Genomic DNA, 70421 nt, shown 5'->3' with positions numbered 1-70421 from the left:
ACACTCATAATGTGTAAAACAGCTGCCTGGAGGTTACAAATGGGCCCAGGGACATTGCAGTCCCAGTACTGACACTGTGAGGGTGCATGTGTACCTCTTTGAATCACGTAAAGTGTTCTTTTTTTACCACTTCCATCCAGGGGGAAAACCTGGAATCTCACCCTACTTGGAGCTCCGTAGCCCTGGGTAGAAGGAGTGACTTTGCCACCTTGGAACTGAAACACTCATAATGTCGAAAACATGACTAAAACAGCTGCCTGGAGGTTTTAAATGGGCCAGGGACATTGTAGGCCCAGTTCTGACACTGTGAGGGTGCTTGTGTACCTCTTTGAATCACATAAAGTGTTCTTTTGTTCACATCCATCCAGGGGGAAAACCTGGAATCTTACCCGAATTGGAGCTCCGTAGCCCTGGGTAGAAGGAGTGACTTTGCCCCCTTGGAGCTGAAACACTCATAATGTGTAAAACAGCTTCCTGGAGGTTACAAATGGGCCAGGGACATTGTAGGCCCGTTTCTGACACTGTGAAGGTGTTTTTGAACCTCTTTGAATCACTTAAAGTGTTCTTTTTTTTCCACTTCCATCCAGGGGGGAAACCTGGAATCTTACTCTACTTGGAGCACCGTAGCCCTGGGTAGAAGGAGTGACTTTGCCCCCTTGGAGCTGAAAAACTCATAATGTGTAAAACAGCTGCCTGGAGGTTACAAATGGGCCCAGGGACATTGCAGGCCCAGTACTGACACTGTGAGGGTGCTTGTGTACCTCTTTGAATCACATAAAGTGTTCTTTTGTTCACATCCATCCAGGGGGAAAACCTGGAATCTTACCCGAATTGGAGCTCCGTAGCCCTGGGTAGAAGGAGTGACTTTGCCCCCTTGGAGCTGAAACACTCATAATGTGTAAAACAGCTGTCTGGAGGTTATAAATGGGCCAGAGACACAATAGGCCTGGTTCTGCCACTGTGAAGGTGCTTGTGTACCTTTTTGGACCACGTAAAGTGTTCTTTTGTTCACATCCATCCAGGGGGAAAACCTGGAATCTTACCCGACTTGGAGCTCCGTAGCCCTGGGTAGAAGGAGTGACTTTGCCCCCTTGGAGCTGAAACACTCATAATGTGTAAAACAGCTGCCTAAAGTTACAAATGGGCCCAGGGACATTGCAGGCCCAGTACTGACACTGTGAGGGTGCTTGTGTACCTCTTTGAATCACATAAAGTGTTCTTTTGTTCACATCCATCCAGGGGGAAAACCTGGAATCTTACCCGAATTGGAGCTCCGTAGCCCTGGGTAGAAGGAGTGACTTTGCCCCCTTGGAGCTGAAACACTCATAATGTGTAAAACAGCTGTCTGGAGGTTATAAATGGGCCAGAGACACAATAGGCCTGGTTCTGGCACTGTGAAGGTGCTTGTGTACCTTTTGGACCACGTAAAGTGTTCTTTTGTTCACATCCATCCAGGGGGAAAACCTGGAATCTTACCCGACTTGGAGCTCCGTAGCCCTGGGTAGAAGGAGTGACTTTGCCCCCTTGGAGCTGAAACACTCATAATGTGTAAAACAGCTGCCTGAAGTTACAAATGGGCCCAGGGACATTGTAGGCCCAGTACTGACACTATGAAGGTGCTTTTGTACCTTTTTGAATCACGTAAAGTGTTCTTTTGTTCACATCCTTCCAGGGGGAAAACCTGGAATCTTACACGAATTGGAGCTCCGTATCCCTGGGTAGAAGGAGTGACTTTGCCCCCTTGGAGCTGAAACACTCATAATGTGGAATACATGACTAAAACAAGTGCCTGGAGGTTATAAATGGGCCAGGGACACTGTAGGCCCGGTTCTGACACTGTGAAGGTGTTTGTGTACCTTTTTGGACCACGTAAAGTGTTCTTTTGTTCACATCCATCCAGGGGTAAAACCTGGAATCTTACCCTACTTGGAGCTCCGTAGCCCTGGGTAGAAGGAGTGACTTTGCCCCCTTGGAGCTGAAACACTCATAATGTGTAAAACAGCTGCCTGGAGGTTACAAATGGGCCCAGGGACATTGCAGGCCCAGTACTGACACTGTGAGGGTGCATGTGTACCTCCTTGAATCACGTAAAGTGTTCTTTTGTTCAAATCCATCCAGGGGGAAAACCTGGAATCTTACCCGAATTGGAGCTCCGTAGCCCTGGGTAGAAGGAGTGACTTTGCCCCCTTGGAGCTGAAACACTCATAATGTGTAAAACAGCTGCCTGGAGGATACAAATGGGCCCAGGGACATTGCAGGCCCAGTACTGACACTGTGAGGGTGCTTGTGTACCTCTTTGAATCACATAAAGTGTTCTTTTGTTCACATCCATCCAGGGGGAAAACCTGGAATCTTACCCGAATTGGAGCTCCGTATCCCTGGGTAGAAGGAGTGACTTTGCCCCCTTGGAGCTGAAACACTCATAATGTGTAAAACAGCTGCCTGGAGGTTACAAATGGGCCAGGGACACTGTAGGCCCGTTTCTGACACTGTGAAGGTGCTTTTGTACCTCTTTGAATCACTTAAAGTGTTCTTTTTTTTCCACTTCCATCCAGGGGGGAAACCTGGAATCTTACCCTACTTGGAGCACCGTAGCCCTGGGTAGAAGGAGTGACTTTGCCCCCTTGGAGCTGAAACACTCATAATGTGTAAAACAGCAGCCTGGAGGTTACAAATGGGCCCAGGGACATTGTAGGCCCAGTACTGACACTGTGAAGGTGCTTTTGTACCTTTTTGAATCACGTAAAGTGTTCTTTTGTTCACATCCATCCAGGGGGAAAACCTGGAATCTTACCCGAATTGGAGCTCCGTAGCCCTGGGTATAAGGAGTGACTTTGCCCCCTTGGAGCTGAAACACTCATAATGTGTAAAACAGCTGTCTGGAGGTTATAAATGGGCCAGAGACACCGTAGGCCTGGTTCTGGCACTGTGAATGTACTTGTGTACCTTTTTGGACCACGTAAAGTGTTCCTTTGTTCACATCCTTCCAGGGGGAAAACCTGGAATCTTACCCGAATTGGAGCTCCGTAGCCCTGGGTAGAAGGAGTGACTTTGCCCCCTTGGAGCTGAAACACTCATAATGTGTAAAACAGCTGCCTGGAGGTTACAAATGGGCCCAGGGACATTGCAGGCCCAGTACTGACACTGTGAGGGTGCTTGTGTACCTCTTTGAATCACATAAAGTGTTCTTTTGTTCACATCCATCCAGGGGGAAAACCTGGAATCTTACCCGAATTGGAGCTCCGTATCCCTGGGTAGAAGGAGTGACTTTGCCCCCTTGGAGCTGAAACACTCATAATGTGTAAAACAGCTGCCTGGAGGTTACAAATGGGCCAGGGACACTGTAGGCCTGTTTCTGACACTGTGAAGGTGCTTTTGTACCTCTTTGAATCACTTAAAGTGTTCTTTTTTTTCCACTTCCATCCAGGGGGGAAACCTGGAATCTTACCCTACTTGGAGCACCGTAGCCCTGGGTAGAAGGAGTGACTTTGCCCCCTTGGAGCTGAAAAACTCATAATGTGTAAAACAGCTGCCTGGAGGTTACAAATGGGCCCAGGGACATTGCAGGCCCAGTACTGACACTGTGAGGGTGCTTGTGTACCTCTTTGAATCACATAAAGTGTTCTTTTGTTCACATCCATCCAGGGGGAAAACCTGGAATCTTACCCGAATTGGAGCTCCGTAGCCCTGGGTAGAAGGAGTGACTTTGCCCCCTTGGAGCTGAAACACTCATAATGTGTAAAACAGCTGTCTGGAGGTTATAAATGGGCCAGAGACACCATAGGCCTGGTTCTGGCACTGTGAAGGTGCTTGTGTACCTTTTTGGACCACGTAAAGTGTTCTTTTGTTCACATCCATCCAGGGGGAAAACCTGGAATCTTACCCGACTTGGAGCTCCGTAGCCCTGGGTAGAAGGAGTGACTTTGCCCCCTTGGAGCTGAAACACTCATAATGTGTAAAACAGCTGCCTAAAGTTACAAATGGGCCCAGGGACATTGCAGGCCCAGTACTGACACTGTGAGGGTGCTTGTGTACCTCTTTGAATCACATAAAGTGTTCTTTTGTTCACATCCATCCAGGGGGAAAACCTGGAATCTTACCCGAATTGGAGCTCCGTAGCCCTGGGTAGAAGGAGTGACTTTGCCCCCTTGGAGCTGAAACACTCATAATGTGTAAAACAGCTGTCTGGAGGTTATAAATGGGCCAGAGACACCGTAGGCCTGGTTCTGGCACTGTGAAGGTACTTGTGTACCTTTTTGGACCACGTAAAGTGTTCTTTTGTTCACATCCTTCCAGGGGGAAATCCTGGAATCTTACCCGACTTGGAGCTCCGTAGGCCTGGGTAGAAGGAGTGACTTTGCCCCCTTGGAGCTGAAACACTCATAATGTGTAAAACAGCTGCCTGAAGTTACAAATGGGCCCAGGGACATTGTAGGACCAGTACTGACACTGTGAGGGTGCCTGTGTACCTCTTTGAATCACGTAAAGTGTTCTTTTGTTCACATCCATCCTGGGGGAAAACCTGGAATCTTACCCGACTTGGAGCTCCGTAGCCCTGGGTAGAAGGAGTGACTTTGCCCCCTTGGAGCTGAAACACTCATAATGTGTAAAACAGCTGTCTGGAGGTTATAAATGGGCCAGAGACACCGTAGGCCTGGTTCTGGCACTGTGAAGGTACTTGTGTACCTTTTTGGACCACGTAAAGTGTTCTTTTGTTCACATCCTTCCAGGGGGAAAACCTGGAATCTTACCCGACTTGGAGCTCCGTAGGCCTGGGTAGAAGGAGTGACTTTGCCCCCTTGGAGCTGAAACACTCATAATGTGTAAAACAGCTGCCTGAAGTTACAAATGGGCCCAGGGACATTGTAGGACCAGTACTGACACTGTGAGGGTGCCTGTGTACCTCTTTGAATCACGTAAAGTGTTCTTTTGTTCACATCCATCCAGGGGGAAAACCTGGAATCTTACCCGAATTGGAGCTCCGTAGCCCTGGGTATAAGGAGTGACTTTGCCCCCTTGGAGCTGAAACACTCATAATGTGTAAAACAGCTGTCTGGAGGTTATAAATGGGCCAGAGACACCGTAGGCCTGGTTCTGGCACTGTGAAGGTACTTGTGTACCTTTTTGGACCACGTAAAGTGTTCTTTTGTTCACATCCTTCCAGGGGGAAAACCTGGAATCTTACCCGACTTGGAGCTCCGTAGGCCTGGGTAGAAGGAGTGACTTTGCCCCCTTGGAGCTGAAACACTCATAATGTGTAAAACAGCTGCCTAAAGTTACAAATGGGCCCAGGGACATTGCAGGCCCAGTACTGACACTGTGAGGGTGCTTGTGTACCTATTTGAATCACATAAAGTGTTCTTTTGTTCACATCCATCCAGGGGGAAAACCTGGAATCTTACCCGAATTGGAGCTCCTTAGCCCTGGGTAGAAGGAGTGACTTTGCCCCCTTGGAGCTGAAACACTCATAATGTGTAAAACAGCTGTCTGGAGGTTATAAATGGGCCAGAGACACCGTAGGCCTGGTTCTGGCACTGTGAAGGTACTTGTGTACCTTTTTGGACCACGTAAAGTGTTCTTTTGTTCACATCCTTCCAGGGGGAAAACCTGGAATCTTACCCGACTTGGAGCTCCGTAGGCCTGGGTAGAAGGAGTGACTTTGCCCCCTTGGAGCTGAAACACTCATAATGTGTAAAACAGCTGTCTGAAGTTACAAATGGGCCCAGGGACATTGTAGGACCAGTACTGACACTGTGAGGGTGCCTGTGTACCTCTTTGAATCACGTAAAGTGTTCTTTTGTTCACATCCATCCAGGGGGAAAACCTGGAATCTTACCCGAATTGGAGCTCCGTAGCCCTGGGTATAAGGAGTGACTTTACCCCCTTGGAGCTGAAACACTCATAATGTGTAAAACAGCTGTCTGGAGGTTATAAATGGGCCAGAGACACTGTAGGCCTGGTTCTGGCACTGTGAAGGTACTTGTGTACCTTTTTGGACCACGTAAAGTGTTCTTTTGTTCACATCCTTCCAGGGGGAAAACCTGGAATCTTACCCGACTTGGAGCTCCGTAGGCCTGGGTAGAAGGAGTGACTTTGCCCCCTTGGAGCTGAAACACTCATAATGTGTAAAACAGCTGCCTGAAGTTACAAATGGGCCCAGGGACATTGTAGGACCAGTACTGACACTGTGAGGGTGCTTGTGTACCTCTTTGAATCACATAAAGTGTTCTTTTGTTCACATCCATCCAGGGGGAAAACCTGGAATCTTACCCGAATTGGAGCTCCGTATCCCTGGGTAGAAGGAGTGACTTTGCCCCCTTGGAGCTGAAACACTCATAATGAGTAAAACAGCTGCCTGGAGGTTACAAATGGGCCCAGGGACATTGTAGGCCCAGTACTGACACTATGAAAGTGCTTTTGTACCTTTTTGAATCACGTAAAGTGTTCTTTTGTTCACATCCTTCCAGGGGGAAAACCTGGAATCTTACCCTACTTGGAGCTCCGTAGCCCTGGGTAGAAGGAGTGACTTTGCCCCCTTGGAGCTGAAACACTCATAATGTGGAATACATGACTAAAACAAGTGCCTGGAGGTTATAAATGGGCCAGGGACACTGTAGGCCCGGTTCTGACACTGTGAAGGTGCTTGTGTACCTTTTTGGACCACGTAAAGTGTTCTTTTGTTCACATCCATCCAGGGGTAAAACCTGGAATCTTACCCTACTTGGAGCTCCGTAGCCCTGGGTAGAAGGAGTGACTTTGCCCCCTTGGAGCTGAAACACTCATAATGTGTAAAACAGCTGCCTGGAGGTTACAAATGGGCCCAGGGACATTGCAGGCCCAGTACTGACACTGTGAGGGTGCATGTGTACCTCCTTGAATCACGTAAAGTGTTCTTTTGTTCAAATCCATCCAGGGGGAAAACCTGGAATCTTACCCGAATTGGAGCTCCGTAGCCCTGGGTAGAAGGAGTGACTTTGCCCCCTTGGAGCTGAAACACTCATAATGTGTAAAACAGCTGCCTGGAGGTTACAAATGGGCCCAGGGACATTGCAGGCCCAGTACTGACACTGTGAGGGTGCTTGTGTACCTCTTTGAATCACATAAAGTGTTCTTTTGTTCACATCCATCCAGGGGGAAAACCTGGAATCTTACCCGAATTGGAGCTCCGTATCCCTGGGTAGAAGGAGTGACTTTGCCCCCGTGGAGCTGAAACACTCATAATGTGTAAAACAGCTGCCTGGAGGTTACAAATGGGCCAGGGACACTGAAGGCCCGTTTCTGACACTGTGAAGGTGCTTTTGTACCTCTTTGAATCACTTAAAGTGTTCTTTTTTTTCCACTTCCATCCAGGGGGGAAACCTGGAATCTTACCCTACTTGGAGCACCGTAGCCCTGGGTAGAAGGAGTGACTTTGCCCCCTTGGAGCTGAAACACTCATAATGTGTAAAACAGCAGCCTGGAGGTTACAAATGGGCCCAGGGACATTGTAGGCCCAGTACTGACACTGTGAAGGTGCTTTTGTACCTTTTTGAATCACGTAAAGTGTTCTTTTGTTCACATCCATCCAGGGGGAAAACCTGGAATCTTACCCGAATTGGAGCTCCGTAGCCCTGGGTATAAGGAGTGACTTTGCCCCCTTGGAGCTGAAACACTCATAATGTGTAAAACAGCTGTCTGGAGGTTATAAATGGGCCAGAGACACCGTAGGCCTGGTTCTGGCACTGTGAAGGTACTTGTGTACCTTTTTGGACCACGTAAAGTGTTCTTTTGTTCACATCCTTCCAGGGGGAAAACCTGGAATCTTACCCGACTTGGAGCTCCGTAGGCCTGGGTAGAAGGAGTGACTTTGCCCCCTTGGAGCTGAAACACTCATAATGTGTAAAACAGCTGCCTGAAGTTACAAATGGGCCCAGGGACATTGTAGGACCAGTACTGACACTGTGAGGGTGCTTGTGTACCTCTTTGAATCACATAAAGTGTTCTTTTGTTCACATCCATCCAGGGGGAAGACCTGGAATCTTACCCGAATTGGAGCTCCGTATCCCTGGGTAGAAGGAGTGACTTTGCCCCCTTGGAGCTGAAACACTCAAAATGAGTAAAACAGCTGCCTGGAGGTTACAAATGGGCCCAGGGACATTGTAGGCCCAGTACTGACACTATGAAGGTGCTTTTGTACCTTTTTGAATCACGTAAAGTGTTCTTTTGTTCACATCCTTCCAGGGGGAAAACCTGGAATCTTACCCTACTTGGAGCTCCGTAGCCCTGGGTAGAAGGAGTGACTTTGCCCCCTTGGAGCTGAAACACTCATAATGTGGAATACATGACTAAAACAAGTGCCTGGAGGTTATAAATGGGCCAGGGGCACTGTAGGCCCGGTTCTGACACTGTGAAGGTGCTTGTGTACCTTTTTGGACCACGTAAAGTGTTCTTTTGTTCACATCCATCCAGGGGTAAAACCTGGAATCTTACCCTACTTGGAGCTCCGTAGCCCTGGGTAGAAGGAGTGACTTTGCCCCCTTGGAGCTGAAACACTCATAATGTGTAAAACAGCTGCCTGGAGGTTACAAATGGGCCCAGGGACATTGCAGGCCCAGTACTGACACTGTGAGGGTGCATGTGTACCTCCTTGAATCACGTAAAGTGTTCTTTTGTTCAAATCCATCCAGGGGGAAAACCTGGAATCTTACCCGAATTGGAGCTCCGTAGCCCTGGGTAGAAGGAGTGACTTTGCCCCCTTGGAGCTGAAACACTCATAATGTGGAATACATGACTAAAACAAGTGCCTGGAGGTTATAAATGGGCCAGGGACACTGTAGGCCCGGTTCTGACACTGTGAAGGTGCTTGTGTACCTTTTTGGACCACGTAAAGTGTTCTTTTGTTCACATCCATCCAGGGGGAAAACCTGGAATCTTACCCGACTTGGAGCTCCGTAGCCCTGGGTAGAAGGAGTGACTTTGCCCCCTTGGAGCTGAAACACTCATAATGTGTAAAACAGCTGCCTAAAGTTACAAATGGGCCCAGGGACATTGCAGGCCCAGTACTGACACTGTGAGGGTGCTTGTGTACCTCTTTGAATCACATAAAGTGTTCTTTTGTTCACATCCATCCAGGGGGAAAACCTGGAATCTTACCCGAATTGGAGCTCCGTAGCCCTGGGTAGAAGGAGTGACTTTGCCCCCTTGGAGCTGAAACACTCATAATGTGTAAAACAGCTGTCTGGAGGTTATAAATGGGCCAGAGACACAATAGGCCTGGTTCTGGCACTGTGAAGGTGCTTGTGTACCTTTTTGGACCACGTAAAGTGTTCTTTTGTTCACATCCATCCAGGGGGAAAACCTGGAATCTTACCCGACTTGGAGCTCCGTAGCCCTGGGTAGAAGGAGTGACTTTGCCCCCTTGGAGCTGAAACACTCATAATGTGTAAAACAGCTGCCTGAAGTTACAAATGGGCCCAGGGACATTGTAGGCCCAGTACTGACACTATGAAGGTGCTTTTGTACCTTTTTGAATCACGTAAAGTGTTCTTTTGTTCACATCCTTCCAGGGGGAAAACCTGGAATCTTACACGAATTGGAGCTCCGTATCCCTGGGTAGAAGGAGTGACTTTGCCCCCTTGGAGCTGAAACACTCATAATGTGGAATACATGACTAAAACAAGTGCCTGGAGGTTATAAATGGGCCAGGGACACTGTAGGCCCGGTTCTGACACTGTGAAGGTGTTTGTGTACCTTTTTGGACCACGTAAAGTGTTCTTTTGTTCACATCCATCCAGGGGTAAAACCTGGAATCTTACCCTACTTGGAGCTCCGTAGCCCTGGGTAGAAGGAGTGACTTTGCCCCCTTGGAGCTGAAACACTCATAATGTGTAAAACAGCTGCCTGGAGGTTACAAATGGGCCCAGGGACATTGCAGGCCCAGTACTGACACTGTGAGGGTGCATGTGTACCTCCTTGAATCACGTAAAGTGTTCTTTTGTTCAAATCCATCCAGGGGGAAAACCTGGAATCTTACCCGAATTGGAGCTCCGTAGCCCTGGGTAGAAGGAGTGACTTTGCCCCCTTGGAGCTGAAACACTCATAATGTGTAAAACAGCTGCCTGGAGGATACAAATGGGCCCAGGGACATTGCAGGCCCAGTACTGACACTGTGAGGGTGCTTGTGTACCTCTTTGAATCACATAAAGTGTTCTTTTGTTCACATCCATCCAGGGGGAAAACCTGGAATCTTACCCGAATTGGAGCTCCGTATCCCTGGGTAGAAGGAGTGACTTTGCCCCCTTGGAGCTGAAACACTCATAATGTGTAAAACAGCTGCCTGGAGGTTACAAATGGGCCAGGGACACTGTAGGCCCGTTTCTGACACTGTGAAGGTGCTTTTGTACCTCTTTGAATCACTTAAAGTGTTCTTTTTTTTCCACTTCCATCCAGGGGGGAAACCTGGAATCTTACCCTACTTGGAGCACCGTAGCCCTGGGTAGAAGGAGTGACTTTGCCCCCTTGGAGCTGAAACACTCATAATGTGTAAAACAGCAGCCTGGAGGTTACAAATGGGCCCAGGGACATTGTAGGCCCAGTACTGACACTGTGAAGGTGCTTTTGTACCTTTTTGAATCACGTAAAGTGTTCTTTTGTTCACATCCATCCAGGGGGAAAACCTGGAATCTTACCCGAATTGGAGCTCCGTAGCCCTGGGTATAAGGAGTGACTTTGCCCCCTTGGAGCTGAAACACTCATAATGTGTAAAACAGCTGTCTGGAGGTTATAAATGGGCCAGAGACACCGTAGGCCTGGTTCTGGCACTGTGAAGGTACTTGTGTACCTTTTTGGACCACGTAAAGTGTTCCATTGTTCACATCCTTCCAGGGGGAAAACCTGGAATCTTACCCGAATTGGAGCTCCGTAGCCCTGGGAAGAAGGAGTGACTTTGCCCCCTTGGAGCTGAAACACTCATAATGTGTAAAACAGCTGCCTGGAGGTTACAAATGGGCCCAGGGACATTGCAGGCCCAGTACTGACACTGTGAGGGTGCTTGTGTACCTCTTTGAATCACATAAAGTGTTCTTTTGTTCACATCCATCCAGGGGGAAAACCTGGAATCTTACCCGAATTGGAGCTCCGTATCCCTGGGTAGAAGGAGTGACTTTGCCCCCTTGGAGCTGAAACACTCATAATGTGTAAAACAGCTGCCTGGAGGTTACAAATGGGCCAGGGACACTGTAGGCCTGTTTCTGACACTGTGAAGGTGCTTTTGTACCTCTTTGAATCACTTAAAGTGTTCTTTTTTTTCCACTTCCATCCAGGGGGGAAACCTGGAATCGTACCCTACTTGGAGCACCGTAGCCCTGGGTAGAAGGAGTGACTTTGCCCCCTTGGAGCTGAAACACTCATAATGTGTAAAACAGCAGCCTGGAGGTTACAAATGGGCCCAGGGACATTGTAGGCCCAGTACTGACACTGTGAAGGTGCTTTTGTACCTTTTTGAATCACGTAAAGTGTTCTTTTGTTCACATCCATCCAGGGGGAAAACCTGGAATCTTACCCGAATTGGAGCTCCGTAGCCCTGGGTATAAGGAGTGACTTTGCCCCCTTGGAGCTGAAACACTCATAATGTGTAAAACAGCTGTCTGGAGGTTATAAATGGGCCAGAGACACCGTAGGCCTGGTTCTGGCACTGTGAAGGTACTTGTGTACCTTTTTGGACCACGTAAAGTGTTCTTTTGTTCACATCCTTCCAGGGGGAAAACCTGGAATCTTACCCGACTTGGAGCTCCGTAGGCCTGGGTAGAAGGAGTGACTTTACCCCCTTGGAGCTGAAACACTCATAATGTGTAAAACAGCTGCCTGAATTTACAAATGGGCCCAGGGACATTGTAGGACCAGTACTGACACTGTGAGGGTGCTTGTGTACCTCTTTGAATCACATAAAGTGTTCTTTTGTTCACATCCATCCAGGGGGAAAACCTGGAATCTTACCCGAATTGGAGCTCCGTATCCCTGGGTAGAAGGAGTGACTTTGCCCCCTTGGAGCTGAAACAGTCATAATGAGTAAAACAGCTGCCTGGAGGTTACAAATGGGCCCAGGGACATTGTAGGCCCAGTACTGACACTATGAAGGTGCTTTTGTACCTTTTTGAATCACGTAAAGTGTTCTTTTGTTCACATCCTTCCAGGGGGAAAACCTGGAATCTTACCCTACTTGGAGCTCCGTAGCCCTGGGTAGAAGGAGTGACTTTGCCCCCTTGGAGCTGAAACACTCATAATGTGGAATACATGACTAAAACAAGTGCCTGGAGGTTATAAATGGGCCAGGGACACTGTAGGCCCGGTTCTGACACTGTGAAGGTGCTTGTGTACCTTTTTGGACCACGTAAAGTGTTCTTTTGTTCACATCCATCCAGGGGTAAAACCTGGAATCTTACCCTACTTGGAGCTCCGTAGCCCTGGGTAGAAGGAGTGACTTTGCCCCCTTGGAGCTGAAACACTCATAATGTGTAAAACAGCTGCCTGGAGGTTACAAATGGGCCCAGGGACATTGCAGGCCCAGTACTGACACTGTGAGGGTGCATGTGTACCTCCTTGAATCACGTAAAGTGTTCTTTTGTTCAAATCCATCCAGGGGGAAAACCTGGAATCTTACCCGAATTGGAGCTCTGTAGCCCTGGGTAGAAGGAGTGACTTTGCCCCCTTGGAGCTGAAACACTCATAATGTGGAATACATGACTAAAACAAGTGCCTGGAGGTTATAAATGGGCCTGGGACACTGTAGGCCCGGTTCTGACACTGTGAAGGTGCTTGTGTACCTTTTTGGACCACGTAAAGTGTTCTTTTGTTCACATCCATCCAGGGGTAAAACCTGGAATCTTACCCTACTTGGAGCTCCGTAGCCGTGGGTAGAAGGAGTGACTTTGCCCCCTTGGAGCTGAAACACTCATAATGTGTAAAACAGCTGCCTGGAGGTTACAAATGGGCCCAGGGACATTGCAGGCCCAGTACTGACACTGTGAGGGTGCTTGTGTACCTCCTTGAATCACGTAAAGTGTTCTTTTTTTTCCACATCCATCCAGGGGGGAAACCTGGAATCTTACCCTACTTGGAGCTCCGTAGCCCTTGGTAGAAGGAGTGACTTTGCCCCCTTGGAGCTGAAACACTCATAATGTGTAAAACAGCTGCCTGGAGGTTACAAATAGGCCCAGGGACACTGTAGGCCCGGTTCTGACACTGTGAAGGTGCTTGTGTACCTTTTTGGACCACGTAAAGTGTTCTTTTGTTCACATCCATCCAGGGGTAAAACCTGGAATCTTACCCTACTTGGAGCTCCGTAGCCGTGGGTAGAAGGAGTGACTTTGCCCCCTTGGAGCTGAAACACTCATAATGTGTAAAACAGCTGCCTGGAGGTTACAAATGGGCCCAGGGACATTGCAGGCCCAGTACTGACACTGTGAGGGTGCTTGTGTACCTCCTTGAATCACGTAAAGTGTTCATTTTTTTCCACATCCATCCAGGGGGGAAACCTGGAATCTTACCCTACTTGGAGCTCCGTAGCCCTTGGTAGAAGGAGTGACTTTGCCCCCTTGGAGCTGAAACACTCATAATGTCGAAAACATGACTAAAACAGCTGCCTGGAGGTTTTAAATGGGCCAGGGACATTGTAGGCCCAGTACTGACACTGTGAGTGTGCTTGTGTACCTCCTTGAATCACGTAAAGTGTTCTTTTTTTTCCACATCCATCCAATGGGAAAACGTAGAATCTTACCCGACTGGGAGCTCCGTAGCCCTGGGTAGAAGGAGTGACTTTGCCCCCTTGGAGCTGAAACACTCATAATGTGTAAAACAGCTCCCTGGAGGTTACAAATGGGCACAGGGACATTGCAGGCCCAGTACTGACACTGTGAGGGTGCCTGTGTACCTCTTTGAATCACATAAAGTGTTCTTTTTTTTCCACTTCCATCCAGGGGGGAAACCTGGAATCTTACTCTACTTGGAGCACCGTAGCCCTGGGTAGAAGGAGTGACTTTGCCCCCTTGGAGCTGAAAAACTCATAATGTGTAAAACAGCTGCCTGGAGGTTACAAATGGGCCCAGGGACATTGCAGGCCCAGTACTGACACTGTGAGGGTGCTTGTGTACCTCTTTGAATCACATAAAGTGTTCTTTTGTTCACATCCATCCAGGGGGAAAACCTGGAATCTTACCCGAATTGGAGCTCCGTAGCCCTGGGTAGAAGGAGTGACTTTGCCCCCTTGGAGCTGAAACACTCATAATGTGTAAAACAGCTGTCTGGAGGTTATAAATGGGCCAGAGACACCATAGGCCTGGTTCTGGCACTGTGAAGGTGCTTGTGTACCTTTTTGGACCACGTAAAGTGTTCTTTTGTTCACATCCATCCAGGGGGAAAACCTGGAATCTTACCCGACTTGGAGCTCCGTAGCCCTGGGTAGAAGGAGTGACTTTGCCCCCTTGGAGCTGAAACACTCATAATGTGTAAAACAGCTGCCTAAAGTTACAAATGGGCCCAGGGACATTGCAGGCCCAGTACTGACACTGTGAGGGTGCTTGTGTACCTCTTTGAATCACATAAAGTGTTCTTTTGTTCACATCCATCCAGGGGGAAAACCTGGAATCTTACCCGAATTGGAGCTCCGTAGCCCTGGGTAGAAGGAGTGACTTTGCCCCCTTGGAGCTGAAACACTCATAATGTGTAAAACAGCTGTCTGGAGGTTATAAATGGTCCAGAGACACCGTAGGCCTGGTTCTGGCACTGTGAAGGTACTTGTGTACCTTTTTGGACCACGTAAAGTGTTCTTTTGTTCACATCCTTCCAGGGGGAAATCCTGGAATCTTACCCGACTTGGAGCTCCGTAGGCCTGGGTAGAAGGAGTGACTTTGCCCCCTTGGAGCTGAAACACTCATAATGTGTAAAACAGCTGCCTGAAGTTACAAATGGGCCCAGGGACATTGTAGGACCAGTACTGACACTGTGAGGGTGCCTGTGTACCTCTTTGAATCACGTAAAGTGTTCTTTTGTTCACATCCATCCTGGGGGAAAACCTGGAATCTTACCCGACTTGGAGCTCCGTAGCCCTGGGTAGAAGGAGTGACTTTGCCCCCTTGGAGCTGAAACACTCATAATGTGTAAAACAGCTGTCTGGAGGTTATAAATGGGCCAGAGACACCGTAGGCCTGGTTCTGGCACTGTGAAGGTACTTGTGTACCTTTTTGGACCACGTAAAGTGTTCTTTTGTTCACATCCTTCCAGGGGGAAAACCTGGAATCTTACCCGACTTGGAGCTCCGTAGGCCTGGGTAGAAGGAGTGACTTTGCCCCCTTGGAGCTGAAACACTCATAATGTGTAAAACAGCTGCCTGAAGTTACAAATGGGCCCAGGGACATTGTAGGACCAGTACTGACACTGTGAGGGTGCCTGTGTACCTCTTTGAATCACGTAAAGTGTTCTTTTGTTCACATCCATCCAGGGGGAAAACCTGGAATCTTACCCGAATTGGAGCTCCGTAGCCCTGGGTATAAGGAGTGACTTTGCCCCCTTGGAGCTGAAACACTCATAATGTGTAAAACAGCTGTCTGGAGGTTATAAATGGGCCAGAGACACCGTAGGCCTGGTTCTGGCACTGTGAAGGTACTTGTGTACCTTTTTGGACCACGTAAAGTGTTCTTTTGTTCACATCCTTCCAGGGGGAAAACCTGGAATCTTACCCGACTTGGAGCTCCGTAGGCCTGGGTAGAAGGAGTGACTTTGCCCCCTTGGAGCTGAAACACTCATAATGTGTAAAACAGCTGCCTAAAGTTACAAATGGGCCCAGGGACATTGCAGGCCCAGTACTGACACTGTGAGGGTGCTTGTGTACCTCTTTGAATCACATAAAGTGTTCTTTTGTTCACATCCATCCAGGGGGAAAACCTGGAATCTTACCCGAATTGGAGCTCCTTAGCCCTGGGTAGAAGGAGTGACTTTGCCCACTTGGAGCTGAAACACTCATAATGTGTAAAACAGCTGTCTGGAGGTTATAAATGGGCCAGAGACACCGTAGGCCTGGTTCTGGCACTGTGAAGGTACTTGTGTACCTTTTTGGACCACGTAAAGTGTTCTTTTGTTCACATCCTTCCAGGGGGAAAACCTGGAATCTTACCCGACTTGGAGCTCCGTAGGCCTGGGTAGAAGGAGTGACTTTGCCCCCTTGGAGCTGAAACACTCATAATGTGTAAAACAGCTGTCTGAAGTTACAAATGGGCCCAGGGACATTGTAGGACCAGTACTGACACTGTGAGGGTGCCTGTGTACCTCTTTGAATCACGTAAAGTGTTCTTTTGTTCACATCCATCCAGGGGGAAAACCTGGAATCTTACCCGAATTGGAGCTCCGTAGCCCTGGGTATAAGGAGTGACTTTACCCCCTTGGAGCTGAAACACTCATAATGTGTAAAACAGCTGTCTGGAGGTTATAAATGGGCCAGAGACACTGTAGGCCTGGTTCTGGCACTGTGAAGGTACTTGTGTACCTTTTTGGACCACGTAAAGTGTTCTTTTGTTCACATCCTTCCAGGGGGAAAACCTGGAATCTTACCCGACTTGGAGCTCCGTAGGCCTGGGTAGAAGGAGTGACTTTGCCCCCTTGGAGCTGAAACACTCATAATGTGTAAAACAGCTGCCTGAAGTTACAAATGGGCCCAGGGACATTGTAGGACCAGTACTGACACTGTGAGGGTGCTTGTGTACCTCTTTGAATCACATAAAGTGTTCTTTTGTTCACATCCATCCAGGGGGAAAACCTGGAATCTTACCCGAATTGGAGCTCCGTATCCCTGGGTAGAAGGAGTGACTTTGCCCCCTTGGAGCTGAAACACTCATAATGAGTAAAACAGCTGCCTGGAGGTTACAAATGGGCCCAGGGACATTGTAGGCCCAGTACTGACACTATGAAAGTGCTTTTGTACCTTTTTGAATCACGTAAAGTGTTCTTTTGTTCACATCCTTCCAGGGGGAAAACCTGGAATCTTACCCTACTTGGAGCTCCGTAGCCCTGGGTAGAAGGAGTGACTTTGCCCCCTTGGAGCTGAAACACTCATAATGTGGAATACATGACTAAAACAAGTGCCTGGAGGTTATAAATGGGCCAGGGACACTGTAGGCCCGGTTCTGACACTGTGAAGGTGCTTGTGTACCTTTTTGGACCACGTAAAGTGTTCTTTTGTTCACATCCATCCAGGGGTAAAACCTGGAATCTTACCCTACTTGGAGCTCCGTAGCCCTGGGTAGAAGGAGTGACTTTGCCCCCTTGGAGCTGAAACACTCATAATGTGTAAAACAGCTGCCTGAAGTTACAAATGGGCCCAGGGACATTGTAGGACCAGTACTGACACTGTGAGGGTGCCTGTGTACCTCTTTGAATCACGTAAAGTGTTCTTTTGTTCACATCCATCCTGGGGGAAAACCTGGAATCTTACCCGACTTGGAGCTCCGTAGCCCTGGGTAGAAGGAGTGACTTTGCCCCCTTGGAGCTGAAACACTCATAATGTGTAAAACAGCTGTCTGGAGGTTATAAATGGGCCAGAGACACCGTAGGCCTGGTTCTGGCACTGTGAAGGTACTTGTGTACCTTTTTGGACCACGTAAAGTGTTCTTTTGTTCACATCCTTCCAGGGGGAAAACCTGGAATCTTACCCGACTTGGAGCTCCGTAGGCCTGGGTAGAAGGAGTGACTTTGCCCCCTTGGAGCTGAAACACTCATAATGTGTAAAACAGCTGCCTGAAGTTACAAATGGGCCCAGGGACATTGTAGGACCAGTACTGACACTGTGAGGGTGCCTGTGTACCTCTTTGAATCACGTAAAGTGTTCTTTTGTTCACATCCATCCAGGGGGAAAACCTGGAATCTTACCCGAATTGGAGCTCCGTAGCCCTGGGTATAAGGAGTGACTTTGCCCCCTTGGAGCTGAAACACTCATAATGTGTAAAACAGCTGTCTGGAGGTTATAAATGGGCCAGAGACACCGTAGGCCTGGTTCTGGCACTGTGAAGGTACTTGTGTACCTTTTTGGACCACGTAAAGTGTTCTTTTGTTCACATCCTTCCAGGGGGAAAACCTGGAATCTTACCCGACTTGGAGCTCCGTAGGCCTGGGTAGAAGGAGTGACTTTGCCCCCTTGGAGCTGAAACACTCATAATGTGTAAAACAGCTGCCTAAAGTTACAAATGGGCCCAGGGACATTGCAGGCCCAGTACTGACACTGTGAGGGTGCTTGTGTACCTCTTTGAATCACATAAAGTGTTCTTTTGTTCACATCCATCCAGGGGGAAAACCTGGAATCTTACCCGAATTGGAGCTCCTTAGCCCTGGGTAGAAGGAGTGACTTTGCCCACTTGGAGCTGAAACACTCATAATGTGTAAAACAGCTGTCTGGAGGTTATAAATGGGCCAGAGACACCGTAGGCCTGGTTCTGGCACTGTGAAGGTACTTGTGTACCTTTTTGGACCACGTAAAGTGTTCTTTTGTTCACATCCTTCCAGGGGGAAAACCTGGAATCTTACCCGACTTGGAGCTCCGTAGGCCTGGGTAGAAGGAGTGACTTTGCCCCCTTGGAGCTGAAACACTCATAATGTGTAAAACAGCTGTCTGAAGTTACAAATGGGCCCAGGGACATTGTAGGACCAGTACTGACACTGTGAGGGTGCCTGTGTACCTCTTTGAATCACGTAAAGTGTTCTTTTGTTCACATCCATCCAGGGGGAAAACCTGGAATCTTACCCGAATTGGAGCTCCGTAGCCCTGGGTATAAGGAGTGACTTTACCCCCTTGGAGCTGAAACACTCATAATGTGTAAAACAGCTGTCTGGAGGTTATAAATGGGCCAGAGACACTGTAGGCCTGGTTCTGGCACTGTGAAGGTACTTGTGTACCTTTTTGGACCACGTAAAGTGTTCTTTTGTTCACATCCTTCCAGGGGGAAAACCTGGAATCTTACCCGACTTGGAGCTCCGTAGGCCTGGGTAGAAGGAGTGACTTTGCCCCCTTGGAGCTGAAACACTCATAATGTGTAAAACAGCTGCCTGAAGTTACAAATGGGCCCAGGGACATTGTAGGACCAGTACTGACACTGTGAGGGTGCTTGTGTACCTCTTTGAATCACATAAAGTGTTCTTTTGTTCACATCCATCCAGGGGGAAAACCTGGAATCTTACCCGAATTGGAGCTCCGTATCCCTGGGTAGAAGGAGTGACTTTGCCCCCTTGGAGCTGAAACACTCATAATGAGTAAAACAGCTGCCTGGAGGTTACAAATGGGCCCAGGGACATTGTAGGCCCAGTACTGACACTATGAAAGTGCTTTTGTACCTTTTTGAATCACGTAAAGTGTTCTTTTGTTCACATCCTTCCAGGGGGAAAACCTGGAATCTTACCCTACTTGGAGCTCCGTAGCCCTGGGTAGAAGGAGTGACTTTGCCCCCTTGGAGCTGAAACACTCATAATGTGGAATACATGACTAAAACAAGTGCCTGGAGGTTATAAATGGGCCAGGGACACTGTAGGCCCGGTTCTGACACTGTGAAGGTGCTTGTGTACCTTTTTGGACCACGTAAAGTGTTCTTTTGTTCACATCCATCCAGGGGTAAAACCTGGAATCTTACCCTACTTGGAGCTCCGTAGCCCTGGGTAGAAGGAGTGACTTTGCCCCCTTGGAGCTGAAACACTCATAATGTGTAAAACAGCTGCCTGGAGGTTACAAATGGGCCCAGGGACATTGCAGGCCCAGTACTGACACTGTGAGGGTGCATGTGTACCTCCTTGAATCACGTAAAGTGTTCTTTTGTTCAAATCCATCCAGGGGGAAAACCTGGAATCTTACCCGAATTGGAGCTCCGTAGCCCTGGGTAGAAGGAGTGACTTTGCCCCCTTGGAGCTGAAACACTCATAATGTGTAAAACAGCTGCCTGGAGGTTACAAATGGGCCCAGGGACATTGCAGGCCCAGTACTGACACTGTGAGGGTGCTTGTGTACCTCTTTGAATCACATAAAGTGTTCTTTTGTTCACATCCATCCAGGGGGAAAACCTGGAATCTTACCCGAATTGGAGCTCCGTATCCCTGGGTAGAAGGAGTGACTTTGCCCCCTTGGAGCTGAAACACTCATAATGTGTAAAACAGCTGCCTGGAGGTTACAAATGGGCCAGGGACACTGAAGGCCCGTTTCTGACACTGTGAAGGTGCTTTTGTACCTCTTTGAATCACTTAAAGTGTTCTTTTTTTTCCACTTCCATCCAGGGGGGAAACCTGGAATCTTACCCTACTTGGAGCACCGTAGCCCTGGGTAGAAGGAGTGACTTTGCCCCCTTGGAGCTGAAACACTCATAATGTGTAAAACAGCAGCCTGGAGGTTACAAATGGGCCCAGGGACATTGTAGGCCCAGTACTGACACTGTGAAGGTGCTTTTGTACCTTTTTGAATCACGTAAAGTGTTCTTTTGTTCACATCCATCCAGGGGGAAAACCTGGAATCTTACCCGAATTGGAGCTCCGTAGCCCTGGGTATAAGGAGTGACTTTGCCCCCTTGGAGCTGAAACACTCATAATGTGTAAAACAGCTGTCTGGAGGTTATAAATGGGCCAGAGACACCGTAGGCCTGGTTCTGGCACTGTGAAGGTACTTGTGTACCTTTTTGGACCACGTAAAGTGTTCTTTTGTTCACATCCTTCCAGGGGGAAAACCTGGAATCTTACCCGACTTGGAGCTCCGTAGGCCTGGGTAGAAGGAGTGACTTTGCCCCCTTGGAGCTGAAACACTCATAATGTGTAAAACAGCTGCCTGAAGTTACAAATGGGCCCAGGGACATTGTAGGACCAGTACTGACACTGTGAGGGTGCTTGTGTACCTCTTTGAATCACATAAAGTGTTCTTTTGTTCACATCCATCCAGGGGGAAGACCTGGAATCTTACCCGAATTGGAGCTCCGTATCCCTGGGTAGAAGGAGTGACTTTGCCCCCTTGGAGCTGAAACACTCAAAATGAGTAAAACAGCTGCCTGGAGGTTACAAATGGGCCCAGGGACATTGTAGGCCCAGTACTGACACTATGAAGGTGCTTTTGTACCTTTTTGAATCACGTAAAGTGTTCTTTTGTTCACATCCTTCCAGGGGGAAAACCTGGAATCTTACCCTACTTGGAGCTCCGTAGCCCTGGGTAGAAGGAGTGACTTTGCCCCCTTGGAGCTGAAACACTCATAATGTGGAATACATGACTAAAACAAGTGCCTGGAGGTTATAAATGGGCCAGGGGCACTGTAGGCCCGGTTCTGACACTGTGAAGGTGCTTGTGTACCTTTTTGGACCACGTAAAGTGTTCTTTTGTTCACATCCATCCAGGGGTAAAACCTGGAATCTTACCCTACTTGGAGCTCCGTAGCCCTGGGTAGAAGGAGTGACTTTGCCCCCTTGGAGCTGAAACACTCATAATGTGTAAAACAGCTGCCTGGAGGTTACAAATGGGCCCAGGGACATTGCAGGCCCAGTACTGACACTGTGAGGGTGCATGTGTACCTCCTTGAATCACGTAAAGTGTTCTTTTGTTCAAATCCATCCAGGGGGAAAACCTGGAATCTTACCCGAATTGGAGCTCCGTAGCCCTGGGTAGAAGGAGTGACTTTGCCCCCTTGGAGCTGAAACACTCATAATGTGGAATACATGACTAAAACAAGTGCCTGGAGGTTATAAATGGGCCAGGGACACTGTAGGCCCGGTTCTGACACTGTGAAGGTGCTTGTGTACCTTTTTGGACCACGTAAAGTGTTCTTTTGTTCACATCCATCCAGGGGGAAAACCTGGAATCTTACCCGACTTGGAGCTCCGTAGCCCTGGGTAGAAGGAGTGACTTTGCCCCCTTGGAGCTGAAACACTCATAATGTGTAAAACAGCTGCCTAAAGTTACAAATGGGCCCAGGGACATTGCAGGCCCAGTACTGACACTGTGAGGGTGCTTGTGTACCTCTTTGAATCACATAAAGTGTTCTTTTGTTCACATCCATCCAGGGGGAAAACCTGGAATCTTACCCGAATTGGAGCTCCGTAGCCCTGGGTAGAAGGAGTGACTTTGCCCCCTTGGAGCTGAAACACTCATAATGTGTAAAACAGCTGTCTGGAGGTTATAAATGGGCCAGAGACACAATAGGCCTGGTTCTGGCACTGTGAAGGTGCTTGTGTACCTTTTTGTACCACGTAAAGTGTTCTTTTGTTCACATCCATCCAGGGGGAAAACCTGGAATCTTACCCGACTTGGAGCTCCGTAGCCCTGGGTAGAAGGAGTGACTTTGCCCCCTTGGAGCTGAAACACTCATAATGTGTAAAACAGCTGCCTGAAGTTACAAATGGGCCCAGGGACATTGTAGGCCCAGTACTGACACTATGAAGGTGCTTTTGTACCTTTTTGAATCACGTAAAGTGTTCTTTTGTTCACATCCTTCCAGGGGGAAAACCTGGAATCTTACACGAATTGGAGCTCCGTATCCCTGGGTAGAAGGAGTGACTTTGCCCCCTTGGAGCTGAAACACTCATAATGTGGAATACATGACTAAAACAAGTGCCTGGAGGTTATAAATGGGCCAGGGACACTGTAGGCCCGGTTCTGACACTGTGAAGGTGTTTGTGTACCTTTTTGGACCACGTAAAGTGTTCTTTTGTTCACATCCATCCAGGGGTAAAACCTGGAATCTTACCCTACTTGGAGCTCCGTAGCCCTGGGTAGAAGGAGTGACTTTGCCCCCTTGGAGCTGAAACACTCATAATGTGTAAAACAGCTGCCTGGAGGTTACAAATGGGCCCAGGGACATTGCAGGCCCAGTACTGACACTGTGAGGGTGCATGTGTACCTCCTTGAATCACGTAAAGTGTTCTTTTGTTCAAATCCATCCAGGGGGAAAACCTGGAATCTTACCCGAATTGGAGCTCCGTAGCCCTGGGTAGAAGGAGTGACTTTGCCCCCTTGGAGCTGAAACACTCATAATGTGTAAAACAGCTGCCTGGAGGATACAAATGGGCCCAGGGACATTGCAGGCCCAGTACTGACACTGTGAGGGTGCTTGTGTACCTCTTTGAATCACATAAAGTGTTCTTTTGTTCACATCCATCCAGGGGGAAAACCTGGAATCTTACCCGAATTGGAGCTCCGTATCCCTGGGTAGAAGGAGTGACTTTGCCCCCTTGGAGCTGAAACACTCATAATGTGTAAAACAGCTGCCTGGAGGTTACAAATGGGCCAGGGACACTGTAGGCCCGTTTCTGACACTGTGAAGGTGCTTTTGTACCTCTTTGAATCACTTAAAGTGTTCTTTTTTTTCCACTTCCATCCAGGGGGGAAACCTGGAATCTTACCCTACTTGGAGCACCGTAGCCCTGGGTAGAAGGAGTGACTTTGCCCCCTTGGAGCTGAAACACTCATAATGTGTAAAACAGCAGCCTGGAGGTTACAAATGGGCCCAGGGACATTGTAGGCCCAGTACTGACACTGTGAAGGTGCTTTTGTACCTTTTTGAATCACGTAAAGTGTTCTTTTGTTCACATCCATCCAGGGGGAAAACCTGGAATCTTACCCGAATTGGAGCTCCGTAGCCCTGGGTATAAGGAGTGACTTTGCCCCCTTGGAGCTGAAACACTCATAATGTGTAAAACAGCTGTCTGGAGGTTATAAATGGGCCAGAGACACCGTAGGCCTGGTTCTGGCACTGTGAAGGTACTTGTGTACCTTTTTGGACCACGTAAAGTGTTACTTTGTTCACATCCTTCCAGGGGGAAAACCTGGAATCTTACCCGAATTGGAGCTCCGTAGCCCTGGGTAGAAGGAGTGACTTTGCCCCCTTGGAGCTGAAACACTCATAATGTGTAAAACAGCTGCCTGGAGGTTACAAATGGGCCCAGGGACATTGCAGGCCCAGTACTGACACTGTGAGGGTGCTTGTGTACCTCTTTGAATCACATAAAGTGTTCTTTTGTTCACATCCATCCAGGGGGAAAACCTGGAATCTTACCCGAATTGGAGCTCCGTATCCCTGGGTAGAAGGAGTGACTTTGCCCCCTTGGAGCTGAAACACTCATAATGTGTAAAACAGCTGCCTGGAGGTTACAAATGGGCCAGGGACACTGTAGGCCTGTTTCTGACACTGTGAAGGTGCTTTTGTACCTCTTTGAATCACTTAAAGTGTTCTTTTTTTTCCACTTCCATCCAGGGGGGAAACCTGGAATCTTACCCTACTTGGAGCACCGTAGCCCTGGGTAGAAGGAGTGACTTTGCCCCCTTGGAGCTGAAACACTCATAATGTGTAAAACAGCAGCCTGGAGGTTACAAATGGGCCCAGGGACATTGTAGGCCCAGTACTGACACTGTGAAGGTGCTTTTGTACCTTTTTGAATCACGTAAAGTGTTCTTTTGTTCACTACCATCCAGGGGGAAAACCTGGAATCTTACCCGAATTGGAGCTCCGTAGCCCTGGGTATAAGGAGTGACTTTGCCCCCTTGGAGCTGAAACACTCATAATGTGTAAAACAGCTGTCTGGAGGTTATAAATGGGCCAGAGACACCGTAGGCCTGGTTCTGGCACTGTGAAGGTACTTGTGTACCTTTTTGGACCACGTAAAGTGTTCTTTTGTTCACATCCTTCCAGGGGGAAAACCTGGAATCTTACCCGACTTGGAGCTCCGTAGGCCTGGGTAGAAGGAGTGACTTTACCCCCTTGGAGCTGAAACACTCATAATGTGTAAAACAGCTGCCTGAAGTTACAAATGGGCCCAGGGACATTGTAGGACCAGTACTGACACTGTGAGGGTGCTTGTGTACCTCTTTGAATCACATAAAGTGTTCTTTTGTTCACATCCATCCAGGGGGAAAACCTGGAATCTTACCCGAATTGGAGCTCCGTATCCCTGGGTAGAAGGAGTGACTTTGCCCCCTTGGAGCTGAAACAGTCATAATGAGTAAAACAGCTGCCTGGAGGTTACAAATGGGCCCAGGGACATTGTAGGCCCAGTACTGACACTATGAAGGTGCTTTTGTACCTTTTTGAATCACGTAAAGTGTTCTTTTGTTCACATCCTTCCAGGGGGAAAACCTGGAATCTTACCCTACTTGGAGCTCCGTAGCCCTGGGTAGAAGGAGTGACTTTGCCCCCTTGGAGCTGAAACACTCATAATGTGGAATACATGACTAAAACAAGTGCCTGGAGGTTATAAATGGGCCAGGGACACTGTAGGCCCGGTTCTGACACTGTGAAGGTGCTTGTGTACCTTTTTGGACCACGTAAAGTGTTCTTTTGTTCACATCCATCCAGGGGTAAAACCTGGAATCTTACCCTACTTGGAGCTCCGTAGCCCTGGGTAGAAGGAGTGACTTTGCCCCCTTGGAGCTGAAACACTCATAATGTGTAAAACAGCTGCCTGGAGGTTACAAATGGGCCCAGGGACATTGCAGGCCCAGTACTGACACTGTGAGGGTGCATGTGTACCTCCTTGAATCACGTAAAGTGTTCTTTTGTTCAAATCCATCCAGGGGGAAAACCTGGAATCTTACCCGAATTGGAGCTCTGTAGCCCTGGGTAGAAGGAGTGACTTTGCCCCCTTGGAGCTGAAACACTCATAATGTGGAATACATGACTAAAACAAGTGCCTGGAGGTTATAAATGGGCCTGGGACACTGTAGGCCCGGTTCTGACACTGTGAAGGTGCTTGTGTACCTTTTTGGACCACGTAAAGTGTTCTTTTGTTCACATCCATCCAGGGGTAAAACCTGGAATCTTACCCTACTTGGAGCTCCGTAGCCGTGGGTAGAAGGAGTGACTTTGCCCCCTTGGAGCTGAAACACTCATAATGTGTAAAACAGCTGCCTGGAGGTTACAAATGGGCCCAGGGACATTGCAGGCCCAGTACTGACACTGTGAGGGTGCTTGTGTACCTCCTTGAATCACGTAAAGTGTTCTTTTTTTTCCACATCCATCCAGGGGGGAAACCTGGAATCTTACCCTACTTGGAGCTCCGTAGCCCTTGGTAGAAGGAGTGACTTTGCCCCCTTGGAGCTGAAACACTCATAATGTGTAAAACAGCTGCCTGGAGGTTACAAATAGGCCCAGGGACACTGTAGGCCCGGTTCTGACACTGTGAAGGTGCTTGTGTACCTTTTTGGACCACGTAAAGTGTTCTTTTGTTCACATCCATCCAGGGGTAAAACCTGGAATCTTACCCTACTTGGAGCTCCGTAGCCGTGGGTAGAAGGAGTGACTTTGCCCCCTTGGAGCTGAAACACTCATAATGTGTAAAACAGCTGCCTGGAGGTTACAAATGGGCCCAGGGACATTGCAGGCCCAGTACTGACACTGTGAGGGTGCTTGTGTACCTCCTTGAATCACGTAAAGTGTTCATTTTTTTCCACATCCATCCAGGGGGGAAACCTGGAATCTTACCCTACTTGGAGCTCCGTAGCCCTTGGTAGAAGGAGTGACTTTGCCCCCTTGGAGCTGAAACACTCATAATGTCGAAAACATGACTAAAACAGCTGCCTGGAGGTTTTAAATGGGCCAGGGACATTGTAGGCCCAGTACTGACACTGTGAGTGTGCTTGTGTACCTCCTTGAATCACGTAAAGTGTTCTTTTTTTTCCACATCCATCCAATGGGAAAACGGAGAATCTTACCCGACTGGGAGCTCCGTAGCCCTGGGTAGAAGGAGTGACTTTGCCCCCTTGGAGCTGAAACACTCATAATGTGTAAAACAGCTCCCTGGAGGTTACAAATGGGCACAGGGACATTGCAGGCCCAGTACTGACACTGTGAGGGTGCCTGTGTACCTCTTTGAATCACATAAAGTGTTCTTTTTTTTCCACTTCCATCCAGGGGGGAAACCTGGAATCTTACTCTACTTGGAGCACCGTAGCCCTGGGTAGAAGGAGTGACTTTGCCCCCTTGGAGCTGAAAAACTCATAATGTGTAAAACAGCTGCCTGGAGGTTACAAATGGGCCCAGGGACATTGCAGGCCCAGTACTGACACTGTGAGGGTGCTTGTGTACCTCTTTGAATCACATAAAGTGTTCTTTTGTTCACATCCATCCAGGGGGAAAACCTGGAATCTTACCCGAATTGGAGCTCCGTAGCCCTGGGTAGAAGGAGTGACTTTGCCCCCTTGGAGCTGAAACACTCATAATGTGTAAAACAGCTGTCTGGAGGTTATAAATGGGCCAGAGACACCATAGGCCTGGTTCTGGCACTGTGAAGGTGCTTGTGTACCTTTTTGGACCACGTAAAGTGTTCTTTTGTTCACATCCATCCAGGGGGAAAACCTGGAATCTTACCCGACTTGGAGCTCCGTAGCCCTGGGTAGAAGGAGTGACTTTGCCCCCTTGGAGCTGAAACACTCATAATGTGTAAAACAGCTGCCTAAAGTTACAAATGGGCCCAGGGACATTGCAGGCCCAGTACTGACACTGTGAGGGTGCTTGTGTACCTCTTTGAATCACATAAAGTGTTCTTTTGTTCACATCCATCCAGGGGGAAAACCTGGAATCTTACCCGAATTGGAGCTCCGTAGCCCTGGGTAGAAGGAGTGACTTTGCCCCCTTGGAGCTGAAACACTCATAATGTGTAAAACAGCTGTCTGGAGGTTATAAATGGTCCAGAGACACCGTAGGCCTGGTTCTGGCACTGTGAAGGTACTTGTGTACCTTTTTGGACCACGTAAAGTGTTCTTTTGTTCACATCCTTCCAGGGGGAAATCCTGGAATCTTACCCGACTTGGAGCTCCGTAGGCCTGGGTAGAAGGAGTGACTTTGCCCCCTTGGAGCTGAAACACTCATAATGTGTAAAACAGCTGCCTGAAGTTACAAATGGGCCCAGGGACATTGTAGGACCAGTACTGACACTGTGAGGGTGCCTGTGTACCTCTTTGAATCACGTAAAGTGTTCTTTTGTTCACATCAATCCTGGGGGAAAACCTGGAATCTTACCCGACTTGGAGCTCCGTAGCCCTGGGTAGAAGGAGTGACTTTGCCCCCTTGGAGCTGAAACACTCATAATGTGTAAAACAGCTGTCTGGAGGTTATAAATGGGCCAGAGACACCGTAGGCCTGGTTCTGGCACTGTGAAGGTACTTGTGTACCTTTTTGGACCACGTAAAGTGTTCTTTTGTTCACAGCCTTCCAGGGGGAAAACCTGGAATCTTACCCGACTTGGAGCTGCGTAGGCCTGGGTAGAAGGAGTGACTTTGCCCCCTTGGAGCTGAAACACTCATAATGTGTAAAACAGCTGCCTGAAGTTACAAATGGGCCCAGGGACATTGTAGGACCAGTACTGACACTGTGAGGGTGCCTGTGTACCTCTTTGAATCACGTAAAGTGTTCTTTTGTTCACATCCATCCAGGGGGAAAACCTGGAATCTTACCCGAATTGGAGCTCCGTAGCCCTGGGTATAAGGAGTGACTTTGCCCCCTTGGAGCTGAAACACTCATAATGTGTAAAACAGCTGTCTGGAGGTTATAAATGGGCCAGAGACACCGTAGGCCTGGTTCTGGCACTGTGAAGGTACTTGTGTACCTTTTTGGACCACGTAAAGTGTTCTTTTGTTCACATCCTTCCAGGGGGAAAACCTGGAATCTTACCCGACTTGGAGCTCCGTAGGCCTGGGTAGAAGGAGTGACTTTGCCCCCTTGGAGCTGAAACACTCATAATGTGTAAAACAGCTGCCTAAAGTTACAAATGGGCCCAGGGACATTGCAGGCCCAGTACTGACACTGTGAGGGTGCTTGTGTACCTCTTTGAATCACATAAAGTGTTCTTTTGTTCACATCCATCCAGGGGGAAAACCTGGAATCTTACCCGAATTGGAGCTCCTTAGCCCTGGGTAGAAGGAGTGACTTTGCCCCCTTGGAGCTGAAACACTCATAATGTGTAAAACAGCTGTCTGGAGGTTATAAATGGGCCAGAGACACCGTAGGCCTGGTTCTGGCACTGTGAAGGTACTTGTGTACCTTTTTGGACCACGTAAAGTGTTCTTTTGTTCACATCCTTCCAGGGGGAAAACCTGGAATCTTACCCGACTTGGAGCTCCGTAGGCCTGGGTAGAAGGAGTGACTTTGCCCCCTTGGAGCTGAAACACTCATAATGTGTAAAACAGCTGTCTGAAGTTACAAATGGGCCCAGGGACATTGTAGGACCAGTACTGACACTGTGAGGGTGCCTGTGTACCTCTTTGAATCACGTAAAGTGTTCTTTTGTTCACATCCATCCAGGGGGAAAACCTGGAATCTTACCCGAATTGGAGCTCCGTAGCCCTGGGTATAAGGAGTGACTTTACCCCCTTGGAGCTGAAACACTCATAATGTGTAAAACAGCTGTCTGGAGGTTATAAATGGGCCAGAGACACTGTAGGCCTGGTTCTGGCACTGTGAAGGTACTTGTGTACCTTTTTGGACCACGTAAAGTGTTCTTTTGTTCACATCCTTCCAGGGGGAAAACCTGGAATCTTACCCGACTTGGAGCTCCGTAGGCCTGGGTAGAAGGAGTGACTTTGCCCCCTTGGAGCTGAAACACTCATAATGTGTAAAACAGCTGCCTGAAGTTACAAATGGGCCCAGGGACATTGTAGGACCAGTACTGACACTGTGAGGGTGCTTGTGTACCTCTTTGAATCACATAAAGTGTTCTTTTGTTCACATCCATCCAGGGGGAAAACCTGGAATCTTACCCGAATTGGAGCTCCGTATCCCTGGGTAGAAGGAGTGACTTTGCCCCCTTGGAGCTGAAACACTCATAATGAGTAAAACAGCTGCCTGGAGGTTACAAATGGGCCCAGGGACATTGTAGGCCCAGTACTGACACTATGAAAGTGCTTTTGTACCTTTTTGAATCACGTAAAGTGTTCTTTTGTTCACATCCTTCCAGGGGGAAAACCTGGAATCTTACCCTACTTGGAGCTCCGTAGCCCTGGGTAGAAGGAGTGACTTTGCCCCCTTGGAGCTGAAACACTCATAATGTGGAATACATGACTAAAACAAGTGCCTGGAGGTTATAAATGGGCCAGGGACACTGTAGGCCCGGTTCTGACACTGTGAAGGTGCTTGTGTACCTTTTTGGACCACGTAAAGTGTTCTTTTGTTCACATCCATCCAGGGGTAAAACCTGGAATCTTACCCTACTTGGAGCTCCGTAGCCCTGGGTAGAAGGAGTGACTTTGCCCCCTTGGAGCTGAAACACTCATAATGTGTAAAACAGCTGCCTGGAGGTTACAAATGGGCCCAGGGACATTGCAGGCCCAGTACTGACACTGTGAGGGTGCATGTGTACCTCCTTGAATCACGTAAAGTGTTCTTTTGTTCAAATCCATCCAGGGGGAAAACCTGGAATCTTACCCGAATTGGAGCTCCGTAGCCCTGGGTAGAAGGAGTGACTTTGCCCCCTTGGAGCTGAAACACTCATAATGTGGAATACATGACTAAAACAAGTGCCTGGAGGTTATAAATGGGCCAGGGACACTGTAGGCCCGGTTCTGACACTGTGAAGGTGCTTGTGTACCTTTTTGGACCACGTAAAGTGTTCTTTTGTTCACATCCATCCAGGGGGAAAACCTGGAATCTTACCCGACTTGGAGCTCCGTAGCCCTGGGTAGAAGGAGTGACTTTGCCCCCTTGGAGCTGAAACACTCATAATGTGTAAAACAGCTGCCTAAAGTTACAAATGGGCCCAGGGACATTGCAGGCCCAGTACTGACACTGTGAGGGTGCTTGTGTACCTCTTTGAATCACATAAAGTGTTCTTTTGTTCACATCCATCCAGGGGGAAAACCTGGAATCTTACCCGAATTGGAGCTCCGTAGCCCTGGGTAGAAGGAGTGACTTTGCCCCCTTGGAGCTGAAACACTCATAATGTGTAAAACAGCTGTCTGGAGGTTATAAATGGGCCAGAGACACAATAGGCCTGGTTCTGGCACTGTGAAGGTGCTTGTGTACCTTTTTGGACCACGTAAAGTGTTCTTTTGTTCACATCCATCCAGGGGGAAAACCTGGAATCTTACCCGACTTGGAGCTCCGTAGCCCTGGGTAGAAGGAGTGACTTTGCCCCCTTGGAGCTGAAACACTCATAATGTGTAAAACAGCTGCCTGAAGTTACAAATGGGCCCAGGGACATTGTAGGCCCAGTACTGACACTATGAAGGTGCTTTTGTACCTTTTTGAATCACGTAAAGTGTTCTTTTGTTCACATCCTTCCAGGGGGAAAACCTGGAATCTTACACGAATTGGAGCTCCGTATCCCTGGGTAGAAGGAGTGACTTTGCCCCCTTGGAGCTGAAACACTCATAATGTGGAATACATGACTAAAACAAGTGCCTGGAGGTTATAAATGGGCCAGGGACACTGTAGGCCCGGTTCTGACACTGTGAAGGTGTTTGTGTACCTTTTTGGACCACGTAAAGTGTTCTTTTGTTCACATCCATCCAGGGGTAAAACCTGGAATCTTACCCTACTTGGAGCTCCGTAGCCCTGGGTAGAAGGAGTGACTTTGCCCCCTTGGAGCTGAAACACTCATAATGTGTAAAACAGCTGCCTGGAGGTTACAAATGGGCCCAGGGACATTGCAGGCCCAGTACTGACACTGTGAGGGTGCATGTGTACCTCCTTGAATCACGTAAAGTGTTCTTTTGTTCAAATCCATCCAGGGGGAAAACCTGGAATCTTACCCGAATTGGAGCTCCGTAGCCCTGGGTAGAAGGAGTGACTTTGCCCCCTTGGAGCTGAAACACTCATAATGTGTAAAACAGCTGCCTGGAGGATACAAATGGGCCCAGGGACATTGCAGGCCCAGTACTGACACTGTGAGGGTGCTTGTGTACCTCTTTGAATCACATAAAGTGTTCTTTTGTTCACATCCATCCAGGGGGAAAACCTGGAATCTTACCCGAATTGGAGCTCCGTATCCCTGGGTAGAAGGAGTGACTTTGCCCCCTTGGAGCTGAAACACTCATAATGTGTAAAACAGCTGCCTGGAGGTTACAAATGGGCCAGGGACACTGTAGGCCCGTTTCTGACACTGTGAAGGTGCTTTTGTACCTCTTTGAATCACTTAAAGTGTTCTTTTTTTTCCACTTCCATCCAGGGGGGAAACCTGGAATCTTACCCTACTTGGAGCACCGTAGCCCTGGGTAGAAGGAGTGACTTTGCCCCCTTGGAGCTGAAACACTCATAATGTGTAAAACAGCAGCCTGGAGGTTACAAATGGGCCCAGGGACATTGTAGGCCCAGTACTGACACTGTGAAGGTGCTTTTGTACCTTTTTGAATCACGTAAAGTGTTCTTTTGTTCACATCCATCCAGGGGGAAAACCTGGAATCTTACCCGAATTGGAGCTCCGTAGCCCTGGGTATAAGGAGTGACTTTGCCCCCTTGGAGCTGAAACACTCATAATGTGTAAAACAGCTGTCTGGAGGTTATAAATGGGCCAGAGACACCGTAGGCCTGGTTCTGGCACTGTGAAGGTACTTGTGTACCTTTTTGGACCACGTAAAGTGTTACTTTGTTCACATCCTTCCAGGGGGAAAACCTGGAATCTTACCCGAATTGGAGCTCCGTAGCCCTGGGTAGAAGGAGTGACTTTGCCCCCTTGGAGCTGAAACACTCATAATGTGTAAAACAGCTGCCTGGAGGTTACAAATGGGCCCAGGGACATTGCAGGCCCAGTACTGACACTGTGAGGGTGCTTGTGTACCTCTTTGAATCACATAAAGTGTTCTTTTGTTCACATCCATCCAGGGGGAAAACCTGGAATCTTACCCGAATTGGAGCTCCGTATCCCTGGGTAGAAGGAGTGACTTTGCCCCCTTGGAGCTGAAACACTCATAATGTGTAAAACAGCTGCCTGGAGGTTACAAATGGGCCAGGGACACTGTAGGCCTGTTTCTGACACTGTGAAGGTGCTTTTGTACCTCTTTGAATCACTTAAAGTGTTCTTTTTTTTCCACTTCCATCCAGGGGGGAAACCTGGAATCTTACCCTACTTGGAGCACCGTAGCCCTGGGTAGAAGGAGTGACTTTGCCCCCTTGGAGCTGAAACACTCATAATGTGTAAAACAGCAGCCTGGAGGTTACAAATGGGCCCAGGGACATTGTAGGCCCAGTACTGACACTGTGAAGGTGCTTTTGTACCTTTTTGAATCACGTAAAGTGTTCTTTTGTTCACTACCATCCAGGGGGAAAACCTGGAATCTTACCCGAATTGGAGCTCCGTAGCCCTGGGTATAAGGAGTGACTTTGCCCCCTTGGAGCTGAAACACTCATAATGTGTAAAACAGCTGTCTGGAGGTTATAAATGGGCCAGAGACACCGTAGGCCTGGTTCTGGCACTGTGAAGGTACTTGTGTACCTTTTTGGACCACGTAAAGTGTTCTTTTGTTCACATCCTTCCAGGGGGAAAACCTGGAATCTTACCCGACTTGGAGCTCCGTAGGCCTGGGTAGAAGGAGTGACTTTACCCCCTTGGAGCTGAAACACTCATAATGTGTAAAACAGCTGCCTGAAGTTACAAATGGGCCCAGGGACATTGTAGGACCAGTACTGACACTGTGAGGGTGCTTGTGTACCTCTTTGAATCACATAAAGTGTTCTTTTGTTCACATCCATCCAGGGGGAAAACCTGGAATCTTACCCGAATTGGAGCTCCGTATCCCTGGGTAGAAGGAGTGACTTTGCCCCCTTGGAGCTGAAACAGTCATAATGAGTAAAACAGCTGCCTGGAGGTTACAAATGGGCCCAGGGACATTGTAGGCCCAGTACTGACACTATGAAGGTGCTTTTGTACCTTTTTGAATCACGTAAAGTGTTCTTTTGTTCACATCCTTCCAGGGGGAAAACCTGGAATCTTACCCTACTTGGAGCTCCGTAGCCCTGGGTAGAAGGAGTGACTTTGCCCCCTTGGAGCTGAAACACTCATAATGTGGAATACATGACTAAAACAAGTGCCTGGAGGTTATAAATGGGCCAGGGACACTGTAGGCCCGGTTCTGACACTGTGAAGGTGCTTGTGTACCTTTTTGGACCACGTAAAGTGTTCTTTTGTTCACATCCATCCAGGGGTAAAACCTGGAATCTTACCCTACTTGGAGCTCCGTAGCCCTGGGTAGAAGGAGTGACTTTGCCCCCTTGGAGCTGAAACACTCATAATGTGTAAAACAGCTGCCTGGAGGTTACAAATGGGCCCAGGGACATTGCAGGCCCAGTACTGACACTGTGAGGGTGCATGTGTACCTCCTTGAATCACGTAAAGTGTTCTTTTGTTCAAATCCATCCAGGGGGAAAACCTGGAATCTTACCCGAATTGGAGCTCTGTAGCCCTGGGTAGAAGGAGTGACTTTGCCCCCTTGGAGCTGAAACACTCATAATGTGGAATACATGACTAAAACAAGTGCCTGGAGGTTATAAATGGGCCTGGGACACTGTAGGCCCGGTTCTGACACTGTGAAGGTGCTTGTGTACCTTTTTGGACCACGTAAAGTGTTCTTTTGTTCACATCCATCCAGGGGTAAAACCTGGAATCTTACCCTACTTGGAGCTCCGTAGCCGTGGGTAGAAGGAGTGACTTTGCCCCCTTGGAGCTGAAACACTCATAATGTGTAAAACAGCTGCCTGGAGGTTACAAATGGGCCCAGGGACATTGCAGGCCCAGTACTGACACTGTGAGGGTGCTTGTGTACCTCCTTGAATCACGTAAAGTGTTCTTTTTTTTCCACATCCATCCAGGGGGGAAACCTGGAATCTTACCCTACTTGGAGCTCCGTAGCCCTTGGTAGAAGGAGTGACTTTGCCCCCTTGGAGCTGAAACACTCATAATGTGTAAAACAGCTGCCTGGAGGTTACAAATAGGCCCAGGGACACTGTAGGCCCGGTTCTGACACTGTGAAGGTGCTTGTGTACCTTTTTGGACCACGTAAAGTGTTCTTTTGTTCACATCCATCCAGGGGTAAAACCTGGAATCTTACCCTACTTGGAGCTCCGTAGCCGTGGGTAGAAGGAGTGACTTTGCCCCCTTGGAGCTGAAACACTCATAATGTGTAAAACAGCTGCCTGGAGGTTACAAATGGGCCCAGGGACATTGCAGGCCCAGTACTGACACTGTGAGGGTGCTTGTGTACCTCCTTGAATCACGTAAAGTGTTCATTTTTTTCCACATCCATCCAGGGGGGAAACCTGGAATCTTACCCTACTTGGAGCTCCGTAGCCCTTGGTAGAAGGAGTGACTTTGCCCCCTTGGAGCTGAAACACTCATAATGTCGAAAACATGACTAAAACAGCTGCCTGGAGGTTTTAAATGGGCCAGGGACATTGTAGGCCCAGTACTGACACTGTGAGTGTGCTTGTGTACCTCCTTGAATCACGTAAAGTGTTCTTTTTTTTCCACATCCATCCAATGGGAAAACGGAGAATCTTACCCGACTGGGAGCTCCGTAGCCCTGGGTAGAAGGAGTGACTTTGCCCCCTTGGAGCTGAAACACTCATAATGTGTAAAACAGCTCCCTGGAGGTTACAAATGGGCACAGGGACATTGCAGGCCCAGTACTGACACTGTGAGGGTGCCTGTGTACCTCTTTGAATCACATAAAGTGTTCTTTTTTTTCCACTTCCATCCAGGGGGGAAACCTGGAATCTTACTCTACTTGGAGCACCGTAGCCCTGGGTAGAAGGAGTGACTTTGCCCCCTTGGAGCTGAAAAACTCATAATGTGTAAAACAGCTGCCTGGAGGTTACAAATGGGCCCAGGGACATTGCAGGCCCAGTACTGACACTGTGAGGGTGCTTGTGTACCTCTTTGAATCACATAAAGTGTTCTTTTGTTCACATCCATCCAGGGGGAAAACCTGGAATCTTACCCGAATTGGAGCTCCGTAGCCCTGGGTAGAAGGAGTGACTTTGCCCCCTTGGAGCTGAAACACTCATAATGTGTAAAACAGCTGTCTGGAGGTTATAAATGGGCCAGAGACACCATAGGCCTGGTTCTGGCACTGTGAAGGTGCTTGTGTACCTTTTTGGACCACGTAAAGTGTTCTTTTGTTCACATCCATCCAGGGGGAAAACCTGGAATCTTACCCGACTTGGAGCTCCGTAGCCCTGGGTAGAAGGAGTGACTTTGCCCCCTTGGAGCTGAAACACTCATAATGTGTAAAACAGCTGCCTAAAGTTACAAATGGGCCCAGGGACATTGCAGGCCCAGTACTGACACTGTGAGGGTGCTTGTGTACCTCTTTGAATCACATAAAGTGTTCTTTTGTTCACATCCATCCAGGGGGAAAACCTGGAATCTTACCCGAATTGGAGCTCCGTAGCCCTGGGTAGAAGGAGTGACTTTGCCCCCTTGGAGCTGAAACACTCATAATGTGTAAAACAGCTGTCTGGAGGTTATAAATGGTCCAGAGACACCGTAGGCCTGGTTCTGGCACTGTGAAGGTACTTGTGTACCTTTTTGGACCACGTAAAGTGTTCTTTTGTTCACATCCTTCCAGGGGGAAATCCTGGAATCTTACCCGACTTGGAGCTCCGTAGGCCTGGGTAGAAGGAGTGACTTTGCCCCCTTGGAGCTGAAACACTCATAATGTGTAAAACAGCTGCCTGAAGTTACAAATGGGCCCAGGGACATTGTAGGACCAGTACTGACACTGTGAGGGTGCCTGTGTACCTCTTTGAATCACGTAAAGTGTTCTTTTGTTCACATCAATCCTGGGGGAAAACCTGGAATCTTACCCGACTTGGAGCTCCGTAGCCCTGGGTAGAAGGAGTGACTTTGCCCCCTTGGAGCTGAAACACTCATAATGTGTAAAACAGCTGTCTGGAGGTTATAAATGGGCCAGAGACACCGTAGGCCTGGTTCTGGCACTGTGAAGGTACTTGTGTACCTTTTTGGACCACGTAAAGTGTTCTTTTGTTCACAGCCTTCCAGGGGGAAAACCTGGAATCTTACCCGACTTGGAGCTGCGTAGGCCTGGGTAGAAGGAGTGACTTTGCCCCCTTGGAGCTGAAACACTCATAATGTGTAAAACAGCTGCCTGAAGTTACAAATGGGCCCAGGGACATTGTAGGACCAGTACTGACACTGTGAGGGTGCCTGTGTACCTCTTTGAATCACGTAAAGTGTTCTTTTGTTCACATCCATCCAGGGGGAAAACCTGGAATCTTACCCGAATTGGAGCTCCGTAGCCCTGGGTATAAGGAGTGACTTTGCCCCCTTGGAGCTGAAACACTCATAATGTGTAAAACAGCTGTCTGGAGGTTATAAATGGGCCAGAGACACCGTAGGCCTGGTTCTGGCACTGTGAAGGTACTTGTGTACCTTTTTGGACCACGTAAAGTGTTCTTTTGTTCACATCCTTCCAGGGGGAAAACCTGGAATCTTACCCGACTTGGAGCTCCGTAGGCCTGGGTAGAAGGAGTGACTTTGCCCCCTTGGAGCTGAAACACTCATAATGTGTAAAACAGCTGCCTAAAGTTACAAATGGGCCCAGGGACATTGCAGGCCCAGTACTGACACTGTGAGGGTGCTTGTGTACCTCTTTGAATCACATAAAGTGTTCTTTTGTTCACATCCATCCAGGGGGAAAACCTGGAATCTTACCCGAATTGGAGCTCCTTAGCCCTGGGTAGAAGGAGTGACTTTGCCCCCTTGGAGCTGAAACACTCATAATGTGTAAAACAGCTGTCTGGAGGTTATAAATGGGCCAGAGACACCGTAGGCCTGGTTCTGGCACTGTGAAGGTACTTGTGTACCTTTTTGGACCACGTAAAGTGTTCTTTTGTTCACATCCTTCCAGGGGGAAAACCTGGAATCTTACCCGACTTGGAGCTCCGTAGGCCTGGGTAGAAGGAGTGACTTTGCCCCCTTGGAGCTGAAACACTCATAATGTGTAAAACAGCTGTCTGAAGTTACAAATGGGCCCAGGGACATTGTAGGACCAGTACTGACACTGTGAGGGTGCCTGTGTACCTCTTTGAATCACGTAAAGTGTTCTTTTGTTCACATCCATCCAGGGGGAAAACCTGGAATCTTACCCGAATTGGAGCTCCGTAGCCCTGGGTATAAGGAGTGACTTTACCCCCTTGGAGCTGAAACACTCATAATGTGTAAAACAGCTGTCTGGAGGTTATAAATGGGCCAGAGACACTGTAGGCCTGGTTCTGGCACTGTGAAGGTACTTGTGTACCTTTTTGGACCACGTAAAGTGTTCTTTTGTTCACATCCTTCCAGGGGGAAAACCTGGAATCTTACCCGACTTGGAGCTCCGTAGGCCTGGGTAGAAGGAGTGACTTTGCCCCCTTGGAGCTGAAACACTCATAATGTGTAAAACAGCTGCCTGAAGTTACAAATGGGCCCAGGGACATTGTAGGACCAGTACTGACACTGTGAGGGTGCTTGTGTACCTCTTTGAATCACATAAAGTGTTCTTTTGTTCACATCCATCCAGGGGGAAAACCTGGAATCTTACCCGAATTGGAGCTCCGTATCCCTGGGTAGAAGGAGTGACTTTGCCCCCTTGGAGCTGAAACACTCATAATGAGTAAAACAGCTGCCTGGAGGTTACAAATGGGCCCAGGGACATTGTAGGCCCAGTACTGACACTATGAAAGTGCTTTTGTACCTTTTTGAATCACGTAAAGTGTTCTTTTGTTCACATCCTTCCAGGGGGAAAACCTGGAATCTTACCCTACTTGGAGCTCCGTAGCCCTGGGTAGAAGGAGTGACTTTGCCCCCTTGGAGCTGAAACACTCATAATGTGGAATACATGACTAAAACAAGTGCCTGGAGGTTATAAATGGGCCAGGGACACTGTAGGCCCGGTTCTGACACTGTGAAGGTGCTTGTGTACCTTTTTGGACCACGTAAAGTGTTCTTTTGTTCACATCCATCCAGGGGTAAAACCTGGAATCTTACCCTACTTGGAGCTCCGTAGCCCTGGGTAGAAGGAGTGACTTTGCCCCCTTGGAGCTGAAACACTCATAATGTGTAAAACAGCTGCCTGGAGGTTACAAATGGGCCCAGGGACATTGCAGGCCCAGTACTGACACTGTGAGGGTGCATGTGTACCTCCTTGAATCACGTAAAGTGTTCTTTTGTTCAAATCCATCCAGGGGGAAAACCTGGAATCTTACCCGAATTGGAGCTCCGTAGCCCTGGGTAGAAGGAGTGACTTTGCCCCCTTGGAGCTGAAACACTCATAATGTGTAAAACAGCTGCCTGGAGGTTACAAATGGGCCCAGGGACATTGCAGGCCCAGTACTGACACTGTGAGGGTGCTTGTGTACCTCTTTGAATCACATAAAGTGTTCTTTTGTTCACATCCATCCAGGGGGAAAACCTGGAATCTTACCCGAATTGGAGCTCCGTATCCCTGGGTAGAAGGAGTGACTTTGCCCCCGTGGAGCTGAAACACTCATAATGTGTAAAACAGCTGCCTGGAGGTTACAAATGGGCCAGGGACACTGAAGGCCCGTTTCTGACACTGTGAAGGTGCTTTTGTACCTCTTTGAATCACTTAAAGTGTTCTTTTTTTTCCACTTCCATCCAGGGGGGAAACCTGGAATCTTACCCTACTTGGAGCACCGTAGCCCTGGGTAGAAGGAGTGACTTTGCCCCCTTGGAGCTGAAACACTCATAATGTGTAAAACAGCAGCCTGGAGGTTACAAATGGGCCCAGGGACATTGTAGGCCCAGTACTGACACTGTGAAGGTGCTTTTGTACCTTTTTGAATCACGTAAAGTGTTCTTTTGTTCACATCCATCCAGGGGGAAAACCTGGAATCTTACCCGAATTGGAGCTCCGTAGCCCTGGGTATAAGGAGTGACTTTGCCCCCTTGGAGCTGAAACACTCATAATGTGTAAAACAGCTGTCTGGAGGTTATAAATGGGCCAGAGACACCGTAGGCCTGGTTCTGGCACTGTGAAGGTACTTGTGTACCTTTTTGGACCACGTAAAGTGTTCTTTTGTTCACATCCTTCCAGGGGGAAAACCTGGAATCTTACCCGACTTGGAGCTCCGTAGGCCTGGGTAGAAGGAGTGACTTTGCCCCCTTGGAGCTGAAACACTCATAATGTGTAAAACAGCTGCCTGAAGTTACAAATGGGCCCAGGGACATTGTAGGACCAGTACTGACACTGTGAGGGTGCTTGTGTACCTCTTTGAATCACATAAAGTGTTCTTTTGTTCACATCCATCCAGGGGGAAGACCTGGAATCTTACCCGAATTGGAGCTCCGTATCCCTGGGTAGAAGGAGTGACTTTGCCCCCTTGGAGCTGAAACACTCAAAATGAGTAAAACAGCTGCCTGGAGGTTACAAATGGGCCCAGGGACATTGTAGGCCCAGTACTGACACTATGAAGGTGCTTTTGTACCTTTTTGAATCACGTAAAGTGTTCTTTTGTTCACATCCTTCCAGGGGGAAAACCTGGAATCTTACCCTACTTGGAGCTCCGTAGCCCTGGGTAGAAGGAGTGACTTTGCCCCCTTGGAGCTGAAACACTCATAATGTGGAATACATGACTAAAACAAGTGCCTGGAGGTTATAAATGGGCCAGGGGCACTGTAGGCCCGGTTCTGACACTGTGAAGGTGCTTGTGTACCTTTTTGGACCACGTAAAGTGTTCTTTTGTTCACATCCATCCAGGGGTAAAACCTGGAATCTTACCCTACTTGGAGCTCCGTAGCCCTGGGTAGAAGGAGTGACTTTGCCCCCTTGGAGCTGAAACACTCATAATGTGTAAAACAGCTGCCTGGAGGTTACAAATGGGCCCAGGGACATTGCAGGCCCAGTACTGACACTGTGAGGGTGCATGTGTACCTCCTTGAATCACGTAAAGTGTTCTTTTGTTCAAATCCATCCAGGGGGAAAACCTGGAATCTTACCCGAATTGGAGCTCCGTAGCCCTGGGTAGAAGGAGTGACTTTGCCCCCTTGGAGCTGAAACACTCATAATGTGGAATACATGACTAAAACAAGTGCCTGGAGGTTATAAATGGGCCAGGGACACTGTAGGCCCGGTTCTGACACTGTGAAGGTGCTTGTGTACCTTTTTGGACCACGTAAAGTGTTCTTTTGTTCACATCCATCCAGGGGGAAAACCTGGAATCTTACCCGACTTGGAGCTCCGTAGCCCTGGGTAGAAGGAGTGACTTTGCCCCCTTGGAGCTGAAACACTCATAATGTGTAAAACAGCTGCCTAAAGTTACAAATGGGCCCAGGGACATTGCAGGCCCAGTACTGACACTGTGAGGGTGCTTGTGTACCTCTTTGAATCACATAAAGTGTTCTTTTGTTCACATCCATCCAGGGGGAAAACCTGGAATCTTACCCGAATTGGAGCTCCGTAGCCCTGGGTAGAAGGAGTGACTTTGCCCCCTTGGAGCTGAAACACTCATAATGTGTAAAACAGCTGTCTGGAGGTTATAAATGGGCCAGAGACACAATAGGCCTGGTTCTGGCACTGTGAAGGTGCTTGTGTACCTTTTTGGACCACGTAAAGTGTTCTTTTGTTCACATCCATCCAGGGGGAAAACCTGGAATCTTACCCGACTTGGAGCTCCGTAGCCCTGGGTAGAAGGAGTGACTTTGCCCCCTTGGAGCTGAAACACTCATAATGTGTAAAACAGCTGCCTGAAGTTACAAATGGGCCCAGGGACATTGTAGGCCCAGTACTGACACTATGAAGGTGCTTTTGTACCTTTTTGAATCACGTAAAGTGTTCTTTTGTTCACATCCTTCCAGGGGGAAAACCTGGAATCTTACACGAATTGGAGCTCCGTATCCCTGGGTAGAAGGAGTGACTTTGCCCCCTTGGAGCTGAAACACTCATAATGTGGAATACATGACTAAAACAAGTGCCTGGAGGTTATAAATGGGCCAGGGACACTGTAGGCCCGGTTCTGACACTGTGAAGGTGTTTGTGTACCTTTTTGGACCACGTAAAGTGTTCTTTTGTTCACATCCATCCAGGGGTAAAACCTGGAATCTTACCCTACTTGGAGCTCCGTAGCCCTGGGTAGAAGGAGTGACTTTGCCCCCTTGGAGCTGAAACACTCATAATGTGTAAAACAGCTGCCTGGAGGTTACAAATGGGCCCAGGGACATTGCAGGCCCAGTACTGACACTGTGAGGGTGCATGTGTACCTCCTTGAATCACGTAAAGTGTTCTTTTGTTCAAATCCATCCAGGGGGAAAACCTGGAATCTTACCCGAATTGGAGCTCCGTAGCCCTGGGTAGAAGGAGTGACTTTGCCCCCTTGGAGCTGAAACACTCATAATGTGTAAAACAGCTGCCTGGAGGATACAAATGGGCCCAGGGACATTGCAGGCCCAGTACTGACACTGTGAGGGTGCTTGTGTACCTCTTTGAATCACATAAAGTGTTCTTTTGTTCACATCCATCCAGGGGGAAAACCTGGAATCTTACCCGAATTGGAGCTCCGTATCCCTGGGTAGAAGGAGTGACTTTGCCCCCTTGGAGCTGAAACACTCATAATGTGTAAAACAGCTGCCTGGAGGTTACAAATGGGCCAGGGACACTGTAGGCCCGTTTCTGACACTGTGAAGGTGCTTTTGTACCTCTTTGAATCACTTAAAGTGTTCTTTTTTTTCCACTTCCATCCAGGGGGGAAACCTGGAATCTTACCCTACTTGGAGCACCGTAGCCCTGGGTAGAAGGAGTGACTTTGCCCCCTTGGAGCTGAAACACTCATAATGTGTAAAACAGCAGCCTGGAGGTTACAAATGGGCCCAGGGACATTGTAGGCCCAGTACTGACACTGTGAAGGTGCTTTTGTACCTTTTTGAATCACGTAAAGTGTTCTTTTGTTCACATCCATCCAGGGGGAAAACCTGGAATCTTACCCGAATTGGAGCTCCGTAGCCCTGGGTATAAGGAGTGACTTTGCCCCCTTGGAGCTGAAACACTCATAATGTGTAAAACAGCTGTCTGGAGGTTATAAATGGGCCAGAGACACCGTAGGCCTGGTTCTGGCACTGTGAAGGTACTTGTGTACCTTTTTGGACCACGTAAAGTGTTCCATTGTTCACATCCTTCCAGGGGGAAAACCTGGAATCTTACCCGAATTGGAGCTCCGTAGCCCTGGGAAGAAGGAGTGACTTTGCCCCCTTGGAGCTGAAACACTCATAATGTGTAAAACAGCTGCCTGGAGGTTACAAATGGGCCCAGGGACATTGCAGGCCCAGTACTGACACTGTGAGGGTGCTTGTGTACCTCTTTGAATCACATAAAGTGTTCTTTTGTTCACATCCATCCAGGGGGAAAACCTGGAATCTTACCCGAATTGGAGCTCCGTATCCCTGGGTAGAAGGAGTGACTTTGCCCCCTTGGAGCTGAAACACTCATAATGTGTAAAACAGCTGCCTGGAGGTTACAAATGGGCCAGGGACACTGTAGGCCTGTTTCTGACACTGTGAAGGTGCTTTTGTACCTCTTTGAATCACTTAAAGTGTTCTTTTTTTTCCACTTCCATCCAGGGGGGAAACCTGGAATCGTACCCTACTTGGAGCACCGTAGCCCTGGGTAGAAGGAGTGACTTTGCCCCCTTGGAGCTGAAACACTCATAATGTGTAAAACAGCAGCCTGGAGGTTACAAATGGGCCCAGGGACATTGTAGGCCCAGTACTGACACTGTGAAGGTGCTTTTGTACCTTTTTGAATCACGTAAAGTGTTCTTTTGTTCACATCCATCCAGGGGGAAAACCTGGAATCTTACCCGAATTGGAGCTCCGTAGCCCTGGGTATAAGGAGTGACTTTGCCCCCTTGGAGCTGAAACACTCATAATGTGTAAAACAGCTGTCTGGAGGTTATAAATGGGCCAGAGACACCGTAGGCCTGGTTCTGGCACTGTGAAGGTACTTGTGTACCTTTTTGGACCACGTAAAGTGTTCTTTTGTTCACATCCTTCCAGGGGGAAAACCTGGAATCTTACCCGACTTGGAGCTCCGTAGGCCTGGGTAGAAGGAGTGACTTTACCCCCTTGGAGCTGAAACACTCATAATGTGTAAAACAGCTGCCTGAATTTACAAATGGGCCCAGGGACATTGTAGGACCAGTACTGACACTGTGAGGGTGCTTGTGTACCTCTTTGAATCACATAAAGTGTTCTTTTGTTCACATCCATCCAGGGGGAAAACCTGGAATCTTACCCGAATTGGAGCTCCGTATCCCTGGGTAGAAGGAGTGACTTTGCCCCCTTGGAGCTGAAACAGTCATAATGAGTAAAACAGCTGCCTGGAGGTTACAAATGGGCCCAGGGACATTGTAGGCCCAGTACTGACACTATGAAGGTGCTTTTGTACCTTTTTGAATCACGTAAAGTGTTCTTTTGTTCACATCCTTCCAGGGGGAAAACCTGGAATCTTACCCTACTTGGAGCTCCGTAGCCCTGGGTAGAAGGAGTGACTTTGCCCCCTTGGAGCTGAAACACTCATAATGTGGAATACATGACTAAAACAAGTGCCTGGAGGTTATAAATGGGCCAGGGACACTGTAGGCCCGGTTCTGACACTGTGAAGGTGCTTGTGTACCTTTTTGGACCACGTAAAGTGTTCTTTTGTTCACATCCATCCAGGGGTAAAACCTGGAATCTTACCCTACTTGGAGCTCCGTAGCCCTGGGTAGAAGGAGTGACTTTGCCCCCTTGGAGCTGAAACACTCATAATGTGTAAAACAGCTGCCTGGAGGTTACAAATGGGCCCAGGGACATTGCAGGCCCAGTACTGACACTGTGAGGGTGCATGTGTACCTCCTTGAATCACGTAAAGTGTTCTTTTGTTCAAATCCATCCAGGGGGAAAACCTGGAATCTTACCCGAATTGGAGCTCTGTAGCCCTGGGTAGAAGGAGTGACTTTGCCCCCTTGGAGCTGAAACACTCATAATGTGGAATACATGACTAAAACAAGTGCCTGGAGGTTATAAATGGGCCTGGGACACTGTAGGCCCGGTTCTGACACTGTGAAGGTGCTTGTGTACCTTTTTGGACCACGTAAAGTGTTCTTTTGTTCACATCCATCCAGGGGTAAAACCTGGAATCTTACCCTACTTGGAGCTCCGTAGCCGTGGGTAGAAGGAGTGACTTTGCCCCCTTGGAGCTGAAACACTCATAATGTGTAAAACAGCTGCCTGGAGGTTACAAATGGGCCCAGGGACATTGCAGGCCCAGTACTGACACTGTGAGGGTGCTTGTGTACCTCCTTGAATCACGTAAAGTGTTCTTTTTTTTCCACATCCATCCAGGGGGGAAACCTGGAATCTTACCCTACTTGGAGCTCCGTAGCCCTTGGTAGAAGGAGTGACTTTGCCCCCTTGGAGCTGAAACACTCATAATGTGTAAAACAGCTGCCTGGAGGTTACAAATAGGCCCAGGGACACTGTAGGCCCGGTTCTGACACTGTGAAGGTGCTTGTGTACCTTTTTGGACCACGTAAAGTGTTCTTTTGTTCACATCCATCCAGGGGTAAAACCTGGAATCTTACCCTACTTGGAGCTCCGTAGCCGTGGGTAGAAGGAGTGACTTTGCCCCCTTGGAGCTGAAACACTCATAATGTGTAAAACAGCTGCCTGGAGGTTACAAATGGGCCCAGGGACATTGCAGGCCCAGTACTGACACTGTGAGGGTGCTTGTGTACCTCCTTGAATCACGTAAAGTGTTCATTTTTTTCCACATCCATCCAGGGGGGAAACCTGGAATCTTACCCTACTTGGAGCTCCGTAGCCCTTGGTAGAAGGAGTGACTTTGCCCCCTTGGAGCTGAAACACTCATAATGTCGAAAACATGACTAAAACAGCTGCCTGGAGGTTTTAAATGGGCCAGGGACATTGTAGGCCCAGTACTGACACTGTGAGTGTGCTTGTGTACCTCCTTGAATCACGTAAAGTGTTCTTTTTTTTCCACATCCATCCAATGGGAAAACGTAGAATCTTACCCGACTGGGAGCTCCGTAGCCCTGGGTAGAAGGAGTGACTTTGCCCCCTTGGAGCTGAAACACTCATAATGTGTAAAACAGCTCCCTGGAGGTTACAAATGGGCACAGGGACATTGCAGGCCCAGTACTGACACTGTGAGGGTGCCTGTGTACCTCTTTGAATCACATAAAGTGTTCTTTTTTTTCCACTTCCATCCAGGGGGGAAACCTGGAATCTTACTCTACTTGGAGCACCGTAGCCCTGGGTAGAAGGAGTGACTTTGCCCCCTTGGAGCTGAAAAACTCATAATGTGTAAAACAGCTGCCTGGAGGTTACAAATGGGCCCAGGGACATTGCAGGCCCAGTACTGACACTGTGAGGGTGCTTGTGTACCTCTTTGAATCACATAAAGTGTTCTTTTGTTCACATCCATCCAGGGGGAAAACCTGGAATCTTACCCGAATTGGAGCTCCGTAGCCCTGGGTAGAAGGAGTGACTTTGCCCCCTTGGAGCTGAAACACTCATAATGTGTAAAACAGCTGTCTGGAGGTTATAAATGGGCCAGAGACACCATAGGCCTGGTTCTGGCACTGTGAAGGTGCTTGTGTACCTTTTTGGACCACGTAAAGTGTTCTTTTGTTCACATCCATCCAGGGGGAAAACCTGGAATCTTACCCGACTTGGAGCTCCGTAGCCCTGGGTAGAAGGAGTGACTTTGCCCCCTTGGAGCTGAAACACTCATAATGTGTAAAACAGCAGCCTGGAGGTTACAAATGGGCCCAGGGACATTGTAGGCCCAGTACTGACACTGTGAAGGTGCTTTTGTACCTTTTTGAATCACGTAAAGTGTTCTTTTGTTCACATCCATCCAGGGGGAAAACCTGGAATCTTACCCGAATTGGAGCTCCGTAGCCCTGGGTATAAGGAGTGACTTTGCCCCCTTGGAGCTGAAACACTCATAATGTGTAAAACAGCTGTCTGGAGGTTATAAATGGGCCAGAGACACCGTAGGCCTGGTTCTGGCACTGTGAAGGTACTTGTGTACCTTTTTGGACCACGTAAAGTGTTACTTTGTTCACATCCTTCCAGGGGGAAAACCTGGAATCTTACCCGAATTGGAGCTCCGTAGCCCTGGGTAGAAGGAGTGACTTTGCCCCCTTGGAGCTGAAACACTCATAATGTGTAAAACAGCTGCCTGGAGGTTACAAATGGGCCCAGGGACATTGCAGGCCCAGTACTGACACTGTGAGGGTGCTTGTGTACCTCTTTGAATCACATAAAGTGTTCTTTTGTTCACATCCATCCAGGGGGAAAACCTGGAATCTTACCCGAATTGGAGCTCCGTATCCCTGGGTAGAAGGAGTGACTTTGCCCCCTTGGAGCTGAAACACTCATAATGTGTAAAACAGCTGCCTGGAGGTTACAAATGGGCCAGGGACACTGTAGGCCTGTTTCTGACACTGTGAAGGTGCTTTTGTACCTCTTTGAATCACTTAAAGTGTTCTTTTTTTTCCACTTCCATCCAGGGGGGAAACCTGGAATCTTACCCTACTTGGAGCACCGTAGCCCTGGGTAGAAGGAGTGACTTTGCCCCCTTGGAGCTGAAACACTCATAATGTGTAAAACAGCTGCCTGAAGTTACAAATGGGCCCAGGGACATTGTAGGACCAGTACTGACACTGTGAGGGTGCTTGTGTACCTCTTTGAATCACATAAAGTGTTCTTTTGTTCACATCCATCCAGGGGGAAAACCTGGAATCTTACCCGAATTGGAGCTCCGTATCCCTGGGTAGAAGGAGTGACTTTGCCCCCTTGGAGCTGAAACACTCATAATGAGTAAAACAGCTGCCTGGAGGTTACAAATGGGCCCAGGGACATTGTAGGCCCAGTACTGACACTATGAAAGTGCTTTTGTACCTTTTTGAATCACGTAAAGTGTTCTTTTGTTCACATCCTTCCAGGGGGAAAACCTGGAATCTTACCCTACTTGGAGCTCCGTAGCCCTGGGTAGAAGGAGTGACTTTGCCCCCTTGGAGCTGAAACACTCATAATGTGGAATACATGACTAAAACAAGTGCCTGGAGGTTATAAATGGGCCAGGGACACTGTAGGCCCGGTTCTGACACTGTGAAGGTGCTTGTGTACCTTTTTGGACCACGTAAAGTGTTCTTTTGTTCACATCCATCCAGGGGTAAAACCTGGAATCTTACCCTACTTGGAGCTCCGTAGCCCTGGGTAGAAGGAGTGACTTTGCCCCCTTGGAGCTGAAACACTCATAATGTGTAAAACAGCTGCCTGGAGGTTACAAATGGGCCCAGGGACATTGCAGGCCCAGTACTGACACTGTGAGGGTGCATGTGTACCTCCTTGAATCACGTAAAGTGTTCTTTTGTTCAAATCCATCCAGGGGGAAAACCTGGAATCTTACCCGAATTGGAGCTCCGTAGCCCTGGGTAGAAGGAGTGACTTTGCCCCCTTGGAGCTGAAACACTCATAATGTGTAAAACAGCTGCCTGGAGGTTACAAATGGGCCCAGGGACATTGCAGGCCCAGTACTGACACTGTGAGGGTGCTTGTGTACCTCTTTGAATCACATAAAGTGTTCTTTTGTTCACATCCATCCAGGGGGAAAACCTGGAATCTTACCCGAATTGGAGCTCCGTATCCCTGGGTAGAAGGAGTGACTTTGCCCCCGTGGAGCTGAAACACTCATAATGTGTAAAACAGCTGCCTGGAGGTTACAAATGGGCCAGGGACACTGAAGGCCCGTTTCTGACACTGTGAAGGTGCTTTTGTACCTCTTTGAATCACTTAAAGTGTTCTTTTTTTTCCACTTCCATCCAGGGGGGAAACCTGGAATCTTACCCTACTTGGAGCACCGTAGCCCTGGGTAGAAGGAGTGACTTTGCCCCCTTGGAGCTGAAACACTCATAATGTGTAAAACAGCAGCCTGGAGGTTACAAATGGGCCCAGGGACATTGTAGGCCCAGTACTGACACTGTGAAGGTGCTTTTGTACCTTTTTGAATCACGTAAAGTGTTCTTTTGTTCACATCCATCCAGGGGGAAAACCTGGAATCTTACCCGAATTGGAGCTCCGTAGCCCTGGGTATAAGGAGTGACTTTGCCCCCTTGGAGCTGAAACACTCATAATGTGTAAAACAGCTGTCTGGAGGTTATAAATGGGCCAGAGACACCGTAGGCCTGGTTCTGGCACTGTGAAGGTACTTGTGTACCTTTTTGGACCACGTAAAGTGTTCTTTTGTTCACATCCTTCCAGGGGGAAAACCTGGAATCTTACCCGACTTGGAGCTCCGTAGGCCTGGGTAGAAGGAGTGACTTTGCCCCCTTGGAGCTGAAACACTCATAATGTGTAAAACAGCTGCCTGAAGTTACAAATGGGCCCAGGGACATTGTAGGACCAGTACTGACACTGTGAGGGTGCTTGTGTACCTCTTTGAATCACATAAAGTGTTCTTTTGTTCACATCCATCCAGGGGGAAGACCTGGAATCTTACCCGAATTGGAGCTCCGTATCCCTGGGTAGAAGGAGTGACTTTGCCCCCTTGGAGCTGAAACACTCAAAATGAGTAAAACAGCTGCCTGGAGGTTACAAATGGGCCCAGGGACATTGTAGGCCCAGTACTGACACTATGAAGGTGCTTTTGTACCTTTTTGAATCACGTAAAGTGTTCTTTTGTTCACATCCTTCCAGGGGGAAAACCTGGAATCTTACCCTACTTGGAGCTCCGTAGCCCTGGGTAGAAGGAGTGACTTTGCCCCCTTGGAGCTGAAACACTCATAATGTGGAATACATGACTAAAACAAGTGCCTGGAGGTTATAAATGGGCCAGGGGCACTGTAGGCCCGGTTCTGACACTGTGAAGGTGCTTGTGTACCTTTTTGGACCACGTAAAGTGTTCTTTTGTTCACATCCATCCAGGGGTAAAACCTGGAATCTTACCCTACTTGGAGCTCCGTAGCCCTGGGTAGAAGGAGTGACTTTGCCCCCTTGGAGCTGAAACACTCATAATGTGTAAAACAGCTGCCTGGAGGTTACAAATGGGCCCAGGGACATTGCAGGCCCAGTACTGACACTGTGAGGGTGCATGTGTACCTCCTTGAATCACGTAAAGTGTTCTTTTGTTCAAATCCATCCAGGGGGAAAACCTGGAATCTTACCCGAATTGGAGCTCCGTAGCCCTGGGTAGAAGGAGTGACTTTGCCCCCTTGGAGCTGAAACACTCATAATGTGGAATACATGACTAAAACAAGTGCCTGGAGGTTATAAATGGGCCAGGGACACTGTAGGCCCGGTTCTGACACTGTGAAGGTGCTTGTGTACCTTTTTGGACCACGTAAAGTGTTCTTTTGTTCACATCCATCCAGGGGGAAAACCTGGAATCTTACCCGACTTGGAGCTCCGTAGCCCTGGGTAGAAGGAGTGACTTTGCCCCCTTGGAGCTGAAACACTCATAATGTGTAAAACAGCTGCCTAAAGTTACAAATGGGCCCAGGGACATTGCAGGCCCAGTACTGACACTGTGAGGGTGCTTGTGTACCTCTTTGAATCACATAAAGTGTTCTTTTGTTCACATCCATCCAGGGGGAAAACCTGGAATCTTACCCGAATTGGAGCTCCGTAGCCCTGGGTAGAAGGAGTGACTTTGCCCCCTTGGAGCTGAAACACTCATAATGTGTAAAACAGCTGTCTGGAGGTTATAAATGGGCCAGAGACACAATAGGCCTGGTTCTGGCACTGTGAAGGTGCTTGTGTACCTTTTTGGACCACGTAAAGTGTTCTTTTGTTCACATCCATCCAGGGGGAAAACCTGGAATCTTACCCGACTTGGAGCTCCGTAGCCCTGGGTAGAAGGAGTGACTTTGCCCCCTTGGAGCTGAAACACTCATAATGTGTAAAACAGCTGCCTGAAGTTACAAATGGGCCCAGGGACATTGTAGGCCCAGTACTGACACTATGAAGGTGCTTTTGTACCTTTTTGAATCACGTAAAGTGTTCTTTTGTTCACATCCTTCCAGGGGGAAAACCTGGAATCTTACACGAATTGGAGCTCCGTATCCCTGGGTAGAAGGAGTGACTTTGCCCCCTTGGAGCTGAAACACTCATAATGTGGAATACATGACTAAAACAAGTGCCTGGAGGTTATAAATGGGCCAGGGACACTGTAGGCCCGGTTCTGACACTGTGAAGGTGTTTGTGTACCTTTTTGGACCACGTAAAGTGTTCTTTTGTTCACATCCATCCAGGGGTAAAACCTGGAATCTTACCCTACTTGGAGCTCCGTAGCCCTGGGTAGAAGGAGTGACTTTGCCCCCTTGGAGCTGAAACACTCATAATGTGTAAAACAGCTGCCTGGAGGTTACAAATGGGCCCAGGGACATTGCAGGCCCAGTACTGACACTGTGAGGGTGCATGTGTACCTCCTTGAATCACGTAAAGTGTTCTTTTGTTCAAATCCATCCAGGGGGAAAACCTGGAATCTTACCCGAATTGGAGCTCCGTAGCCCTGGGTAGAAGGAGTGACTTTGCCCCCTTGGAGCTGAAACACTCATAATGTGTAAAACAGCTGCCTGGAGGATACAAATGGGCCCAGGGACATTGCAGGCCCAGTACTGACACTGTGAGGGTGCTTGTGTACCTCTTTGAATCACATAAAGTGTTCTTTTGTTCACATCCATCCAGGGGGAAAACCTGGAATCTTACCCGAATTGGAGCTCCGTATCCCTGGGTAGAAGGAGTGACTTTGCCCCCTTGGAGCTGAAACACTCATAATGTGTAAAACAGCTGCCTGGAGGTTACAAATGGGCCAGGGACACTGTAGGCCCGTTTCTGACACTGTGAAGGTGCTTTTGTACCTCTTTGAATCACTTAAAGTGTTCTTTTTTTTCCACTTCCATCCAGGGGGGAAACCTGGAATCTTACCCTACTTGGAGCACCGTAGCCCTGGGTAGAAGGAGTGACTTTGCCCCCTTGGAGCTGAAACACTCATAATGTGTAAAACAGCAGCCTGGAGGTTACAAATGGGCCCAGGGACATTGTAGGCCCAGTACTGACACTGTGAAGGTGCTTTTGTACCTTTTTGAATCACGTAAAGTGTTCTTTTGTTCACATCCATCCAGGGGGAAAACCTGGAATCTTACCCGAATTGGAGCTCCGTAGCCCTGGGTATAAGGAGTGACTTTGCCCCCTTGGAGCTGAAACACTCATAATGTGTAAAACAGCTGTCTGGAGGTTATAAATGGGCCAGAGACACCGTAGGCCTGGTTCTGGCACTGTGAAGGTACTTGTGTACCTTTTTGGACCACGTAAAGTGTTCCATTGTTCACATCCTTCCAGGGGGAAAACCTGGAATCTTACCCGAATTGGAGCTCCGTAGCCCTGGGAAGAAGGAGTGACTTTGCCCCCTTGGAGCTGAAACACTCATAATGTGTAAAACAGCTGCCTGGAGGTTACAAATGGGCCCAGGGACATTGCAGGCCCAGTACTGACACTGTGAGGGTGCTTGTGTACCTCTTTGAATCACATAAAGTGTTCTTTTGTTCACATCCATCCAGGGGGAAAACCTGGAATCTTACCCGAATTGGAGCTCCGTATCCCTGGGTAGAAGGAGTGACTTTGCCCCCTTGGAGCTGAAACACTCATAATGTGTAAAACAGCTGCCTGGAGGTTACAAATGGGCCAGGGACACTGTAGGCCTGTTTCTGACACTGTGAAGGTGCTTTTGTACCTCTTTGAATCACTTAAAGTGTTCTTTTTTTTCCACTTCCATCCAGGGGGGAAACCTGGAATCGTACCCTACTTGGAGCACCGTAGCCCTGGGTAGAAGGAGTGACTTTGCCCCCTTGGAGCTGAAACACTCATAATGTGTAAAACAGCAGCCTGGAGGTTACAAATGGGCCCAGGGACATTGTAGGCCCAGTACTGACACTGTGAAGGTGCTTTTGTACCTTTTTGAATCACGTAAAGTGTTCTTTTGTTCACATCCATCCAGGGGGAAAACCTGGAATCTTACCCGAATTGGAGCTCCGTAGCCCTGGGTATAAGGAGTGACTTTGCCCCCTTGGAGCTGAAACACTCATAATGTGTAAAACAGCTGTCTGGAGGTTATAAATGGGCCAGAGACACCGTAGGCCTGGTTCTGGCACTGTGAAGGTACTTGTGTACCTTTTTGGACCACGTAAAGTGTTCTTTTGTTCACATCCTTCCAGGGGGAAAACCTGGAATCTTACCCGACTTGGAGCTCCGTAGGCCTGGGTAGAAGGAGTGACTTTACCCCCTTGGAGCTGAAACACTCATAATGTGTAAAACAGCTGCCTGAATTTACAAATGGGCCCAGGGACATTGTAGGACCAGTACTGACACTGTGAGGGTGCTTGTGTACCTCTTTGAATCACATAAAGTGTTCTTTTGTTCACATCCATCCAGGGGGAAAACCTGGAATCTTACCCGAATTGGAGCTCCGTATCCCTGGGTAGAAGGAGTGACTTTGCCCCCTTGGAGCTGAAACAGTCATAATGAGTAAAACAGCTGCCTGGAGGTTACAAATGGGCCCAGGGACATTGTAGGCCCAGTACTGACACTATGAAGGTGCTTTTGTACCTTTTTGAATCACGTAAAGTGTTCTTTTGTTCACATCCTTCCAGGGGGAAAACCTGGAATCTTACCCTACTTGGAGCTCCGTAGCCCTGGGTAGAAGGAGTGACTTTGCCCCCTTGGAGCTGAAACACTCATAATGTGGAATACATGACTAAAACAAGTGCCTGGAGGTTATAAATGGGCCAGGGACACTGTAGGCCCGGTTCTGACACTGTGAAGGTGCTTGTGTACCTTTTTGGACCACGTAAAGTGTTCTTTTGTTCACATCCATCCAGGGGTAAAACCTGGAATCTTACCCTACTTGGAGCTCCGTAGCCCTGGGTAGAAGGAGTGACTTTGCCCCCTTGGAGCTGAAACACTCATAATGTGTAAAACAGCTCCCTGGAGGTTACAAATGGGCACAGGGACATTGCAGGCCCGTTTCTGACACTGTGAAGGTGTTTTTGAACCTCTTTGAATCACTTAAAGTGTTCTTTTTTTTCCACTTCCATCCAGGGGGGAAACCTGGAATCTTACTCTACTTGGAGCACCGTAGCCCTGGGTAGAAGGAGTGACTTTGCCCCCTTGGAGCTGAAACACTCATAATGTGTAAAACAGCTCCCTGGAGGTTACAAATGGGCACAGGGACATTGCAGGCCCAGTACTGACACTGTGAGGGTGCCTGTGTACCTCTTTGAATCACATAAAGTGTTCTTTTGTTCACATCCATCCAGGGGGAAAACCAGGAATCTTACCCGAATTGGAGCTCCGTAGCCCTGGGTAGAAGGAGTGACTCTGCCCCTTGGAGCTGAAGATGTAAACATGTACACATATTCTCGACTATTAAGCCCCCACAGGGTGGGGCTTACAGACAGACCCATGTAGGGAACAAAAAGTCGAGTTATCCCGGCCGGCCGGCAGTCCGGCCATCTGGTCGGCCACTTGTGCAACCAGATGGCTCAGCGTGATGTGCGACCAGATGGCCGGACAGCCAGCCAGCCGGGCTAACTCAATCTTTTGTTCCCTAGAGGCCTGTAAGCCCCCACCCTGTGGGGGCTTAATAGTCGAGAATACGGGAAAGCGTAAAGAAATTGGGTATAGGCCTGGAGAGCGGCCCAACCCGGCAGGGAAAATGTAATAAAATGGTGTCGCATACACACAGCTCTGTTATGATCCAGTGGGCGGCCCTCAGAAGGGCCTTTAGGTTGTCTTTTTTGTACGTTCTCGGCGAGTAGCGTTTAACCGCCAAATCCGTAGAGAGTACGTCCCTGGCGCTTCAGGGCGTAGACCACATCCATGGCGGTGACGGTCTTTCTCTTGGCGTGCTCGGTATAGGTGACGGCGTCCCGGATGACGTTCTCCAGGAAAACCTTCAGCACACCGCGGGTCTCCTCGTAGATGAGGCCGGAGATGCGCTTGACACCGCCGCGGCGAGCCAGGCGGCGAATGGCGGGCTTGGTGATGCCCTGGATGTTGTCGCGGAGCACCTTCCTGTGCCTCTTGGCACCGCCTTTGCCGAGCCCCTTTCCTCCTTTGCCGCGTCCAGACATGCTCTCTTCTCGGTCGAAGCAGAAATAAAAGCAGCAGCCCGAAAACGGCTGCTTATATAGAGCAGCCGGCGGACCGGCGAGGGAGCCTCTCACATCACGTGACAGGGCGGGAGAGCCGGTGCCCGGCCCACCCTCTGCAGAGAGCGGGCCCCGAGCGGCCGCCGCCGTTTGAAAAAGAGCGGGCTCCCAGCCGCCTCTTTGTCCTGGGCTCGCCTGCGGGCGGGCGGGCTCTGCAGCTTCTGCTCTTCCCTCCTTACACGTCACCGGTGTTCAGGCCACACAAACGGAACAGTGAATAGCACGCCAGCCCCTCGCTGGTTGTTCCGGCCTGAAGTAACCCTAACCCTGGGTCCCCCTCCGACCGCTCTGTTATGTCTCAATGGGGCCAGCGTACCGAAGGCCTCCCCGGCGCTATCGCGCTGCGTGCGTGCAGCAACAACATACACACGTTCACATCCCGCGCCCGGTAGCGGCATGTCCGCAAACTGAGAAATATAGATGTATAAAAATAAATAAAAAGTATGGACCGCAAGGTAGCCTTTGCGGCTGTGTTAACATTATTAACGTGTATCGCTGAAGGGTTGGACACGCCGCCCGGTGAAGCGAAGGTGCGAGCGCTGAATTTAAAGAAGCCGGCAAAAGTGATTCTTAGAAGGGATAAGCTCTTTGATGGAATCTGTTTGCGGCTCTGAAAAGAGCCCTTGTGTTTATAATGTATTTATAAGGTGGTTTGTAAGTGAGGCTGCGGCGCTTCACTTGCTTGCTTTGCCCCCAGCCTTGTGGCTCTCGGTTTTCTTGGGCAGCAGCACGGCCTGGATGTTTGGCAGAACGCCTCCCTGGGCGATGGTAACTCTGCCCAGCAGCTTGTTGAGCTCCTCGTCGTTGCGGATGGCGAGCTGGAGGTGCCTGGGGATGATGCGGGTCTTCTTGTTGTCCCGGGCCGCGTTGCCAGCCAGCTCGAGGATCTCGGCCGTCAGGTACTCCAGAACTGCAGCCAGATAGACAGGGGCACCGGCGCCGACCCGCTCGGCGTAGCTTCCCTTTCGGAGCAGCCTGTGCACACGGCCCACAGGGAACTGGAGTCCAGCTCTGGAAGAGCGTGTCTTGGCTTTAGCGCGGGCCTTGCCTCCTTGCTTTCCGCGTCCAGACATGGCGAGCAGCTGCTGTAGGTTCTCACGATCGGAAGACAGAGAGACTATTCCTGCGTGCTCCGGACCCCGGTGATATAAAGACTTCGGGTTGTCTCTGATTGGTTGACCGCTAGGCTCTGAGGCCTAGATTGGAGGAAGGAATAACCTATTCCACCAATCAGAATTACAGAAGTGAAAGGCACGTATTAAGATGAGGAAGGAGGGGATGCCGGTTGTGCCTACCAATGGGAACGAAGAATAGAACAAGCAGCTGCTTTACACGCCCAGCCTATAAGTACACCAGCCCGGGCGCCGTTTCCGCATTTCTCCTGATTCCACAGCGAGCGCCTGCCGATTGTCGATCATGCCTGAACCAGCCAAGTCCGCGCCGGCTCCCAAGAAGGGCTCCAAGAAAGCGCTGTCCAAGCCACCCAAGAAGGACGGGAAGAAGCGCAAGAGGACCAGGAAGGAGAGCTACGCTATCTACATTTACAAAGTGATGAAGCAGGTGCACCCTGACACCGGCATCTCCTCCAAGGCCATGGGCATCATGAACTCCTTCGTCAACGACATCTTTGAGCGCATCGCTGGGGAGGCTTCCCGTCTGGCTCACTACAACCAGCGGCGCACCATCACCTCCCGGGAGATCCAGACCGCCGTGCGCCTGCTGCTGCCCGGAGAGCTGGCCAAGCACGCCGTGTCTGAAGGCACCAAGGCTGTCACCAAGTACACAAGCGCCAAGTAAGGCGTCGAGGGACATCTCTAATTAACACAACGGCTCTTCTAAGGGCCAACACTTTTTCCTCTAAGAGCTGCTGTGCGGATATTATCGATGAAGAGGTACCCTTAACGTGTCTTATGAATTAAGCGTAGTGTCGTGCGCATTAGGTTCCGCTCTGACGGGGCCTGCAGCAGTGCAAGGGACGGTAGAGCAGAGCGCCCTTCCTCATAAAACGTCTATGTGAACAGGCTTTGTTGGGGATAAAGTGTCACTAAGCGCTGTAATGTAACGGCGTTTGACCCACACGGAAGGTACCGCTATTGCTTTCCACGTTAGGGGAGAAGTGTGTAAAGTGTGCATGGGGCACGTTCTGTTCGTACTTTAAAACCAAGGGAGACGAGAGTGGCTACAAGTCACCCCCGAGCAGGCGCTCCCTCTACTGAAGCCGGACAAGATTACAGGGGGTTTAAAAGTAGCACAGACACCACACAGTCCTGGCTTGCGAGGTGCCGGTCACTGCACAACCCGTTTGCCTAACAAAGCACTTTATTATATGAAAAGGAGGTGCTCTGCTTTCCGGGTGCCGGTATGAGTTACTGAGTACTGGTGCCTACCGACACCTTCCTTTCGCCCACGCCTCCCCCCCCACGTGTACAACACACTGATATGAACAGCTCCTACGTGACATGGTGATGGCTCTTAGAAGAGCCCTTGTGGTGTATGGTGTTTCTTAGGGTTGATCCTTAGGCCCTCTCGCCGCGGATACGACGGGCCAGCTGAATGTCCTTGGGCATGATGGTGACCCTCTTGGCGTGGATGGCGCACAAGTTGGTGTCCTCAAAGAGCCCGACCAGGTAGGCCTCGCTGGCCTCCTGCAGGGCCATGACGGCCGAGCTCTGGAAGCGCAGGTCGGTCTTGAAGTCCTGCGCAATCTCCCGCACCAGGCGCTGGAAGGGCAGCTTGCGGATGAGCAGCTCGGTGGACTTCTGGTAGCGGCGGATCTCGCGGAGAGCCACGGTCCCGGGCCTGTAGCGGTGAGGCTTCTTGACTCCTCCGGTGGCAGGCGCGCTCTTGCGGGCAGCCTTGGTGGCCAGCTGCTTGCGAGGCGCTTTCCCTCCGGTGGACTTGCGGGCGGTCTGCTTGGTGCGGGCCATGGCGAAGACGGAACTTTCTCTGCGCGACGTGCGAGATAGAATGGGGTCTCCGCCGCACAGAGGCCTATTTATACACTGGGAGACGGAGGGCTGCTCTGATTGGTTGAAGCCTCGGGCCATTGTTTGAAAATAGCCCGCGGTGTGCAAGGATTGGTTACTCACTGAAGAGGCGGCTTGTGGCTGACTATAGCCAATGAAATGTGGTCAAAATGGAAAGCAGCCCACCGATTGGTTGATGTACCGCCGAGCCGAAAAGCCCGCGTTTTGGGCAGCTCTTCTCCCCCTTGTCCACCCGGCTAGCTGTCGTCACACCAGTCACCCCCTCCCCGTCTCGGTCACCTGTGGGGGGACAAGCCCACGATGTTATAGCCCCTGTGGTTACCCTGGAACACGTAGTTACCTCCTACTGATTTAACGCGCACACTCGTCTGCTTCAAGCAGACACTATTTCCAGTCCCCCACGGACAGTGTATGTGGCGAAACACACACGTAAAGACACGAATGTCTTATCAACCGAGGTCTAATACCTCCTACAAATATAGTTAGTCTTAAAACTATAAAGGAGTAATAATAACCTTCGTTCGACCATATGCCCAAGATCACACACGGCGCTCGAGCGCGGAAAGGCGCGCTGGGATTTCACTGTGCCGTTTATAGTTGGGGAGCGGGGCACGGGCTGTGCAGAGCTGGGGGGTGAACAGGCTCTCTTCTAGACTGGGTAGATGGCTCTTAAAAGAGCCCTTGTGTTTGCAGTGTCTGGCAGGAAGCCCTTACTTCTTCTTGGGCGCTGCCTTTTTGGGCTTGGCTGCTTTGGGTTTGGCCGCCTTGGGTTTCACTACCATGGCTGGACTTTTCTTGGCTACTTTGGGCTTGACCGCCTTTGCTTTCGCTGGACTCTTGGCAGCCTTCTTGGCTGGGGCAGCTTTGGGCTTCTTGGGGCTCTTTGCTGCCGCCGGCTTCTTGACCTTCTTCGGGCTCTTCTTCACCCCCGCGGGGGCCTTTTTGGGCTTCTTGGCGGCAGGGGCAGCTTTCTTGGCTGCTGGTTTCTTGGTCTTGGCCGCAGCCTTCTTGGCCGCCTTCTTGCCCTCCAGCTGCTTCTTGTTCACCTTGAAGGAGCCGGAGGCGCCGGTGCCCTTCAGCTGGGCCAGGGCGCCCTTGCTGACCAGGCTCTTGAGGGCGGCCTTAACGCGGCTCTTGTTCTTGTCCACATCGTAGCCGTCGGCGCTCAGAACCTTCTTCAGGGCCGCCAGGGAGACTCCCTTCCTCTCGGCAGAGGCGGTGACCGCCTTCAGGATGAGCTCGGAGACGCTGGGTCCCGAAGGCTTCTTGGCCTTAGAAGTCCCCGCTGCCTTCTTCGGCTTCTTCTTGGGGGCTACTTCAGCGGGAGGGGCCGCGGCAGCTGGAGCGGTTTCAGCCATGGTACAGCGAGTCTAGGCACTAGCACAGATCAGAAATGTTCCTCCCGCCGGAGCTCCGTGCATATATAGGGAGGAGCCACCTTCTGATTGGTCCCCAGAAGAGGAGGCTGTTCGCGGCACACTCGGCTCTCTGCTCCGAGCTGGCTTTTGTGTTTCCTCTCATCAGATTATCTATGTTTTAAAACAGTAAAAGTTTAAACTGGGCTTTCATTTATACATTAAAAGAAGCCCAACTTCATCCCTTTCCTATGCGTGCACTCCTTTCGTTTCAACGCGTTGCCACCGGCTTTCAGTCAGCTGGTAGACTCGACACTCTTCCGATGGCTGATGCGTTTGTGTCAGAAAACTTTGTCCCCAAGCCCATTTTCACATACACAGTCTTAAGGTTTGTAGTCAGAAAAGATAGCATATCAATCGGAGCGTGCTTCTGTACCGAATGACTCGTGGGGCACCATAATGGGCTTCTTGGCACCCGTGAAGCAACGTTTTATAAAGTGCAGAAATAACACAAGCCTTCGTGTGCCCAGCGAGAGGGCACAACAATGTGAGTGAACACTGGCGTCTGGGCCTGAAGTTCTCATCATGTCTGCGTTTTCATAAACTTTATGGTGCACAACATGGGATCTGGGTTGGATTTTAATCAATCAGTTGTTCACAATCTTGGTTCAAGACTCACATCTTTAACGAATTGAATTGGTTCCGATAGGCTCAAACACTGGCAAAGTACATTCCCTGCCAAGTGCTTAGCTACAGGAGACAGACGCAGCCTAAAGATCATATCTACACGGTGGCACAATGAAGGAAGCCTCATCATGCCACCAACGTCACTATAACAGGACCCAGGAGGATAGAAACGGGCCAAACTCACTGAATGCACACATCTGATACTGTGAAGGTGTTTGCCCACCTTATTGAACCATGTAAAGTATTCTTTTGTTCACCTGCATACAAGGGGGGGGGCAAACCTGGAATCTTACCCGACTTGGAGCTCCGTAGCCCTGGGTAGAAGGAGTGACTTGGCCCCCTTGGAGCTGAAACACTCATAATGTGTAAAACAGCTGCCTGGAGGTAACAAATGGGCCCAGGGACATTGCAGGCCCAGTACTGACACTGTGAGGGTGCTTGTGTACCGCTTTGAACCACGTAAAGTGTTCTTTTTTTTCCACTTCCATCCAGGGGGGAAACCTGGAATCTTCCCCTACTTGGAGCCCCGTAGCCCTGGGTAGAAGGAGTGACTTTGCCCCCTTGGAGCTGAAACACTCATAATGTGTAAAACAGCTGCCTGGAGGTTACAAATGGGCCCAGGGACATTGTAGGCCCAGTACTGACACTGTGAAGGTGCTTTTGTACCTTTTTGAATCACGTAAAGTGTTCTTTTGTTCACATCCATCCAGGGGGAAAACCTGGAATCTTACCCGAATTGGAGCTCCTTAGCCCTGGGTAGAAGGAGTGACTTTGCCCCCTTGGAGCTGAAACACTCATAATGTGTAAAACAGCTGCCTGGAGGTTACAAATGGGCCCAGGGACATTGCAGGCCCAGTACTGACACTGTGAGAGTGCTTGTGTACCGTTTTGAACCACGTAAAGTGTTCTTTTTTTTTTTCACTTCCATCCAGGGGGAAAACCTGGAATCTTACCCTACTTGGAGCTCCGTAGCCCTGGGTAGAAGGAGTGACTTTGCCCCCTTGGAGCTGAAACACTCATAATGTGTAAAACAGCTGCCTGGAGGTCACAAATGGGCCCAGGGACATTGCAGGCCCAGTACTGACACTGTGAGGGTGCTTGTGTACCTCTTTGAATCACATAAAGTGTTCTTTTGTTCACATCCATCCAGGGGGAAAACCTGGAATCTTACCCGACTTGGAGCTCCGTAGCCCTGGGTAGAAGGAGTGACTTTGCCCCCTTGGAGCTGAAACACTCATAATGTGTAAAACAGCTGTCTGGAGGTTATAAATGGGCCAGAGACACCGTAGGCCTGGTTCTGGCACTGTGAAGGTGCTTGTGTACCTTTTTGGACCACGTAAAGTGTTCTTTTGTTCACATCCATCCAGGGGGAAAACCTGGAATCTTACCCGACTTGGAGCTCCGTAGCCCTGGTTAGAAGGAGTGACTTTGCGCCCTTGGAGCTGAAACACTCATAATGTGTAAAACAGCTGCCTGAAGTTACAAATGGGCCCAGGGACATTGCAGGCCCAGTACTGACACTGTGAGGGTGCTTGTGTACCTCTTTGAATCACATAAAGTGTTCTTTTGTTCACATCCATCCAGGGGGAAAACCTGGAATCTTACCCGAATTGGAGCTCCGTAGCCCTGGGTATAAGGAGTGAATTTGCCCCCTTGGAGCTGAAACACTCATAATGTGTAAAACAGCTGTCTGGAGGTTATAAATGGGCCAGAGACACCGTAGGCCTGGTTCTGGCACTGTGAAGGTACTTGTGTACCTTTTTGGACCACGTAAAGTGTTCTTTTGTTCACATCCTTCCAGGGGGAAAACCTGGAATCTTACCCGACTTGGAGCTCCGTAGGCCTGGGTAGAAGGAGTGACATTGCCCCCTTGGAGCTGAAACACTCATAATGTGTAAAACAGCTGCCTGAAGTTACAAATGGGCCCAGGGACATTGAAGGACCAGTACTGACACTGTGAGGGTGCCTGTGTACCTCTTTGAATCACATAAAGTGTTCTTTTGTTCACATCCATCCAGGGGGAAAACCTGGAATCTTACCCGACTTGGAGCTCCGTAGCCCTGGGTAGAAGGAGTGACTTTGCCCCCTTGGAGCTGAAACACTCATAATGTGTAAAACAGCTGCCTGGAGGTTACAAATGGGCCCAGGGACATTGCAGTCCCAGTACTGACACTGTGAGGGTGCATGTGTACCTCTTTGAATCACGTAAAGTGTTCTTTTTTTACCACTTCCATCCAGGGGGAAAACCTGGAATCTCACCCTACTTGGAGCTCCGTAGCCCTGGGTAGAAGGAGTGACTTTGCCACCTTGGAACTGAAACACTCATAATGTCGAAAACATGACTAAAACAGCTGCCTGGAGGTTTTAAATGGGCCAGGGACATTGTAGGCCCAGTTCTGACACTGTGAGGGTGCTTGTGTACCTCTTTGAATCACATAAAGTGTTCTTTTGTTCACATCCATCCAGGGGGAAAACCTGGAATCTTACCCGAATTGGAGCTCCGTAGCCCTGGGTAGAAGGAGTGACTTTGCCCCCTTGGAGCTGAAACACTCATAATGTGTAAAACAGCTTCCTGGAGGTTACAAATGGGCCAGGGACATTGTAGGCCCGTTTCTGACACTGTGAAGGTGTTTTTGAACCTCTTTGAATCACTTAAAGTGTTCTTTTTTTTCCACTTCCATCCAGGGGGGAAACCTGGAATCTTACTCTACTTGGAGCACCGTAGCCCTGGGTAGAAGGAGTGACTTTGCCCCCTTGGAGCTGAAAAACTCATAATGTGTAAAACAGCTGCCTGGAGGTTACAAATGGGCCCAGGGACATTGCAGGCCCAGTACTGACACTGTGAGGGTGCTTGTGTACCTCTTTGAATCACATAAAGTGTTCTTTTGTTCACATCCATCCAGGGGGAAAACCTGGAATCTTACCCGAATTGGAGCTCCGTAGCCCTGGGTAGAAGGAGTGACTTTGCCCCCTTGGAGCTGAAACACTCATAATGTGTAAAACAGCTGTCTGGAGGTTATAAATGGGCCAGAGACACAATAGGCCTGGTTCTGCCACTGTGAAGGTGCTTGTGTACCTTTTTGGACCACGTAAAGTGTTCTTTTGTTCACATCCATCCAGGGGGAAAACCTGGAATCTTACCCGACTTGGAGCTCCGTAGCCCTGGGTAGAAGGAGTGACTTTGCCCCCTTGGAGCTGAAACACTCATAATGTGTAAAACAGCTGCCTAAAGTTACAAATGGGCCCAGGGACATTGCAGGCCCAGTACTGACACTGTGAGGGTGCTTGTGTACCTCTTTGAATCACATAAAGTGTTCTTTTGTTCACATCCATCCAGGGGGAAAACCTGGAATCTTACCCGAATTGGAGCTCCGTAGCCCTGGGTAGAAGGAGTGACTTTGCCCCCTTGGAGCTGAAACACTCATAATGTGTAAAACAGCTGTCTGGAGGTTATAAATGGGCCAGAGACACAATAGGCCTGGTTCTGGCACTGTGAAGGTGCTTGTGTACCTTTTGGACCACGTAAAGTGTTCTTTTGTTCACATCCATCCAGGGGGAAAACCTGGAATCTTACCCGACTTGGAGCTCCGTAGCCCTGGGTAGAAGGAGTGACTTTGCCCCCTTGGAGCTGAAACACTCATAATGTGTAAAACAGCTGCCTGAAGTTACAAATGGGCCCAGGGACATTGTAGGCCCAGTACTGACACTATGAAGGTGCTTTTGTACCTTTTTGAATCACGTAAAGTGTTCTTTTGTTCACATCCTTCCAGGGGGAAAACCTGGAATCTTACACGAATTGGAGCTCCGTATCCCTGGGTAGAAGGAGTGACTTTGCCCCCTTGGAGCTGAAACACTCATAATGTGGAATACATGACTAAAACAAGTGCCTGGAGGTTATAAATGGGCCAGGGACACTGTAGGCCCGGTTCTGACACTGTGAAGGTGTTTGTGTACCTTTTTGGACCACGTAAAGTGTTCTTTTGTTCACATCCATCCAGGGGTAAAACCTGGAATCTTACCCTACTTGGAGCTCCGTAGCCCTGGGTAGAAGGAGTGACTTTGCCCCCTTGGAGCTGAAACACTCATAATGTGTAAAACAGCTGCCTGGAGGTTACAAATGGGCCCAGGGACATTGCAGGCCCAGTACTGACACTGTGAGGGTGCATGTGTACCTCCTTGAATCACGTAAAGTGTTCTTTTGTTCAAATCCATCCAGGGGGAAAACCTGGAATCTTACCCGAATTGGAGCTCCGTAGCCCTGGGTAGAAGGAGTGACTTTGCCCCCTTGGAGCTGAAACACTCATAATGTGTAAAACAGCTGCCTGGAGGATACAAATGGGCCCAGGGACATTGCAGGCCCAGTACTGACACTGTGAGGGTGCTTGTGTACCTCTTTGAATCACATAAAGTGTTCTTTTGTTCACATCCATCCAGGGGGAAAACCTGGAATCTTACCCGAATTGGAGCTCCGTATCCCTGGGTAGAAGGAGTGACTTTGCCCCCTTGGAGCTGAAACACTCATAATGTGTAAAACAGCTGCCTGGAGGTTACAAATGGGCCAGGGACACTGTAGGCCCGTTTCTGACACTGTGAAGGTGCTTTTGTACCTCTTTGAATCACTTAAAGTGTTCTTTTTTTTCCACTTCCATCCAGGGGGGAAACCTGGAATCTTACCCTACTTGGAGCACCGTAGCCCTGGGTAGAAGGAGTGACTTTGCCCCCTTGGAGCTGAAACACTCATAATGTGTAAAACAGCAGCCTGGAGGTTACAAATGGGCCCAGGGACATTGTAGGCCCAGTACTGACACTGTGAAGGTGCTTTTGTACCTTTTTGAATCACGTAAAGTGTTCTTTTGTTCACATCCATCCAGGGGGAAAACCTGGAATCTTACCCGAATTGGAGCTCCGTAGCCCTGGGTATAAGGAGTGACTTTGCCCCCTTGGAGCTGAAACACTCATAATGTGTAAAACAGCTGTCTGGAGGTTATAAATGGGCCAGAGACACCGTAGGCCTGGTTCTGGCACTGTGAATGTACTTGTGTACCTTTTTGGACCACGTAAAGTGTTCCTTTGTTCACATCCTTCCAGGGGGAAAACCTGGAATCTTACCCGAATTGGAGCTCCGTAGCCCTGGGTAGAAGGAGTGACTTTGCCCCCTTGGAGCTGAAACACTCATAATGTGTAAAACAGCTGCCTGGAGGTTACAAATGGGCCCAGGGACATTGCAGGCCCAGTACTGACACTGTGAGGGTGCTTGTGTACCTCTTTGAATCACATAAAGTGTTCTTTTGTTCACATCCATCCAGGGGGAAAACCTGGAATCTTACCCGAATTGGAGCTCCGTATCCCTGGGTAGAAGGAGTGACTTTGCCCCCTTGGAGCTGAAACACTCATAATGTGTAAAACAGCTGCCTGGAGGTTACAAATGGGCCAGGGACACTGTAGGCCTGTTTCTGACACTGTGAAGGTGCTTTTGTACCTCTTTGAATCACTTAAAGTGTTCTTTTTTTTCCACTTCCATCCAGGGGGGAAACCTGGAATCTTACCCTACTTGGAGCACCGTAGCCCTGGGTAGAAGGAGTGACTTTGCCCCCTTGGAGCTGAAAAACTCATAATGTGTAAAACAGCTGCCTGGAGGTTACAAATGGGCCCAGGGACATTGCAGGCCCAGTACTGACACTGTGAGGGTGCTTGTGTACCTCTTTGAATCACATAAAGTGTTCTTTTGTTCACATCCATCCAGGGGGAAAACCTGGAATCTTACCCGAATTGGAGCTCCGTAGCCCTGGGTAGAAGGAGTGACTTTGCCCCCTTGGAGCTGAAACACTCATAATGTGTAAAACAGCTGTCTGGAGGTTATAAATGGGCCAGAGACACCATAGGCCTGGTTCTGGCACTGTGAAGGTGCTTGTGTACCTTTTTGGACCACGTAAAGTGTTCTTTTGTTCACATCCATCCAGGGGGAAAACCTGGAATCTTACCCGACTTGGAGCTCCGTAGCCCTGGGTAGAAGGAGTGACTTTGCCCCCTTGGAGCTGAAACACTCATAATGTGTAAAACAGCTGCCTAAAGTTACAAATGGGCCCAGGGACATTGCAGGCCCAGTACTGACACTGTGAGGGTGCTTGTGTACCTCTTTGAATCACATAAAGTGTTCTTTTGTTCACATCCATCCAGGGGGAAAACCTGGAATCTTACCCGAATTGGAGCTCCGTAGCCCTGGGTAGAAGGAGTGACTTTGCCCCCTTGGAGCTGAAACACTCATAATGTGTAAAACAGCTGTCTGGAGGTTATAAATGGGCCAGAGACACCGTAGGCCTGGTTCTGGCACTGTGAAGGTACTTGTGTACCTTTTTGGACCACGTAAAGTGTTCTTTTGTTCACATCCTTCCAGGGGGAAATCCTGGAATCTTACCCGACTTGGAGCTCCGTAGGCCTGGGTAGAAGGAGTGACTTTGCCCCCTTGGAGCTGAAACACTCATAATGTGTAAAACAGCTGCCTGAAGTTACAAATGGGCCCAGGGACATTGTAGGACCAGTACTGACACTGTGAGGGTGCCTGTGTACCTCTTTGAATCACGTAAAGTGTTCTTTTGTTCACATCCATCCTGGGGGAAAACCTGGAATCTTACCCGACTTGGAGCTCCGTAGCCCTGGGTAGAAGGAGTGACTTTGCCCCCTTGGAGCTGAAACACTCATAATGTGTAAAACAGCTGTCTGGAGGTTATAAATGGGCCAGAGACACCGTAGGCCTGGTTCTGGCACTGTGAAGGTACTTGTGTACCTTTTTGGACCACGTAAAGTGTTCTTTTGTTCACATCCTTCCAGGGGGAAAACCTGGAATCTTACCCGACTTGGAGCTCCGTAGGCCTGGGTAGAAGGAGTGACTTTGCCCCCTTGGAGCTGAAACACTCATAATGTGTAAAACAGCTGCCTGAAGTTACAAATGGGCCCAGGGACATTGTAGGACCAGTACTGACACTGTGAGGGTGCCTGTGTACCTCTTTGAATCACGTAAAGTGTTCTTTTGTTCACATCCATCCAGGGGGAAAACCTGGAATCTTACCCGAATTGGAGCTCCGTAGCCCTGGGTATAAGGAGTGACTTTGCCCCCTTGGAGCTGAAACACTCATAATGTGTAAAACAGCTGTCTGGAGGTTATAAATGGGCCAGAGACACCGTAGGCCTGGTTCTGGCACTGTGAAGGTACTTGTGTACCTTTTTGGACCACGTAAAGTGTTCTTTTGTTCACATCCTTCCAGGGGGAAAACCTGGAATCTTACCCGACTTGGAGCTCCGTAGGCCTGGGTAGAAGGAGTGACTTTGCCCCCTTGGAGCTGAAACACTCATAATGTGTAAAACAGCTGCCTAAAGTTACAAATGGGCCCAGGGACATTGCAGGCCCAGTACTGACACTGTGAGGGTGCTTGTGTACCTATTTGAATCACATAAAGTGTTCTTTTGTTCACATCCATCCAGGGGGAAAACCTGGAATCTTACCCGAATTGGAGCTCCTTAGCCCTGGGTAGAAGGAGTGACTTTGCCCCCTTGGAGCTGAAACACTCATAATGTGTAAAACAGCTGTCTGGAGGTTATAAATGGGCCAGAGACACCGTAGGCCTGGTTCTGGCACTGTGAAGGTACTTGTGTACCTTTTTGGACCACGTAAAGTGTTCTTTTGTTCACATCCTTCCAGGGGGAAAACCTGGAATCTTACCCGACTTGGAGCTCCGTAGGCCTGGGTAGAAGGAGTGACTTTGCCCCCTTGGAGCTGAAACACTCATAATGTGTAAAACAGCTGTCTGAAGTTACAAATGGGCCCAGGGACATTGTAGGACCAGTACTGACACTGTGAGGGTGCCTGTGTACCTCTTTGAATCACGTAAAGTGTTCTTTTGTTCACATCCATCCAGGGGGAAAACCTGGAATCTTACCCGAATTGGAGCTCCGTAGCCCTGGGTATAAGGAGTGACTTTACCCCCTTGGAGCTGAAACACTCATAATGTGTAAAACAGCTGTCTGGAGGTTATAAATGGGCCAGAGACACTGTAGGCCTGGTTCTGGCACTGTGAAGGTACTTGTGTACCTTTTTGGACCACGTAAAGTGTTCTTTTGTTCACATCCTTCCAGGGGGAAAACCTGGAATCTTACCCGACTTGGAGCTCCGTAGGCCTGGGTAGAAGGAGTGACTTTGCCCCCTTGGAGCTGAAACACTCATAATGTGTAAAACAGCTGCCTGAAGTTACAAATGGGCCCAGGGACATTGTAGGACCAGTACTGACACTGTGAGGGTGCTTGTGTACCTCTTTGAATCACATAAAGTGTTCTTTTGTTCACATCCATCCAGGGGGAAAACCTGGAATCTTACCCGAATTGGAGCTCCGTATCCCTGGGTAGAAGGAGTGACTTTGCCCCCTTGGAGCTGAAACACTCATAATGAGTAAAACAGCTGCCTGGAGGTTACAAATGGGCCCAGGGACATTGTAGGCCCAGTACTGACACTATGAAAGTGCTTTTGTACCTTTTTGAATCACGTAAAGTGTTCTTTTGTTCACATCCTTCCAGGGGGAAAACCTGGAATCTTACCCTACTTGGAGCTCCGTAGCCCTGGGTAGAAGGAGTGACTTTGCCCCCTTGGAGCTGAAACACTCATAATGTGGAATACATGACTAAAACAAGTGCCTGGAGGTTATAAATGGGCCAGGGACACTGTAGGCCCGGTTCTGACACTGTGAAGGTGCTTGTGTACCTTTTTGGACCACGTAAAGTGTTCTTTTGTTCACATCCATCCAGGGGTAAAACCTGGAATCTTACCCTACTTGGAGCTCCGTAGCCCTGGGTAGAAGGAGTGACTTTGCCCCCTTGGAGCTGAAACACTCATAATGTGTAAAACAGCTGCCTGGAGGTTACAAATGGGCCCAGGGACATTGCAGGCCCAGTACTGACACTGTGAGGGTGCATGTGTACCTCCTTGAATCACGTAAAGTGTTCTTTTGTTCAAATCCATCCAGGGGGAAAACCTGGAATCTTACCCGAATTGGAGCTCCGTAGCCCTGGGTAGAAGGAGTGACTTTGCCCCCTTGGAGCTGAAACACTCATAATGTGTAAAACAGCTGCCTGGAGGTTACAAATGGGCCCAGGGACATTGCAGGCCCAGTACTGACACTGTGAGGGTGCTTGTGTACCTCTTTGAATCACATAAAGTGTTCTTTTGTTCACATCCATCCAGGGGGAAAACCTGGAATCTTACCCGAATTGGAGCTCCGTATCCCTGGGTAGAAGGAGTGACTTTGCCCCCGTGGAGCTGAAACACTCATAATGTGTAAAACAGCTGCCTGGAGGTTACAAATGGGCCAGGGACACTGAAGGCCCGTTTCTGACACTGTGAAGGTGCTTTTGTACCTCTTTGAATCACTTAAAGTGTTCTTTTTTTTCCACTTCCATCCAGGGGGGAAACCTGGAATCTTACCCTACTTGGAGCACCGTAGCCCTGGGTAGAAGGAGTGACTTTGCCCCCTTGGAGCTGAAACACTCATAATGTGTAAAACAGCAGCCTGGAGGTTACAAATGGGCCCAGGGACATTGTAGGCCCAGTACTGACACTGTGAAGGTGCTTTTGTACCTTTTTGAATCACGTAAAGTGTTCTTTTGTTCACATCCATCCAGGGGGAAAACCTGGAATCTTACCCGAATTGGAGCTCCGTAGCCCTGGGTATAAGGAGTGACTTTGCCCCCTTGGAGCTGAAACACTCATAATGTGTAAAACAGCTGTCTGGAGGTTATAAATGGGCCAGAGACACCGTAGGCCTGGTTCTGGCACTGTGAAGGTACTTGTGTACCTTTTTGGACCACGTAAAGTGTTCTTTTGTTCACATCCTTCCAGGGGGAAAACCTGGAATCTTACCCGACTTGGAGCTCCGTAGGCCTGGGTAGAAGGAGTGACTTTGCCCCCTTGGAGCTGAAACACTCATAATGTGTAAAACAGCTGCCTGAAGTTACAAATGGGCCCAGGGACATTGTAGGACCAGTACTGACACTGTGAGGGTGCTTGTGTACCTCTTTGAATCACATAAAGTGTTCTTTTGTTCACATCCATCCAGGGGGAAGACCTGGAATCTTACCCGAATTGGAGCTCCGTATCCCTGGGTAGAAGGAGTGACTTTGCCCCCTTGGAGCTGAAACACTCAAAATGAGTAAAACAGCTGCCTGGAGGT

At 49.2% G+C, this 70421-nt stretch overlaps 5 protein-coding genes across 5 annotated transcripts; 1 reads left to right on the top strand and 4 right to left on the bottom strand.

Annotated features, from left to right (window-relative positions):
* Positions 1-54730: 54730 nt before the first annotated feature.
* Positions 54731-55630, bottom strand: LOC138275433 (histone H4). The gene has a single exon (XM_069219089.1). It carries the CDS (start codon positions 55098-55100, stop codon positions 54789-54791), a length of 312 nt encoding a protein of 103 aa, XP_069075190.1. The 5' UTR covers positions 55101-55630; the 3' UTR covers positions 54731-54788.
* A 149-nt stretch (positions 55631-55779) lies between these two features.
* On the bottom strand, positions 55780-56356 carry LOC138275431 (histone H2A type 2-C). The gene has a single exon (XM_069219088.1). It carries the CDS (start codon positions 56249-56251, stop codon positions 55853-55855), a length of 399 nt encoding a protein of 132 aa, XP_069075189.1. The 5' UTR covers positions 56252-56356; the 3' UTR covers positions 55780-55852.
* Positions 56357-56594: 238 nt separating this feature from the next.
* LOC138275430 (histone H2B 1.2-like) lies at positions 56595-59559 on the top strand. Its single transcript, XM_069219087.1, has one exon. It carries the CDS (start codon positions 56595-56597, stop codon positions 56973-56975), a length of 381 nt encoding a protein of 126 aa, XP_069075188.1. The 3' UTR covers positions 56976-59559.
* Positions 57410-58448, bottom strand: LOC138275429 (histone H3-like). Its single transcript, XM_069219086.1, has one exon. It carries the CDS (start codon positions 58223-58225, stop codon positions 57695-57697), a length of 531 nt encoding a protein of 176 aa, XP_069075187.1. The 5' UTR covers positions 58226-58448; the 3' UTR covers positions 57410-57694.
* Positions 58588-59523, bottom strand: LOC138275428 (histone H1-like). The gene has a single exon (XM_069219085.1). The coding sequence runs from the start codon at positions 59521-59523 to the stop codon at positions 58876-58878; it is 648 nt and encodes a 215-aa protein (XP_069075186.1). The 3' UTR covers positions 58588-58875.
* Positions 59560-70421: the final 10862 nt, after the last annotated feature.

This window comes from Pleurodeles waltl, unplaced genomic scaffold (genome assembly GCF_031143425.1).
Source record: "Pleurodeles waltl isolate 20211129_DDA unplaced genomic scaffold, aPleWal1.hap1.20221129 scaffold_239, whole genome shotgun sequence".
Taxonomy (NCBI): domain Eukaryota; kingdom Metazoa; phylum Chordata; class Amphibia; order Caudata; family Salamandridae; genus Pleurodeles; species Pleurodeles waltl.
The sequence above is the reverse complement of the archived record's forward strand: the minus strand, read 5'-3'. Positions and strand labels throughout refer to the sequence as shown.

Excerpts from the sequence above, each read along its gene's own strand:
- LOC138275431 (XM_069219088.1), bottom strand. The coding sequence starts at position 56,251 with ATGTCTGGACGCGGAAAGCAAGGAGGCAAGGCCCGCGCTAAAGCCAAG.
- LOC138275430 (XM_069219087.1), top strand. The coding sequence starts at position 56,595 with ATGCCTGAACCAGCCAAGTCCGCGCCGGCTCCCAAGAAGGGCTCCAAG.
- LOC138275433 (XM_069219089.1), bottom strand. The coding sequence starts at position 55,100 with ATGTCTGGACGCGGCAAAGGAGGAAAGGGGCTCGGCAAAGGCGGTGCC.
- LOC138275428 (XM_069219085.1), bottom strand. The coding sequence starts at position 59,523 with ATGGCTGAAACCGCTCCAGCTGCCGCGGCCCCTCCCGCTGAAGTAGCC.
- LOC138275429 (XM_069219086.1), bottom strand. The coding sequence starts at position 58,225 with ATGGCCCGAGGCTTCAACCAATCAGAGCAGCCCTCCGTCTCCCAGTGT.